The 72,089-nt window shown below is 41.8% G+C and overlaps 1 protein-coding gene across 1 annotated transcript; it reads left to right on the top strand.

Annotated features, from left to right (window-relative positions):
- Positions 1 to 12,629: 12,629 nt before the first annotated feature.
- Positions 12,630 to 31,703, top strand: HAS2 (hyaluronan synthase 2). The gene is made up of 4 exons (XM_054643512.2): positions 12,630 to 12,761; positions 21,524 to 22,150; positions 26,628 to 26,729; positions 28,718 to 31,703. Exons 2-4 carry the CDS (start codon positions 21,524 to 21,526, stop codon positions 29,648 to 29,650), a joined length of 1,662 nt encoding a protein of 553 aa, XP_054499487.1. The 5' UTR covers positions 12,630 to 12,761; the 3' UTR covers positions 29,651 to 31,703.
- Positions 31,704 to 72,089: the final 40,386 nt, after the last annotated feature.

The following is a 72,089-nucleotide window of genomic DNA, read 5'->3' as shown; positions in this document are numbered from 1 at the left end:
AGCCTGTCTTGAGTGGAGGTGAAAGGGAGCAGAGCAGGCAGTGAAGGGTCCACCCAACCCAAGGGCACCCAAGGACACCTGGGACCAGGAGGAAAGGATCATCCCATGCCTGATGTCTAAATTACCAAATAGATTCAGCCCAGAGTGTGAAAACCACTCTCAGGACCTTGGTCTAAGCTCAGGTTTTCACATTCCATCTTCTCCTGTGCTGAACAGCAATGGGCTTTCCTAGAAAAGTGCTCCAGCAGCTTGGCCTGCTGAGCAAAGGTCATATGAAGACTCAGCCTATGGACATAGAAGGTTTTGGCCAGGCATAAAGTGCTGGAGCCCATCCACCCTGTAGGAAGTGTTCCCCCAGACCTCCAGGACTTACCTGGAAACCTACATGGGCCAAGTCAGAGGCAGCCCCACAGGTGCTCATATTGTCAAGAAATACAAGCAGAAAGAGAACTGACACTTAAGCATGGCCTCAGGGCTATTTATACCCTGTAGAGATGCCTATGAGCCCCTTTTGTGGCATGTACAGTGAGACAAGCCTAACTGCACCATACAAGGTGCTGCTTGGGTGATTATCCCCCATCAAGAAGGTGAGAGGGAAATGGGGAAATAAATATCAGTGGAGCCCCTGGTTTCTGAAGGAACAGAGGAAGACAGAAAGTAAGAAAAAGAATATTTAAAAAAACCCTTTTAGATTTTGCTTCAATGAGCTGCTCCTCTCTGTTTCTGAGAAAGAGCTAGAGATGAGCAAGTGTAACATGTCACCATGAATGAGCTCTGCCTACCTCCACACCTTGGGGAATTTGGTTCCCGACTCAATTTACCGAAACAATGCCCCATTGGGGAGGGGTTTGATCAGCCACCCAGAAGATGACGAAACAAATGACACCAGATGAGACGGGGGTTCCCTGCAGCTGACACATGATAAGGATTCAGAGCACTGCGCAGCCCTGCCCTCCCTGCTGCAGCCAGCTCAAGCAGCACACACAACTGCTGAGCTGCTTTGGGGAAGACCAGCTCCTGGAAGAGAGAAGATAAAGAAAGAGATGTGGACAGATCATCCAAGATTAATGATGGAAAAAAGTGAAAATACTTGTAAGAGGAAGCTTTCACTATGCCAGAATCATTATTAATCGCCTGCAACTCCCTGTGACTAAGAGTTGTTAAACTTCATTGGCATTTAAAAATATAGATATTCCATTACACAGGCAAAAACCAGCTAAGATATTGGAATTTGAAAGGGGGATTAACTGCAATGGGCACTTCTAATTAATTTTTTAAGAGTATTTTTTCAAAACTGTTTTTTAGCTTGTCTGTTTAACTTCTGGCAAGTTGTTTTAACTTTTTTTTTCTGATTTGTCAGTGCTTTTTAACTCCCATGCCAGTTTCTATGAAATTAATAAGAGTGATAGAAAAATTTCCAAAATATTAAGGTATTTCAAGTACTGGCTGAAATGGTGTCCAAAAGATGACTGAGTTTCCTAACTGAGATCAGCAGAGCCACAACCCTTAGTAGACAGCACAGAAGCAAAATTTGACAGGAAGCAAGTCTTGATGGTCAGAGCATCATTTGCTTTGCTACAAAATTGCTTTTATAGAATTATCTTTTTCAGTTTTTCTGATCTTTTCTCTTCAGGGTCTTTTTCAAAGGTAAATCTAATGTAGCATCTTTGTCTTTCATTGCTTTGCACAGAACACCATCTTTTGAATGAGACTGAAATATTTGTGAAAAGAAAGTCTGGCATTCAGGTTTCCCACCTGTTCAGCTATAAATGGAGACCATGGAGACAAGTCTTCTGCCTAGGAGGGATGATATCACAATAGGCACTACCAGGCTGCTAACACACCCCACATTCAAAACTCAGGTATTCCAACAGATCTCAGCTGAAAGACCACTCTGCTTTTGAGAGCAGAACTGGCACTGGAGCTGTAGAGGGCTGACAAGGCACCAGCACATGGAAAACCATTTGCAACCCTTTGTTGGGTTGGCAATGGACAGAAAGCTGAGAGGGGCAAAGGGCTGAAAGCTCCCTCTGAGGCCACAGACACCCACACATGAGTTACCATCACTCTGAGCCTCCTCAGTTGTCATGTGCACCTGTAAACTCCCTGTGAACATGCAGGTGGGGGTTTCTGATGTCTTTGGTAGCTCTGATAGGGAACATGTGATTCTGCCTCCTGAATCTTCAAGCTTGCCTTAGCAAGCGCTGTTGGTCTGAGTAAAGGGGGTAAAGGGGCATAAATTCACTTCTTATGAGGCAAACAGTGACAGTTCATTGAAACACATGGCCCTGTACTTCCTCTGCAAGAGAAAGGCTGGAGCAGCTCAGCAAATTCAAAGGCAGGATGCAAGATAAAGGCAGCTTTGGGAAGGAGTTGAGGTTTTGGTTCATTCTAAAAATTGCTCCATTCTAAAAATAACAATCAAACCTCAGGAAGGGGTGAGGTGGTAGGTACCCTGTTTTTACAGACTGTTAGTGTTGGTGCACAGATGCTATGGAAGTATCCCTAGCTGAGGCCTGGACTTGGGCTTGAATCCCTTGGGAATGGCTTTGTAGTTTTGAGGAAGCACTAAAAATGTTACAGGTCTCTTCAATGACTGGACTTACCTGCCTTCACAAATCACCTCAATACTTTCACCCACATTTCTTGAATAAAAGAAACTATTAATATCCCTATCTTTTCCTTGGTTATGAGGAATTGTAACTAAAGGATAGATACAAATTCCTGCTGTCCTGGGTACCAGGAGAGAGAAAGCCTTGGTACATCCATCAGCATCAGCTGGGGACACCAGAGGGTGAATCTAGGAAAAAGCCACCAGCTGCTAATCCAGAGCACTAGGAGGAGGCAGGCTGTAGGTTCAAAGGATCCAGCAGATGTGTCTGGAAGGGAAGTGGAGAAAGAAGTGTCTCTTAGCTGTCACCACCATTGAACCAGAATGCAAAGGGCATTGGCAATTTTTTGTCTTGTTCTTTAGAGGACAGAGATTTATGAGAAGGTGTTCCCTAATTTAGTTCTGCTTTTCCCAAGATTTCTCTGTCTCCACGCAGGATGGGTCTCCTTCCAGCAAGGAGTACAACTTACAACAGTGAAGAAAACCCCTGATCTTCAAAGGGCTGCAGCATATTGCCATAATGCTGTCATAGCAAGGACATAGCCCCATCTATACAGGCAAGATCAAACAGCATCCTGCAGAGTCAAGATGCTATTGCATTACAACATGATTCTTCCCCATGACAGATTTGGCCAAAAGCCAGGCAATTAAATGGGTCTGCTAGAGTGAATGGACTTGGGGTCTTAGACAGCAGTTGGAGATTTATGCTGCTGCTGGTGCAGAAATCAAATCAAGACACTGCTCCCCAGCAGTACAGGCTCACCCAGCCATCTCCATCTGCAGACCAATGGTGGGAAATCTGTGCCTTGTGTCATTGCTGTAGCTAAACATCTTGTGCTTTTCTTTCAAAAAGTGTGTTCATTAAGTTCATCATTAAGAATCATTGATATCACTTAATACTAATCTTCAGAAAATGAGAAGGAAAATCCTTTGAGAATATCCCTAGGTGAGCCCATCAAGGGATCATGCTGTGCTTTCATTTTCCAATGTAACTGCCCATTCAATGATAGCTTGATAGGAAGTGGCATAGATCTTTTTAGTGGCACTTTGCTGCCAGGGTGTTTTAATGAAAGGCAATCAGCAGGACATAGCAACCTGAAGAACTGAGCAATCTACAAAATCCAGAGATTTTTGTGAAGAGATTTTATTTGTCCTTCTTCATACATCTATACCCTTGATTTTAGTCTTGAAGTCATGGATATACTTAATATTCCTTGCAATATGCAGGACAAATCCATCAGTACTGTGGATTAGAGAGCAGAGAATGAGAGAAATGAGCCTGTTAAGGCTTGGTGACTTGCAGGACTAGCAGAGGGACTGAGACCCTTAATGCATCTACGTTAAAGAGGCTCGTGTCTGCTGTAATCTGTTTTCATGCTTCAAGCATGTAGGATTGTGCATGATTGAATTTATGGTGCATACTCATCTGAGTCACAGAATATTATAAGCTCAAACCCATTGCAAAAAAAAACCAAAAAAAACCCCACACCAAAATTGCTAAGGCATTTGCACAAAAATAGATTAGCATGGCCTGAATTAATGTCAAGTGATAGGTTGTAAGATCTTAAGCTGCTGTAACATAATTCCCAGCAATCATATGCTTAATATGTTATCATGTCTGTGTTTATTCTAGTAAATGAAATTAATTAGAGTCTATCCACTGGTTCTGAAGGGTCATGTTAAGGTTTGTGTTCTCAAGACCAGACTAGAGCCTGAAGCTCATCCTCCCTGGCTTGGGACAGTCTGACCTGCTGTCAGATGAGCATATTAAAAGAAGAAAAACAAAACAAAACACAACAACAAAAATCTTTCTTGACCTCAGAAAGCTAAAACCCCTGCAGGTGACATTAAATGTTATGGGAGGACATGGGCCTCTCCAGAAGGTACTTTCACACAAGAGACTTTTTGAGTATCAAGCCCAGAGGACCCAGAGTTTCAGACAGATAGCTGATAGACAATGGCATGTTTTACCACTGGTCACAGAATATGAGGGTTTGCAAAATCACTGTTTAAATAATGATTTAATGGTGGACTTGGTAGTGCTGGGTTAACAGTTGGGCTTAGAGATCTTTTCCAACCTAAATGATTTTATTTATTTATTATGCTAAATTGTGTGTTTGCCTGCACAATCCATTGTGTAATAAAATCAGTAGTGTAAGCTATGTTTAACATCTAGAAAGAGGCACATGACAGGAGCACCAGAGTCACTTTAATAGCCAGATCACTGTGTGTCCTCCAGCCACAGTGAGGAAAATCCACTTAATGGAACACAGGAAGATGCAATGGGAGGATGTCTGTTTAGCTTCTCAATTCCTTTAAGAGTCATTCCACATCATAACACAACAGCTCTTAATTACTTCAGGAAGGTGCTGACTTTCTAGAAAGATCTTGGAAAAACCATTCAGTCTTTACACCACTCTGCTCCTGCCGGGGTGCTGTTCCCTGCCTGGGGGTCAGAGGCACAGTGGCTGCCTGCAGGCTGCAGTGGGGACAGTGGCTAGCAAGGGTCACAGCTCTCCCTGACAGATGCACATGGAAGTTCACCTCTTCTCATGGCATTGCTTCCACCCTGGTATCTACCCAGACAGTTTCCACTTCCCAGCAGCAGAAATACTTCCCCCCACAAAGGCCAGAGAGCTGATGTCACTTCAGAGCACAGCAAGCAGCAGCAGCAGCAGGAAAAGCTGAACTCTACATCAGGGCACATTAATACTCCCAGATAGATCTCTGTCAATTCACTGGTAGCTCTGATGTGTCACCTAGTCCTGTGGCTTTGGTCAGGGAAAGACCTCATCATCAAGGCTTCAGTCTGACAACAGGCATAAAGCTGTCTTTGAAATCTGCCCTCATAATCAGAAGAGAAAACATTTTCAGTGAAAGATCAGAAGAGCCAGGAATCAGCAGGGTCTGCAGACTGTCACTGCTCACATGTTTGCTTTGTTATCAGCACATACATTCAAAAGTAGGTTTGTCAAAGGGCTGTTGCCTGTGCAAATCAAATCATAGTGGAAAGCAAGAAAAGTGTTTGCCTGTGATGAGATCTCACCTGCTTTGTGTGCAAGCTGCTGGAGATCATTAGTACTCTCTGATACTTGTTATTTGTAAGCAGCCCTGCTCTTTTCAGGTTCATTTCCTGCTCCACAAAGCAACACTGCCAGACATTTTCACACATTCTGGATGCTTTGGGTAACATGGAGCAAAAATCTTCAGCTACTGAGTGCCTGACCATCTAATAACCCAAATAGCTCAGCTGTTGTATGCTGCAAGCCAGTCTTCAACCCAGACCACATGCCAAGAAAATCCATGAAGGACAGAGAGCTCCACACAATGGAACCCACACTCTTCCTAAAGCCCAAGTGTATACGCCAGGCAAGAAAGAATTTGGACTGGAAAAAAAAATCCAGATTCCTAGGGCAGGAATTGATTGCCAGTGTTGTCATAAAATTGCTGGGTCCCATCTTGAGATCCTTGGTAAACTGTATGCCACAGCCAAATTTCCACACAACCACGCTGCTCAGCAGCCAGCTTGGAGGTGCACAGCACCACACAAGTGTTAGTTTCACTCTTGATTTTTAGCTACTTTTTGATGAAAAATGTGTCATTAACTGAGAGCTGATGCTCTGATGTGGGATTTCCAGAAAAAGGAATAAGAGATACATATGTCCTCTGATTTCTGGTGAATTCTCATAGAACATGGACAAAAAGTGGGCCTCTAACTTGTGTGAGTGCAGCTGCAATCCTTGAGGTCTCCTGGGGCAGTGTACTCAGATGCCTGCAGGATGTGACCCATCTCTCATGGTGCTGGTGATGGTAGGGAGGGCCTATCAATTTAGTCATATTCACCTTCCTAACTCTCATCTGCAATATGTGTTTGTGGGAAGTAACCAAGAGACCATGTAATTATTTAGGTTAAGTGGCAACTTTGATTGAACTGTTTGGTAAGCACCAGCAAAAGATAAAAGAGCATCAGAGCATCCTAAAAATGAATAAAAGGGGTGTCCTACCCCATTGCCTAAATCTCACACACTCTAGGAGAGCCTCACTCACTCTTTTTTTATTTCAGCTAATGAAAATTTCATTCCAAAGGAAATTTAAAGCCAATGAAAATTTGTATTTAATGTCAGTTATTTTTAAATTTTATTATTGTTATTGTTGTTGTCATTATAAAAAATAAGCCCGTTAGAGGTCCCTGTGTCTTTGTTCCCATGTGGTGGCTGGGAATTGCACTGCCTCTGTTGGCATCACTGCTGGGAGGACAACTGCAGCCACCAGGCTGTGAGAGAGCAGGGCAATGCTGCCAGCAGGCTGTGGCTGGCTGCACCACTCCAGTGCTCTGCCCAGGGAGAAGGGAGATTCAGAAAGGCAACTACCTCCAACCAGTCGTGGAGGCTTCTAAAAACCACTATGCTGGCATGTGTTAAACTCATTCCAGTTTCTCCATCTGAAGGTGTCTGGGAATGCAGAGGAGTGCTTCCCCATCCTGTGAGCAGCCCACTGGAGATGAGAGCCCAGCCATTCTCCAGACTGGTCAAAGTCAGCCCTGCCAGGAGCCTGGCAGCAGTGAAATTGTGTGGATGAACATGTGCCAAGCTAGAGCTGCCTGGCTCTGGTCAGTCTAATTCACCAGCAGAGTCATTGTGCATAGATCTGCCTTTATCTGCATGTGCTCTTTGTTCCATGTGGTGTTATCTGTGCATCCTACAGAATACAATGTTTCTACTTTAACATTGAGACATTCTAAACTGGACTCTCACTACTGTCACGTTAGACTATAGGCATGTGATTAAGTAATTTCTCTTAAATTAGACTTCACAAAAGAAACCTCTAACTGACCTGCTTTTCCTTCTGCTCCATGCTGGTTGCACATTAAAACCCATTACTTCAAACCATCCTGACAGGCATTTTTGCTAACAGTCACAGTCCATTCTAGCCAAGAGTTCTGGACACATCCAAATGTGCATGACTTGTTTCTAGTCTGAACCTGCCTGCTATTAACTTCTAACTTGCTTCAAGTCATGGTTTTCACTGTTATATTAAAAAGAAATTGTTGGAAAGTTTCAATTTTGCAAGAGCTATTTAATTTTAAAGACTAATGGTTTTTGCTGGACCCTGTAAATCTTTGCATATAAATAACCCTGGATTTAAATTCCCAGAACACTGAAAGCCTCTAAAATGGCTCTATATATGGTGAAAACAACCACAGAATGTTTGGTCTGTCTATACCCAGTCTTCATAAGCCTTAAAGTGCCCATGATATTTATATTAAAATCTGCAAGTGGATTCTCAGTTACCATAAAATCATAATTTAGGGCATGATTCTGCTTTCACTTACACCCATATGGGAAGTGGGTTTCTGTAACTCTCCCACTTCCAGCAGAATTTGCTACATGTGAAAAGAGGTGTGGAACACACCTGACATGTCAGTCTGGTTGTCAATAGCTCCATGGAGTTTAGAGGTGGAAGGAACTGCTAGATCACTTTGTCTGAGCTGCCTGTTATGGAATTCCATTCAGTTATTCTTGTACTGGGCCCAATAAATTTCACTGAACCAAAATGTAGCTTCCAAAAAAGCATCCAGAGGATTTTAAAACACAGGAATCCACCACTCCCCTTGATCGTTCAGATAACTGTTTAAAGAAAGATTGCTGTAAAATGTGCCTTCTGTCTAGCATGAATACATCTACCTTCCAGTTTTAGCTTTTCACTGTTACATGACAAAGATCCTTATTTTCTCTAATTTTCTTACTTGAAGACAACTATGCATTGCAAAGAGTCTGCTTCTTGCTTTTCTTTTTGATAAGCCCTACACAATAGCTGATCTGCAGTAAAAGGGTGTGTGTAAATCCTTACCTTAGAGACAATGCAAGATAAGAGCCTTCAAGCCCAGTGGGCTCAGCCACCCCGGCAGCCACTGCTGGGGGACCACACCTGTCCCTGTGTTCCTGGCAGCTCCTGAAGAGGCTGCTTAGGGCAGTCCTGCTGTCTGCTAGCACTGCCTGCTCGTTCCCGCTGGAGAGCAGCCCCGCTCCCTCCATGGCCAGCTCACCCAGGCACGTAGGAAATGGCCATCGCACTCTGCAGCTGCCTCCAGCACAGGTCACTGGAGGGGTGAGAGATGCACTGCAAACTCTGCCGGCCCAAGCATGTGTGTGTGCTGGGGGTGAACATTCACATATTTAAAGGAAAGAAGAGAGAGGAAAAATGCACATGGAGCCATTCCCTCAGGGTAAAAGTGAGTACTCAATAGTTCCTGAAGAGTGGCTTACATGCCATCAATTCATCCACTAATTTACTCTGCAGTAACCAATTTATTCAACCATGGTCTGTGTTAATCTCCCCCAAAACATATTTTGTCTGACCTCTCTCAAACAAACCCATTGCCTCATTAGAAGATTAAGTCAGATTAGTCCATTATTATTACTCTTTATGGCTGGTGACAATCTATGCCTGTGGACAGTGACAGCCAAGAACTCCCTTCTCCTCACTGCTTGTGACTGTAAATCACAATTAGGAGCCAGGATTGTTTGATAATGGTAACCATGTAGACATAACATAACATATATACATAGATGTGATATATTTCTAATGAAACACATCTACATCTGGTTTCTATAGCACTGTGTGGATTGGCATTAATCATATCCTCCTACTTTTAATTCCTTCCTGGTAGGCAAAGCTAACTTCCCGACCTACGTTATCCCCTTGCCCTGACAGTGTGATCACGCAACATGAGCTATGGCTGAGAAGGAAACAGCTATAGACATGACAAACTCACCATTCCCATTATGTCATTTTCTAAAGCAAAGTTTTGGTGTGATTTAAGTGCTGCCTATTGCTGCACCAAGATTTCTGCCTCATCTACTGTCTCTTGATCCCCATTCAAAGCTAAGGAGCATGGGATTAAGCCAGTGGGATATTGTGTACTTCCGGAGTAATGTGCATTCTAACTATTAAAAGGTGAAATACAGAAAAAAAACCCCAACAAAACCCACAAAAACAAAACAAAAACAAAACAAAAAACCCCAAAAAACCTCAAAAAACCCAACCAACCAACCAACCAACCAACCAACAAAGCTATTTCATTTATAACAAATGCTCACTTGAAAAAATCAATCTGCAACATTTAGTTATTAACCAAATCAAACAAACCCATCCTCCCCCTGAAACCTCCTTTCAGAAATTATCCTAGACATGAAATCCCCTGTTCAGGACATCCATCTCCCTGAATCATGACAAGGCCACCAAGTGCCCAAGGAACACAAACAAGGCTGGCAGCATGAGTTCCCCAAGGCACAGTGTTGAGAGTAGCCATGGGTGGATGGACTAGGGACCCCTGTGCTAATCCTCTCTTACCTCTGACAGTGCCAGAGAAAGTCTGATGCCAGGAAATCACACCTTAGGACTCACACAGACATCAAGACTTGGTTATGTGTACAACAGCAGCAGAGCTTGCTGAGGTGACAAAATGACAAACATTCATCATTCATTGGGACCTGGAGTGATAGGACAGGGAGCAATGGGTACAAATTAAAAGAGGGAAAATTTAGGTTACATATTAGGAAGAAATTTTTCACTGTGAGGGTGGTGAGGCACTGGAACAGGTTGCCCATGGAGATTGTGGATGCTACAACCCTGTCAGTGTTCAGAGCCAGGCTGGATGGGGCTCTGAGCAACCTGGTCTAGTAGTAGGTGTCCCTGGTCATGGCAGGGCAGGCTGGGACTAGATGATCTTTAAGGTCCATTCCAGCCCTGAACATTCTGTGATTCTGTGACAGTGTTATAAGCCTGGCTTACACCAGATACTTGGCTATTAGGGTGGCTCCTGTGGAGAGGGGGATCAAGCAGCCCTCTTGACACCTTTCTGCCCTCTGTCCTTGTTTGCAGCAGACAGTGCCATATGTCCCTTGCCTGATGACAGAGGTGTGCAGGGCTCTGTATCTAAAGCGTTTGTGACACAGATTTGGAGGTGGTGGCACTGTGGGAATGGAGCTGCCATGGGGGGAAGGTCTGAGAGGAAGAAATACCTGAAAGCCCCGATAGAGTCTATGCTTGTTAAGTCATGGTGTACTTTCAAGGACACTCTAAACCATCAAAAGCCAGATTGTTGCCAAAGCAGTTGTTTTGTCGTCATCCAGCCCAAATTATTTCTTACTTTATTGCTGCTCCCTCTCCCCAAACAACTAACTTCTAACCTAGGACAGTTCTCCTGACATAAGAAAAGGGACAGTGAGGAGGAGGGTGAAACAGTTGCTTTCCCTGGCAATGCCAAGTTAAAACTGCCCACAAAGTTCTGCCTTAAACTAGCATCAGATTTGTTATTTGAGACAGATTGATGGTTCAAGAAGCTCGGCTTCAATGCACATCCTAAAGCCACTCCCCCGTGGCAGTGACTGAACACCTGTAAATGTAACCACTTCCCCGTAGTAGGTACTCAAAGTAGGTACAAGCAGGTACTAGGTAACCACCGGCTTTAAACCATTTATAGTACACGAGAAGCCCCCAGAGCGCTCTGGAGTTTTCCCACACCAGAAGGTAACGAGGGGCGATAACTCGGCGAAGAGTCATCTCCGGATTTCCCAACGGTGTCTGGATACGGCTCCCTTTGTGGGCTCGACGCCCCAAAGCGGCGACCTCTGCGGTCCCTGAGCAAACAGCGCGGGGGAAGGGGAAGCCGCTCGCCGCCGCCTCCCCCGCGGGTCCCCGCCGGGGCACGGCCAGCGCGGCTCCGCGGGCTCCGCCGCCCCAACAGCGCCACCCAGCGCCGCGCTCGGGGCACTCGCCGGGAAGCGCGGCTGGAAAGCGGGAAAGCCGCCCTGGAAGCAGAGCGGAGCCGCAGGGAGCGAGTGAAAGCGGCCGGCAAGCGGCAATGGGGTGTGCTGTGAGCTGCTGGTGCCCAGGGATAACCGGGGACCGTCGACAGAATTGGCACTTCTGATTTAGAACAAAACAAGACCAAAAAAATCACCCCCAGACCAAAAGTAAACCAATCCAAAACACCAAAACAAAGCCCACAGCACAATTTTCCAGTTTTTAAATGGCCTAACATGTTTCCCGGCTTGTTTTAATACAAGAGGCATGGGTATGAATATCAGTGGGAGCTTCCTTGGGTATTTACTACAACAAATCTTCCCGAGAGTGAACGGGTAAAGCAGGATTCAAAGCTGCGAAGTTCATCCATTCATAGACGCAATTCCTTTATTAATAAAAACCAGCAGCAGCAAAAAACTGTCCCAGCCGAATAGTGGCTGTGGGAGGGACAAATCCCACACCCCAAGCCCAAGGATGCAGGGAGTGGGGAAGGTGGGGGGTTCCCCCAACTGCGGGGCATGAAGAGGAAACCAGTTGGTGGCAACATATGTGTATTGTATTTCTTTGAAAAAATTTGCAACTTGGCTAATTAAATTCCTGGCGCTGAACTGGTCCTTGGCTGAGATCATGGCAATTGGGAGGGTTGGGTTTTTTTTTTTTCCTCCTTACAGGAGTTCCCTCCTTCTTCCCATCCTCCGCCTATTAAAACAAGTCAAGTCTCCCTTGTTAAAAGACCCCATAACGTGGAAGAGGCAGAAAAGCAGCAGCAGCAGCAGGAAAGAAAAAGACGTCTGGAAAATATTACCCGTTTGCTGCTGCTGCTGCTGAGAAACCTCATTGAAACAGTTACTCGGGCAGCAGCAAGGTATCACCAAAGAGACTTTATCTGATGCTGATCTCTCAAACTTTCAGACACTGCCTTGCAACTTCTCCAGGCTCCTGGCTAGCCGGGTTTGAAATAAGATCTTCAGCTTCGACCACGAGAAACTAACTCCTAATTTATTATTTCTAACTTTTTAATTATTATTATTATTATTATAACTATTATTTGGGGAAAAATCCCACAACTTTGAGCTAGAAACTGAAGCAGAGAAAGACAAATACATGATAATTGTGAAAACACGTGGGAGAAAATGAGTAGGACTGAATAGCCTTACACGATTTTTTTTATTATTTTCATTTTTAATTATTTTTTTATTTCTGAGCGTCTTATTAAGTCCCTGAAAAGTGCGATTTGTTCTTTTACCTCAAACTTGGAAACTATTCAGCGGGAGCAACGGTACGTGAGACCACACAGTTGGCTGGAGCCCCTCTATGACCAAAGGACAGAAGGACAAACAAGGTAGGTGATTTATGATTATGCTTCTGTCAGCTCAAGAGCAGAAGACCCCCTCCTCCCATCCCCACTATTCCAGGGAGGAAAGCTGGAACAAATCCCCAAAAATACGAGTGGGGCTGGGGGAGGATCTTACCGGCTCCTACGCTACACCTATTTCAGCAATGAATAGAACCGCCGTGAGGATGAATGAGGTTTTCAGCTTCAACCCCTCCTCCGTGTAATCCGTTTAAGACATTGCTGAGCTTCAAGATCTGGGGGAAAAAAAACCCGAACTCAAAAAGCCAAAAAAATCCAACCGCCCCATAAACCCTCTGAAATTAGAATAAAATCGAGCACAGGCTGGGCAGCCTCTCCGCTGATCGCAGCGGGGAAGGCGAGACCTGCTCAGAGCCCGATCCCGATTCCCTCCGGCCGCCCCTCGCCTTTGCATCCAGGGCCGGGCGGGGACGCGCCAGGAGCGGAGGGAGGGCTGGCACTGAGGGGAGGCAGGCGAGGCGGCGGACGTGGGGCTGACGTCCCGCCTCGGACAGCGCTGCCGAGCCGCCCGGGCGCCGCGCAGCGCGGGGAGGGAGGGGATGGAAGGAGGGAGGGCGGCTTCCCGCGGGAGGGCCGGGAGCCGAGGGCTGCGGGGCGGGGGCTGCCCGGAGCTCCCCGCGCCGGGCCCGCCCCGGCCGAGGGAGGGCCGCCCCGGGGCCGCGGCAGCAGCGGGGGGCGATGGCAGCGCCAGCGCGGCCGGGCCCGGTCGCTCCCGCGGGCGGGGCCCGTGACGCGGCCGCGCGGGGATCCCCGGCCCCGCCCGGTGACGCCGCCGCTCCGCCCCGTTGGATCAGGGCCGCGGCGCCGGGCCGGGGTTCCCCCGCTCCGTGTGCAGCCCGCGGCCAGCGCGGGGCCCGGCGCCTCCTGCCCGGCTGCAGAGCCCTCTGTCCCCAGCGGCCCCGCCCGGCTCCTCTGGGAGCCGCGGTGCGTGTCTGTCGGACACAGAGAGAGCCAGCTGGTCACAGCCTCGCCACACAGCATCCATAGCGATGCTGGCAGAAGGGGGCATTGGCCCTTGAGGGAGAATTTACCCCATTTCCTTGCCCCGAGAGGATCCCCTTGTAGTACAACACTCCTGATGGGCGTTGTCTTAGTCTAGAGAAGACGGAGAGGGGATCTCATTAATGTTGCATATAAATATCTCAAGGGCAGGTGCCCAGAGGATCGGTGCCAGACTCTTTTCGGTGTGCCCAGTGACAGGACAAGGAGCAATGGCCTTAAACTAAAACACAAAAGTTTCACCTGAACAGGAGGAATAACTTCTTCACATTGAGGATGTCAGGGCACCAAACAGGCTGCCCAGGGAGTGGTGGAGTGTCCCTCTCTGGAGACATTCCAAGCCCACCTGGCCACGTTCTTCTGTCACCTGCTCTAGGTGACCATACCTGGGCAGGGGGGTTGGACTCCACGATCTTCACAAGTCCCTTCTAACCCGAAGGGTTCTGTGATTCTGCAGGGCTGCAGTGACCCCACATCTCTTAGGGCACAGCTGCTTCTCCATGTTTCACTCTGTTTCATAGTCTTCTGCCTTTGGGATCATTTTTCCATTGGCACCCATGCACTTTTTTGAAAGCACACATTGTGTATAACATGGGTGCCTTGAGGATTCTTCTGAGGACTAGATAAGGGTAATAAATCTTTTTTACCCTGCATCCAAGCATAGAAAAACTCGCGTCAAGGTTTTCCCAATAGGAAGAGCTGCTCTACGGAATTCAGTGGAGTTTTTCAGGCAAGTTCACTAGGAAAAACTCAAGTCTTCATATTTGTGACATGAAAGCACATTTGCTCCATTTTGCTATTCAAGATTAGTGTATAGAGCAGCAAAGTATTCTAACCAGCAACCAGAAAACATTTCTAAACTAGATTTTTGTTTAACCAAAATCCAAAATATCTGAGTAGAAATATAATTTACTTCTGGTTTCGTTTCTTGTAGCATGTGTCTGGGGATTCTTTTGGTTGGTTTTCTTTCTATTTTTTTTTTTGTTCATTTAACAACTAGCGTTTTATTGTGTACATGAGGGTCAAATCCAACCTGCAGCCATAGAATTCTTTCCACATTGGTTACTCAAACCCGTAGGAGATTAAATTTGAGCAGTTCCCTGGGAAACATACACTGAACAAATAGGAGATTCTTGATTTGCTGATCAAAGCTTGTGCATATAGATAGAGCTTGCCATCATCAGTAATCCTGTTCTTTACTTTTAATTTAACCTCAGAGTTAATTTTAGTCTTATGTGAGCCTTTCCAGAAGATCAATAGCATAACAAAATCTGGAAGTTATAAATAACCAAAAGTTCCAGGTACGGTAATTGTGTTGTAATAAAGGTGTACAGATGGAGCATAACTTTTCACTTTCCTCTCTGCAAGTTGTAGAATAGAAGAGGGGGTCTGGACAGCTATCTTATGCATGTGATTAATATCTACCTAGAAAAATTTGTACTCCAATGATATATGATTTAATTTGCCACCAAAATAAGCCTAATAATGAATCTAAATATTGTCTGAGGAACTGTAAGCCTCAAACACCATGTACTCCCAGAGAGTGTATACAGGCCCAGACGCAGTGTGCTCAGGCACTCACACGTGCACTCTGACACACTCATGTCATTGAAGCAGCAGCTCTGTGGCAGCCAGGGCTGTCACTCTCATTAGTAAGGAAGTGGGTATTAAGGATTATAAAGATTTCATTTTTCCTTTGTTTTTGTGCAAAACAGCCCTTGGTGTCTGTATGCACTTAAAGCTGTGTGTGCTGGCTTTTATGGTGCCCGCCTCACTGATCTCAGGCCTCCTGCTGAGTTAGAGTTGCTTGTTTGTTACAGACAGATCCCCACGGACTACACCTTCAGGTGAATACAGGCAAGGAAAATAGCAAGGGGTGTGTTGGTTTTTGTTGGAGTTTTTTGACTAAAACCAGTTATATGGAACTAGAGAACAGGTGGATCTCATATAGCACTAAAAAGAGTAACCTAAACCTTATGAAGAGTTTTACAGACCTCCAAAAATTTCTTGCATGATCATGATCCCCATTTTACAGGTGAGGAAGCTGTGAGGTGAATTCACTTATCTAAGGTCACCCAACAGGTGAATGACAACACTAGGAGGCAAATTGAAATTGTCAAGGCCCTGATCCACTCTTAAATTCCCTAATGTAAGAAATGCAATGGTAATGCATTGACAAATTGAACAACCTTCATAAGGGAGGTTTATCTCTACAATAAATTTGTCAAAAATATACTTGCATTTTTACCTCGAGTGTCCCACAAATAGCATCTGTTCAGAGAAAGATTTTTTTATGCCTTGTTATCTTGCAGTTACTACAGAATTGCAAGATAAAGTATCCACTGATTTCCCTCTTCAGCATAATATCTAAGTGCACACTTATCTTTAATGACACACTTACATGCTTTGCTGAATTCAAAGCCTCAGCACTAGGGTTGAATAGATATTTAAGAATGCAGCTTCCATACCGGCATGTAAAAATGAGATGTTTTCAAAGGTTTTCTGTGCTCAGCACTTCTGGTTTCCACAAAGGTTCCAGACAAATCTGATCTGCAGATCTCATATGTGAGGTTGATTTGTATTATCAATTTGTTTTCAATGAGGAGGTGCTATCGAAGCTGCTGCTACAAGTGTCCCCCTTCAACGAAATTGTTTGAGTTTCTATTGCATATATAACTGGACACCCAAATTGGATTCCTCCTGAATGAAACTAATTGCAAGGTGTACCTCTGGAGGACACTTTTCAGGTTTTTAGTCCATTGGGTCTGAGTATACTTAGTTCAGAGTAAAGCACAAAAATGTATGGAGGGTGGAGTTAGGTCCTCAGCACCAGGTGTTCCTCTTTGCAGATCTGTTGGTGTGGTATTGCACTATTTGCTGATGTGACCACAGCCCTCGATGTGTAGACAGAGGCACAACTCTTTGTAACTTTTAAAAGTGAAGGGGACTGTGGTGGGTTGACCCTGGCCTGCTGCATGGTGCCCTCCCAACTGCTCTATCACTGTCCTCCTCAGCAGGATGTAGATGCAGAAAATAAGAGGGCAAAACACCTGGTATGTTGAGATAAAGGCAGCTTATAAAGCAAAGGCTGTGCATGACGCAAGAAAAACAAAAGATTTATCTTTTACTTCTCATCAGCAGATGATGTTCAGCCACTTCCCAGGAAGTAGGGCTTCAGAACTGAAAAACAAATGTCATAACAAATGCTTCCCCCTCCTCCTTTAAGCTTTTTAATCTAAGCAGATGTTACATGGTGTGGAATATCCCTTTAGTCAGTTTGGATCAGCTGTCCTGGTTATGTTCCCTCCCAGGACCTTGCCCACTCATAGTATATTGGTGTGGGAGAAAAAGTTGGAGACATCCTGGATGCTGGGAGCACTGCTCAGCACTAGTCAAAACCCTGCTGCATTAGCAACACCTTCCCAGCCACCAATACAAAGCAGAGCACTTGGATGGCTATGGGAAAAAATAATTCCACCTCAGCCAGGCCCAGTACAGGGACAGAATGAGCACATTTGTGATCAAACCTTTATTACTGCCTCCTGGATAGATATTGGCTTTTGCAACTTATGGTGAGGGTTTTTCTAAATGTCTTCAGATGTTTGGAATTACTAAATGCTAATTCTGTCAAACAACCTTCCAAACCATTCAATTGTGTTAGGTGCAAACTTTCCGTGTCTCCCTCTCTTGCTTTTTAATCTTCTGAGGAAAAGCTACCCAGAATTACTATGTGCCAATGTTTGAGTGTTGCATGAGAGGGGATTTCTGAGAGAGATGATGTAGTGAGATGCCTCATCCCATGTGTTATAAGCAAACCATGACTTCAGTTTGACCTCCATCTGTTTGACCCCCGTCACTGGTTCCATGTCCTGTATCAATAGATGCCAGGCACCACCTGATTGCTTCCTTTGTCCTCATAGCAGCCACACAACAGAGGGTGCAGAATTGAACAGGCTGCAGATAATATTGGTATCTTCTGGCACCAGTACCACGTTGGTTTTCTGGATATCTATTTGCCCCTATTCAGTATTAGTAACAAATAAGCTTTTTCTGTCTCTGCCTCCTGACTTCATAAAGGGATGAACTATCTTCAGGCCCTGTTACTCTCAGAGATGCATGAAAGCTGATTAATAGCCATGTGGATGAACTCTGCCACAGGATTTTGGAGGAAGAAAAATTGGTACTTTAGCATGGAGGTCACCAGTGTTCTTTGCTGAGTAAAAGCCCAGTTCAAAACAAAACATAAGAACCTGCTGACTTTCAGTCAAGTGTCTAGATCTTAGATCTTAAAAGTTAGATCTAGGTACCATAACTACAGTAAATGCTAGTCTAAATATTTTCAGAATAGAGAAAACTGAAGCATATTTTGCCATGTTGTTCTAATTTGAGATCTAAGGCATTATTCAGTCTGAGAAAGGAGTGTGATCTCTAGTGCTGCAGTTAATACCCCAATCATTAGATGTACTGTGTATCAGTCATTCATTAACCTGATGTTTTTCATGAAAGCATTGGTAGAATACTACAACTTTTAGTTATGCCAGTTGTTCATAATAATGTAAATTCACCTTCATCACAAAGGAGAAATATTCTTTTTGTATATATAGCTGGCTTTATCAGGATGCCAAGAGACACAATACCAAACAGTTCACCAGGTGGACTCTGATGTCAAGTACATGCAAGGGTTCATTTCTTGGTCATGCTTTTCCATAGCAGCCTCCAAAGAAAGGCACTCCTTGCCTGCTACTGTACAGTCACTACAAGGCACATTTATACTTGGCACTGCTTTGTGAATCAAAATGTGTGACTGAATCAGCAGCAGCCTGCACAGCATCAGGATTTAGCATATGGCTTTCACATTTCAGTTCTACAGGATGGGCTGGTGAGCACTGCTCAGTTCATCCCTGAAAGGAAAGAGCTGAAATATCACAACAACAAATTGCTCAGCAGTAGACTTTGGAGGCTCTTTACATACACTCACCTTGTGCATGCAAACCTTGGGTCTGCTTGCTGGGGGCTGTGTAAAACTCATACTGGGTTCAGCTCCACGGGGTTAGGTGAAGGTGCCTGTAAGGGATTTAGGTGCCCAAATTGCAGGATAGAATTATTATATTTCACTGCGTCAGGCCAGGCTAGATACTCATAACAGCACTGTCTGATCTGAAAGTCCCTGAAGCAGCTGCTGCCTAGCCTCAGTATCAGTATTTGATTCAGCAGTTCATTTTTGGTCCCAGACTTGTACAAGCATCATTTCCTTTTTAACTTCTTGGCTTAATTCTTGGAGATGGGTGGAGAGTTTTTGGCTTCTTTGCCATTGTTTGGGCATGTTAAATTTGATAAAGATCATTTCTGCTGGGCAAGCTATCAATACCTCATGTTAAATCTTGAGACTATTGAGCAACTTTTCCAGTTCCCCTGAGATTCAGTCAATTAAAAGACTATACATAAAACCCTCAATTGCACATACAAAGGGAAAAATTTCTTTGATGAAAGCCAGGAATTTAGATCAAAACACTTTTTATTTTCCTAAGGTTGACAGAGAAAAGGAAAAAGAAATGTTGTTTTATTAACACCAGAAATTAATTTATTGGTCTTAAAAGACTGGATTTTTGCAGAGAGAGAGGATCTGTGCTGTAATGATAAAGTCAGAGAATTTGTTTTTGTTTCTTTTCCTTTTGTGCAGAGGCATTTCATAGGTAGAGCAAAACAATAGCAAATTAATGTAAAAGATACCTGCTACAGTATATGGTCATTCAAATGTAGCCACTCCAGATCTTAATGTAAATCCTGTTTATTTTAGCCATATAATTCTTCATGTAAGCAGACTTTAGGACCCCAAATGGGAAAGCAGAGTATAAGTGCACCATTAATGAGACATTTACCTTGATGTTTGTAACATTTTGCATGCTTGAGGGATTAGTAAACAGACAGACTATTTTACTTCGAGGTAATCTAGAGGGGATCCATTACTTAATCTGTTTTCTAAAGCAAGTCTATTTTGGGCACTGAGTTTCAATTCACCTATAGTGGTGGTAAGCATAAGCTGTCTTTTATTAGGCATCTTTATGACCCCTGCTGTGAAAGATTTTCAGACAGGCCAGAACAGGGAGGGTCCCTTTTGCTGGTGGATGATTACAACACCTGTCAGAGCCCAGCCTTAAGTATTCAAGGAAGTCCTAGAGCTAGGGTCTGATTTCTTTAACAGTGCCTCCAAATATACATTTAAGAGGCTTCCTCCTGTCTTGAAATTTAAGACCCTAAATAGCCAATGGAAAAAGACAAAGTCTTTGTAACCTCAAACTTCATGCTTGCCTAGTTTATTTTTATGTTTTAAGTGATTCTGTGTTGACTTTTTTGTTCCGAGCCTGTAGCTTTTCAGACATATACATAGCTGATGACAGCTATGCTGCTGTGTCTTGGAAGTCATTTTTCAAGGAAGAGTTAAAAACATATATGATGTAAGGAAGTCCTGTTCCAACTTCAACTTTTGCCAACAGATGGTGAAACAAACATGAGCAGCAGATGAGTGAGATGATAACAGCAGGGAAAATATGAATAATAGCAAGAAAACACAAATATTAAATCTATTACTCTGAGAGGACCTAATTTAGCAAAATATTCAAGCATGAGCTTTATTGACTTGCAACACACTTGCTGGATTAGCCTTAAACAGACATCACCTGTTTTATGTCCTTCACATAAAATGCATCTATTGACAGAAAATATTGTCATTAACTTCTTACAATTCTGAGAAAGCTGTTGCATAAAATGGGTGATGTGATTGTCAGAAAAGGTATTTAGGTTGCAATAGAGTCCACCTGCCTGCCTGCCCATACTGTTTATTTGTTTCAAGAATGCCAGAGCACCCTCCATGCCAGCCACTTGCTCCATAGCTCAGAGTTTAGCTTAGAAGATTTTACAGCCAGGTAAGCTAAATATGTAGAAGTGATCAGAATCAGTTATGTCCTAGAGAATTTCTGAGTCCAGGGTGGAGTGTTGGCTCTGTTAAATTTATGCATATTTTTGCCACAGACTTAATCTCAGTTAAGCTTTAGCCCCGATACACTCGTGCTTACATGTGCATGTATCTATGTACACAACTATATGAATAATGCATTTTTGCAATGGTATTGAGAAGGCCTTTTAAAGCAGATGTCTGATTATATAAATATAAATTATATATATAGTCAGACATCTGTTTAAAAAAATTATAAATACATTCAGGCATCTGTTTTAAGAATGTCTTTCCAATATTTTTGCAAACATAACTAAGAGACAGAAACAATTCAGGGTGGGATACAGTCGTGACATGGATGGGGGATGAGGAGGGGCTGCCCAGACATTCAGCTGTTCCTGTCCCCTGTGACCATACAAAGTGAGTGGTGGCCCAAAAGCCCCTTCTCCAACCTCCTCAGGATAATATGACAGAGTGTCTTATCCAACCAGTCCAGGCTGCCAAAATAAGATCCTGACACAAATAGCACCTTCTGTGAGGGCACTGTGAACAGCAGAAATCATCTCTGCTCCATTAAGTCTGTTTGGATTGTACTTTACATGGGGGAAGTCCTGCAAAGAGCTGTTCAGTTGAGCAAGGGGATGCAGTGAGTCTGTGAGCCAGAAGCTCAGGGTGTATCTGTTGATGCTGAGATCTGTGTTGCAGCCATGTGACCCCTTATGATGTCTTATACCAGCAAGTGGTGGCTCTGCTAATGGGTTTCCCTACTTCTTTGCAGATGTATTGTGAGAGGTTTATATGTATCCTGAGAATACTTGGAACCACACTCTTCGGGGTGTCCCTCCTGCTGGGAATCACCGCTGCTTACATTGTGGGCTACCAGTTCATCCAAACAGACAACTACTACTTCTCCTTTGGACTCTATGGTGCTATCCTGGCATCACATCTCATCATCCAAAGCCTGTTTGCCTACTTAGAGCACAGGAAAATGAAACGGTCGCTAGAGACTCCAATCAAACTGAACAAAACAGTTGCCCTCTGTATTGCTGCCTATCAAGAAGATCCTGACTACTTAAGAAAATGTTTACTCTCTGTAAAAAGATTGACCTACCCTGGAATTAAAGTTGTTATGGTCATTGATGGGAACTCAGAAGACGACGTTTACATGATGGACATTTTCACTGAAATCATGGGTAGGGACAGTTGTGCCACTTATATCTGGAGTAATAACTTCCATGACAAAGGTCCTGGTGAGACAGAGGAGTCTCACAGAGAGAGCATGCAACACGTATCTCAGCTGGTCCTGTCCAACAAAAGTGTTTGCATCATGCAGAAATGGGGTGGAAAAAGAGAAGTAATGTACACAGCATTCAAAGCACTGGGGAGAAGTGTGGATTATGTACAGGTAGGTATTAGAGCACCAGGTCAGTGCCAATTCAAACACACTTTGAAAGAAAGCAGCTTTTGTATATTTTGTGCAGCATGTTAGAGGCCATCCTAGTCCCTGATGAACACAGTGCTCCTTTCAGTCTGTTTGGAAACAGCTTGACCGTTAAAAGGGTATTTTGCTACCTTTTAAAATGGCCAGTCTATCTGTGACAGTTTTAAATTTGTGCACCAGCTATGGGAGAAGTCTGAAATCCTTCCCCTGCCTTCAGTACTGCCCCCTCATTCAAATGGTTTTGCTTCAGACAAAGCCAATGACCTCCTGGAAGCCCCATCTCCTGTGGGGGAAGGTCTCGGGTAAGGCTTTATTTTGTGAGTTTGTTAGTGGCCCCATATATGAGTAGACAGACAGGTATTTGGTCTCACTAGGGAATATCTTGGAGAAGTGGTGAAGTCTGTAAAAAAGATGGGGATATATTTTAAAGGCTTTGAAGGCCATGTGGAGTATTCAATAAAAGGGTCAATGTGTAGATTTGAAAGAAAATTTCTTCAGCTAAAGCCTGAAGGAGCTTTTGCTTCATCACTTACAGCTGCATTACCTCACTCACTGCAACTTGGCCTTTAAGGCCCTTATGACACACTACTCACTTAAAAATGAATTAGGCTGGGTCCTCTCTCCCTGTTTCCAAAGCAGCAGAGGCACATTTCTTTCCAGCTGCCTTGGATCCCCTGAAACATTGTCTATGTTTTTGCCTTACTTGCATGGATTCCTCGCTCCTGCAAACAGCCCTGCTGACTGTGGGAAGGGGAAAGGGTCATGTGTGGAGGAAGGCGGGTGGGATCAGATACTCTGGCTGGACACTGAGGACCCTTTCTTAGAAATCTAGGCCAAGAAGGCTCATTTCACTAATCCCACTGAATAGGAGATGATTTTCCTAAAGAACCACCCTCAGTTCTTCCAAGCTTCTCCCACAGTCAGAGCATCCAGCAGTCTCCTGCAGTGGAGCAGCAGCTCCCCGCAAGGTGCTCTCTGCTGGCTCAGGGCAGCTGCATGGCTGAGCCACTTGTGTTTCTGGGGCCTGTGCCCAGCCTTGTGTGGGTGTGTGTGCATGCTCTGCACAGCACAGCATCCACGTGCAGTGTCCCAGGGACCTGGAGAGGCTGCCAGGAGCTGGGCTGAGAGCAGCGAGTCTTCAGTGCACAGGAGGGGCAGAAACTGAAGAGTGCCAGGAACTGCTCTGTTATTGGAGCTAGGAGAGTAAAGCCAAGATTTAAAACCCATCCTCCACCACTTCCCAAACTGAAACTGATTTATTCTTTCAAAACAATGGGCTTAAGCTCTCCATTGTCTGTGCTTTGGTTTTGTGCTGTGAGGAACTATGATGGGATAAAAATGCTGATTTTCTTTATTAGCATGGGTTTATAAACACACAGACATACTGGATTGCAGAGAAAGAAGGCAGAGAGAAAGCATATTCATTGCAAGTTTCCTCCCTCAGTTCAGCTCTTGTATTTTTCAGGGAACCTGGAAAAAGTATTTCTATTTCAATAGTCATAGCATAAATTCAGAAAATAGAAGAGATATTTCAGTTAACACTCCAGACCTGGCTCAGAAGGTCTAATGAATTTTTCAGACAGAGACTGTAGTGCTGCTGTAAGCACAGTCTGCAGTAGTGACTGATGCCACAGTCACATCTACAGTCACATCTGTAGTAGAAATGCAGCCCCTTGGTGGCCCTGGCTACTGCAGAGTCATAAAAGTGCAGCTAAAATGTGGCTCTGTTTTATGAATAAATAAAGGTTGAGATATTTCAAATGGTCCTTTGGGGAGACCCAGGGTAAATTACTTTAAACAAGCCCTATATTTCAAGGGCTAAGCAGTCTGCATCAATGATTAAGCACTTTTTAAAATGGCCAGTCAGCACCACTGCCCACCCTCAAAATTGTAGGCCTTACAGACACCCTGGAATTATGAACAGGCAATCATAAACAGTCAGACCAGTGCAGATAACAAGCTGTTACTCAGTAGTGGTGTTTCATTAAGTACTGCAAACTGCTATGAAGGCTTGTTTCCATCCTAGAAGAGTTTATGAGTGTGCAAGTAATCAGGTGGAGGAGTTAAACTGGCAGGTATTATCAGTGCAGAGTTGTGAGGTAACAGGGTGCAATTCATCTTGGCTTGATGGAGGTACCTGTGTGGACAGTCCAGTGCAGGCTGAACTCAGAGCAGCTTGGATAAACTGTCACTGCCTATAGCAAGTAAAAGAACAGCTCCCTTAAGGTCAGTTGTTCCTCTTATGTAACTCTGTGACCCAAAGCAGGGATGTTTGGGTCACTCAGCCCTTATGTGGAAAGAAGGCAAATTGTCTCTTGGGCTGTCCTGTGCACACCCTGGCTAGGCAGGTGTCCGTGTTTATTTGGGCTTCTAAGTGTCTGTTTCTCTGGGTGGTCCTCTGTTCACCTGCAAAAACCTCATCCAGACGGAAAATGATGGCTTGTTAGATTTGTCCCAGAAACTCAGACATACCCACTGTGCTGGCATGCCCAGGATGTGTGATGGTGTTTTGTTAAAAAAAACCCCAGTGTTTTCAGGATTCCTCATCCCTATATTAGTGATGTGGCTCATGGGCAGGCCTTTCTGCTGCAGGTAAATACATCTAATGGGGTGGGAGTGCTCAAGTGGCAGGTGCTGGAGGGAAAGCAGAGGGGCTGGGAGGCAGCTGATCCCAGCCCACCACTCATGGTCACAAGAAATGACATGCCTGTCACTGCCTGAGGACCCTGGGAATTCAGTAAACTACAGATTCCCTGTGCAAAGCACTCAGCAACAGGTTTGTCCAGGAAGACCCAAGTAAAAGTATAGGCATTGTTTTCCCTCATTGTTTTGCTCCCTTTCTATTACCCAGTGCTGCCACTGATGACAGCTTTCCACTAAAGCTGGAGTCAGGCCTTGGCCAGGTTACAAAGATGCTGTGGGATGAGGCCATTGAGGAGGGGAGATGGATGCATCAAGTTAGTGGGAGCTGGAGATGCTTGTGGCTTTTCTCCTGACAGAGATATGAAAGCTTTCATCACCTTTCTCCTCTTGGCCCACTCTGAGTGAGCGTGGAGGGGAGCATGTTGGCAGAGTCCCAGCTCATCCCAAACTGTGCAGTCCAACTATCCTGGGTAACCTCTCCTCTTGAGTCTGGTCCAGAGCAAAGCCCCAGTGCTCTCCTCTCACTTCATAGAGCAGATGTAAAGGTTACCTCTCCCCTGGAGTGACAGGGCTTAGAAAGTTTGCATGAAAGGACACCAAAATTAGGATACCCATTACAAAGCCTCAGCAGAATCTGTCTTAATATGCTGTTTAGGCAGAGCTACTGACTTGCTCCTACTGACCCTGTCTGAAGTCACGGGAATGCAACATGGGGACAAACTGGAGGCAGTATGAGAATTTGTAGGGTGGGATTCAGCCAGTCAGAGGGGTGTTTCTGGGACAGTCTCTGCTCCAGTTCCTGGGTGTCTGTGAAATGAGTTCACACACGATGTGGCCAGTTCTTTCAGCTGCAGCAACAGCAGCAAGGAAACACCCTCTTGTATTAGACAGGCTGCAGCCCGAGTCATTCTCCTCAGAGTGAACGAGAGCAATGCCAGCTATCTCACAGACCAGCCAGCCTGTCTGAGCCCTCCTCCTACTCTCCAGGGGAAAGCCAATTTCCTAATGTACACAGTGTTTAGTTGACTAGGAGTGTTTGTGTAGCTGAAATGCCTTGTGTGTCATTTACTTCTGCCTTGGTCTTTTGGAGTACTGAACTTCGAGACTCATGCCTTCTGGCCTTATATAACTTTTTAAAAGAATGCTAGAGAAAAATAGCAAATAATTTCTCTTTTCAAATGTCAAATCCCTGCACTACTAATAACACATCATGCATCTAAAATTAAAAATTAGTTTGTTCTGAAATATAAGATACATATTTTACATGAATTGCTAAACCCTTCTGTGAGTGAAAAAACAATTAGGTTTCTTCCCAGACTCCTACTTGGCTTTTTTTCTTTTTAATAACAAGTGCCTGGGATTTAACTCCTTGCTCTTTCCCTCATATGACAGTGGGAAACATTTGACCAGAGTGCTCCAACTGTGCAGCTGATGCAGAGAAATTCAATGTTAGAGCACAACAGGAATCTGCTGCACACCCACAGACACCATCTTATTCTGCAGTGCCCGTATCTTATTCAAATAAGTCTGTCCAGTGTGCCAGTAAAACAAATGGAGCTGATACAGAGGATTGTTTGTGTGCACAGCCTTAACCAGCTCTGTGTTTTGTGCAGCACTGTGCCTTGCTGCCTGGTACAAGTGACCTTTAACAGAAGTATCAGTGCAGACTTCAAAGTCAGATTTAATTGCATTCAGGAGAATATGCATTTAGAGTCATTATAATCACTTGCATGATTTTTATTTTCTTCTGTAGTGAACTCCTTAACCCATTTTTGTTCTTGTTTTTTCGTACTTGTAGGTCTGTGATTCAGATACAATGCTTGATCCAGCCTCATCAGTGGAGATGGTAAAAGTTTTAGAAGAAGATCCAATGGTTGGAGGAGTTGGAGGTGATGTGCAGGTGAGTACAACAATTTTCAGATTAACAGAGGTATTTCAGCAACTATTTGCATTGCAACAGATTCCTCTGCCTGAAATAGCATTAAATATAATTTATGTGTATATACTATATGCATATATATAACATGTGATGCCATTATAGATGCTCTTATCATAGCTTAACCTTTTTGTCCATTGAATGGAAACTCTTCTTGGATGTGAGCACTGTATGGTTTTACATCCATAGCAAGCAAAAAAAAAAATATTCTGCCCCTATATGTGAAAAGGGGGGCATTGGCATTGTCAGGATTGTTGTGGCATCTTTGAGTCTCTGGGTATAGCTACTTGCTCAAGGTACCAAAGAAAAGATATAGGGGGGCAGGAAATTGAGAACAGAACATAGCCATGTCCAGCAACCTCAAGCACTTCAATTATATTACTACTGGCAGCCAAGATTGCTAGAAATAAAAAATACCTTTGAAACGCTCTGCACTGTGCACTCTGTGTGTTACTGGGTCTCCCATCTCTGTCAAGCAGGGCAATAGAAAACTTCCAAGTCAGACCAGCTCCATGTGTCTTAGGACTTTCAGCATTACTGAGTTTGGCTGATTGCTACAGCAAAAGGCTGGTGGTACCTTTTGACACAACTCCTTCTGCTGCAGTTTATAAAGAGAAATGTGTATGAATATTTCTGTTTGCCTTGAGATGAATCCCCTGTACTCAGTTGGGCTTTTTATGTGAGACAGAGGAAAAAGAGCTATATAAATGAACAAGAACTTGCTAATGAACGCCCAAGTAGTCAGAAGTATTTCAGGCATGTGGCTCATAACTGCAGAAATTAGGATTCCCACAGAAACCTGAATAGCTTTGGAGCTCTAGACTGACCACAAACCAGGCGACACAGCCCATGCATGTGAAATTCCAGGCATGTGTGAGTACAAGTGAAGGGAGGCAGGACAGGTTCAGCTGTGACAGTGAAGGTTCATAAGCATCTGCATTGGGAAGGACGTGTGTCCTCTTTGAGGAAAGGTGACAGAATGAAGGCTTTGGCCTTTTTTTTTTCCCCAGTTCATTTTCCAGCATACACCAGCAAGCCCTGCTGCTTCTAATATGTTCTGGAATTAAAACTGACAGAAATTAGGACCATCAGAGCAAAAGAATATTTTTCTAGTTGCAGGGCAATGTTTTATAGTTGTAGGAGGCCAAAGATCCACACGCTTCCTTGTCACATCCTTTGGCACAAGGTGTGTGTTGAGAACCTGTATGTGAAGCCATGGACTTGTGCATCTGCACGCGCTCATGCATCCGCTGGGTGCTCGGACTCGATGTGCAGCTGGGCTGTGCAGAAGAGAAAGACTGAGATGTTTGTGTGGGCCTGAGGAAGGCTGTACTGGAGTATTGCCATATGTCGTGGGACAAGGTAACAGGCTGGTACTGCAGAGACAGAACAGGTTGCTCCTCAAAGGAATGCTAGACATGGGGACACAGTTCAAGGTTAAGCCTCTAAGGCCAGGCTTTGCCCTACAAAAATGTAGTGCAAAGACCATGTGTTCTGCTTTTCTCATTCTCCAGCATAGTTTTAGGAGGGCTGGAAGGAGTCCTGTGAGCCCCAAAGATGTGTATGGGCAGGAAAGCAGCAGGAGGCCATGAACTCACCAGCTCTTCTTGGTAAAATCTAAATCCAGAAGGTCTAAATGGGGCCAAAAGGGAAGGAAAAATGAGACAGAAAGTAAGGAAATTTCATTGTGGAGAATAGGAAAGGTTGCAAGGAAAAAAAGAACCTCTTGGTGAAACAGAAATTTAAAGGTTTCATCTCACCCTTCCTGTCAATGTCCTGGCTGAAATGTTTGTGGAGCTCCTAGGTTTGCCTTGAGTTGAACACAGGAGTGAGGTTCCCACCACAATTCATCTAATGGTGCTCTAATCTCAGCAAACTCCTTATTGATCCAATGTGTACATTTTCTGTTTTAAGAGCTCATCTAAAAGGAAAACTGTTTTTTTATTTTGCAGATTTTGAACAAATATGATTCCTGGATCTCCTTTCTGAGCAGCGTGAGATACTGGATGGCATTTAACATCGAAAGAGCCTGTCAGTCCTACTTTGGCTGTGTACAGTGCATCAGTGGACCTCTGGGAATGTACAGAAACTCTTTACTCCATGAATTTGTGGAAGATTGGTACAATCAAGAGTTTATGGGCTCCCAGTGCAGCTTTGGAGATGACAGGCATCTAACTAACAGAGTGCTAAGTCTGGGCTATGCAACAAAATACACAGCTAGATCCAAGTGCCTTACGGAAACACCGATAGAGTATCTCAGGTGGCTGAATCAGCAGACCCGCTGGAGTAAATCCTACTTTAGGGAGTGGCTTTATAATGCCATGTGGTTCCACAAGCACCATTTGTGGATGACCTATGAAGCTGTAATCACTGGATTCTTTCCTTTCTTCCTTATTGCCACAGTCATTCAGCTCTTCTACAGGGGAAAAATCTGGAACATTCTGCTCTTCCTGTTGACAGTTCAGTTAGTTGGCCTGATAAAGTCTTCCTTTGCCAGCTTCCTTAGGGGCAACATTGTCATGGTTTTCATGTCACTCTACTCAGTGTTGTACATGTCAAGTTTACTGCCAGCAAAGATGTTTGCAATTGCCACGATAAACAAAGCAGGGTGGGGCACGTCAGGAAGGAAAACCATTGTAGTTAATTTTATAGGACTCATTCCAGTCTCCATTTGGTTTACAATCCTCCTAGGTGGCGTAATTTTCACTATTTACAAGGAATCAAAAAAGCCATTTTCTGAGTCAAAACAGACAGTTCTCATCATTGGCACAATACTCTATGCATGTTACTGGGTTTTGCTTTTGACTTTGTACATGGTTCTTATCAACAAATGTGGCAGGCGGAAGAAAGAGCAACAACACTACGACATGGTGCTAGACGTATGATGTTTCCGTGGGAAGTTACCCAGAGTTGTAAAGCAACCCAACGACCTTGTAGTATCTGTGGCATCAGACATATGTTGCCAAGGGAAATGGATCACTGCTGCTGGGAATAGGACACTTTTATTCCTCTGGGTTCATTTTCATCCTGCCAAAGTAAGGAAAAAAAAAAGAAAAAAAAAAAGAAAAAAAAAAGTTTCTTTGTTTCCAAGGGGGGGAAGGACGCAAACCACACAGTTACGACCTGTTCACAAGAAAAGGGGAGAACTTCTGTGTTTATGCACTTTTTTTTATTGTGCATATGCCTGACAGTGTTACGTTCTATATACCTCACTGGTCATGCTTATGTGTGTGGACAGAAAGAAAGGGAGTTTGGAGAATCAAGAAAAGGACTGTACAACCCCTTGCAACCTAATTTATGAACTTCTCATTTTTATAGTTCTGTTTATAGGAAGGGTCTTTTGTTTTAGGCTGCCAAATGTAATGCCAAAGGTAAAATTTAAGAGGCCATTGGCTGAGCTGTATTTTTATATTATTGTATTATTTGTGTGTGTGTATTTTTAAGCCAACTTTTTTTTTAAATCACATATTTTATATTTTACTATCTGCCAAAAAAAGCTGCCTCCCCAACATTTTGTTCTTTAGCCTTTTTTAATATATTTGGGGACAAAAAAATCATACATTCTCCCCCCCAAATTTCTGCTGAAATAATATTGTTCATAACAGAAAGAATAAAAAGTCTCTCTACATTTTTGCAACTAATGAATGGTTATTTCTGTGAAAAAGCATTTAAATGTGCTCTTTTAAGACATTTATTAGGAAAGGCGCAAAATTTTCAGGTTTTGCATACAAACACATTTGTGCATAAAAAAAGGCCAAAGGGGTAGATATGTGCAATTTGAGGGTTTTGTTTTGATAACATTGTAAAAGGGAAATTTGCTTCTCTGCTGAGAACTTAATATCCCTGGCATGCAAAATAAACCATAAAGCAAGGCAGGCCTCCATGCCACGGGAAAAGACATTGCTATGGAAAGCATCCCACTGATTTTATATGGGACCTGAGCAGTCAAAAACTTCTGACTTAGAAAAATCTTGGGCACATGAAACTGCTATTGAATTCACTGATGGTCCTAGCTATCCATAATCTACTACTACCAAGCAAAGAGTTCAGGTTTTTATTAAAAAAAAAATAAACAGGGAAGGAAAAACTTATCAACACTTTCAAAATGTGTGTGTTGTACTATAAAACTTCTGCAGAGTCCTTCATACAGTTTACAGAAAATAAACACATCCCCTTCTCTGGCATCCAGTGTAATACAGACCCCAGTACTGAGCCCAATAATTTGTTTTTGACTACAGCATATCTACCAGAAAAGAAGCCAATTTTTTTATCAGAAAACATCAAGCCTTAGCAAATGCATCACTTCCTTGGTGCCTAATAATCAGTCCTGGACATTTATTTTGGACCATAGTTTTGAGAAATAATATTCAGGACTAAATTCTGCAGTCCTTCACCAGCCAAAGGAATGTGGCATTGAGCCCTAATATACTTTATAAAGAGCAACAGAAAGACCAGCTGCCCTTCTTAGATTCTGGTATTAAAAGCACTGTGGTAAAGCAGAAATCGGCATATGATGCTTAAAGAACTTAGAAGCATTTTCAGCTTCTCTTTTTTATGCAGACATGAATAGATTCTGCTGTAGAATGAACTGCACACACACTACCTTGTTGTCTGATTATCTTGAGGTACATGATTGCTTGAAAGTCATACTAATGTTATGTTAATGATTGGAGAGTTGATTCATGTTGATTACAAAATAGAACAGTATTAAAAAAAGCAAGAGAAACGGTAAAAATCAAAAAAACTTGACTATGCCTTTTAACTATTTATGATGTAAGTTAAAGCTTGGGTTAACATTCAAATGTCAAATAAATCTTCTCATTCTATAAAAAGATTGAATTAATTGCCTGTATTTATTCTAGCAATTATTCAATGTATTTCCAATATAGGTTGTATAGTATAATTGTTACTTTCATAAATAAAATATTTTTGATAAGATTATGACTAATTTATGGTATTTCTCACCAGCACTTTTACTTTGAAGCCATAAATCTGCACAGTTTGAAGGCTGTTGTTCTAATGTCACCAGCCTGATTTCCAAGAGGGAGTTTACCATGGAGCACCTGTGGAGTGCAGGTGGCTGGGGCTGGTCCCTGCTCTGAGAGGCAGCACGGGGCATAGGCAGCACTCAGAGTCTGTGCCAGCAGCTGCTAGATCAATTCAGTCAAAACACTTCCTTCCCTTTTTCCTCAGCTTCCTGATTTACAAAACAGGAATAGCAATCCAGCTTCCTTTTGGGAAGCACTTTGAAGTTTATGGCCAAAGTACTTTAGTACATTACATAGGAGCTGATGTTTTCCAGCCCTCCTGTCCACTGGAAATCATCACCCTCCACAGCTTGGGAAGCAGAGGAGGACAGGTCCATGGCCTTCTCCTGCTCCTCATCAGTGCTGTTTCCCTTTGCCCTGGCACAGGTGAAGGGCAGCTGTATGTTTTCTGTCACTGAAGGTTATGGGCAGCAGCCACTGCTGCAGGGACACGGGGCAAAGTGAAATCTCACACAGGCTTGCCACAGGTCAGTGACTTAGGAGAGAGCCTTCTCAGCCCTCAGTGCTTGTTCCCCTGTGTCTGTACTGTGCCCAGTATTGAGCTCCCCAGGACAGGGACATCACTGATAAACTGCAGTAAGTTCAGTCCAGGTTGGTTTGGGTTGAAGTGGTTCTGAGACACCTGGGCTGGTTGGGAGGGACAAGGAAGGGCTTTGGCAGGAGGACCTAAAGGTCACATCCAATACCTTTGGGGAGGTTTCTAAGAAAATGGTTTCAGGCTCTTCACAGTGCTGCTTGGTTTGATGATGAAAGATTCTAAGTTGAAAGGGGAGAGGTTCAAGGTTCAGGGTTTGTATATGGATAGGGACTTCTTCCCCATGAAGACATCTAAGCAGGTTGCCAGGACAGTGCATCCTCCCTCCATCCTGAGGGAGTTTCAAGACTAAACTGGGTGAAGTCCTGAGATGCCTGGTCTTGACCTTGGAGATGCCCCTACTTTAAGCAAGGGGTTGTGGCAGAGATATAAACTCTCCTGTCATCCTTTCTGAAGCAGGTGCTGACAGCTCCACCTGCACAGAAACTCATTCTGTCTCTGTTCCAAACACATCCATCCTGACCCCAGGCACAAATAGCTCAGCAGCAGCTGGTACTGAGTACCCAAAACATCAGAGCCCTTCCTGTGACTGGGTCACTCTCCTCAACGTGTTTGTGGCCACTTAGGAAAAAGGTTTCAGCAGAAAAATAGAGTATGAAACATATTCTACTTCATACTTCATATTGAAAGTGTTCTCAAACAAATTAAGATTTTTAATAACATTTCCTGCTTTTCATTAATAGTAAATATATTTTTGAGATCTCTGTCAAAAGAAGAAAACATGTTAAAAGAAATATTCTTGGTCTGTTTTGAACATTTTTAAAAACACAGATTTTTTTTTTAGTCACCTCTGATAGACAGATGGTGCTGAAAAAGTCCCACAAATGATGAATTCTAAATAAATGTAAAAAAGAAAAACATTTCAAAAAATGCCATGAATTGGCAATATCTCAAGTTATAAATCATTTCCATATAGACTAATTTGGGTTTGAGAGCATCTGTTTGCAGAGACCAGGTGTGATGCAAAACCTACAATAATCAGAGGTGCAGCAGGGAGGAAGGACCCCTCCTCTTCTGTCTGCTAATAAGCTTCATTTTGGCCAAGAATCAGGTTTCTTTCAATGGGAAATGCATGAATATTTAGCAGAACTTTTCTAGGAGGCAGAAAAATTCTTGTCAGACACATGCTGCCAAACATGTCCGGATGCACAAGCTGTTGTGAATCTGTCTATTAAAAATTAGGTCTGAATTTGTTTCTTAGCAAGAGTTAGGATGGTAAAGAGGAGACAAAGCTACTGAAAGTTGTTGGTGAGATATGGTATTACTGAGGCTTTGTTGCAAATGCCACTTTTCTCTGGAGTAACACAAGTATTTTAAATAAAGTACATTTTTCCCCCAACTTTTATTTATCCTAAATTTGCTGTTTCAGCTTTGTTATGGAAGGATGGATGGATGGATGGATGGATGGATGGATGGATGGATGGATGGTGTGCCACAAATTGTTTCTGCTTCTTCTAGCTATGGAAGAAGCATGTTATACTTTTTAGAATAAATATTATACTTTCTATAATATTTGTCTTGGCCAAATAAATCCAATTTATTCTCCTAAAATAGCACTCAAATTTCTATAACTTACCAAACTGCCTAGAGGCAGTTACATTGACATTGTAGTTACATTGTCACTAAATAAAGGAGAGATCCAGGCCATCTTTCTGTGCTTTGGTACATAATACTCTACTGTTCAAGTGTAAATACAACCTGTGGCATGTTTTTGTCATAGGCCAGAGAGTCCTGCCCCAGAAAATGCTGGACACAGGTGACATTGATACATGGAGCAGGAACTAGCCGGGTCTCGGAGATTGTAGAATTTAGGTATGATCCCCATCATCAGAAGGTGACCAGATTGAAAAGAGTCCTGGCATTTGTTTTTTACTAGTCTAAATAGAAACTATCACTACCCCACTCAGAAGCAAAAGGCAAGTCAGCTCACGCATTTGCCTGACATCATGTGGGATCTTATTCTCTAAAGAGATCCTTAGATGTCATTCAGTTCTTCAGTTTTCACACCTTTCTTTTTTCCACATGTTTTCTAAGTCCTTTGGTCATGTGCAGGAAGCAAGAAAAAACACTACCTGGGGTCTAGGACCCATTGGATTAATATTGCATTGCTTCTTTTACAGCATCCCTGCTGGGCTGACTGTCTTCTAGTACTTCAGTTTGTTCCAGTTGGATACACTCTGTAGAAATTATATGGTTATAACAGGACCTTCTTTTGGCTACTTCTCACAAATATCAGTGAGAACAGGAAGCATCAAGAGCTTGCTCATGATCTGTGCTGCTTTATGTAACCCAAGGGAGTGAAGTCTGGAATCTGACATTATCAGACACATTATTAGAAATTACAAAAACCACAGAAAGAGCATGTGAAAGAGTGACAGCTAGCAAGTGAATCACAGGAAATTATATTTTATAAGTTCTTCTGCCCATATAATTATTTATTTCATAGTCTTTATGAGTAAAAGTAGCACTTCTTTCTATGTCTTGACCCTACAGCACGTTAGGGACATACTGCTACATGGAACACTTAGTCATGAAGAAATTAGATGAATGTGGCTAAAAATAGATAAGTGGGCAGCTTGGTCTAAATTAATTATCAGGTTGTGGCCTGTATCTGCTCCTTAAAATTGTTCTTAAGTTTTCCATAGTGATTCTTTCTAATGAATGTAGCTTATAGGCTGAACCCATCCAGTGAGATGATGCTGCAGATACCAGTGAATTCTGTCTGAGCCCAGTCTTCACTGCCTTCCTAAGAGCTGGTTCTGAGCTGGATTCTGCCACCATCTATAATACCTGGATAATCATGACAGCACTGTGAGATGTATTAGGAGAGAGCTCAGCATTGAAAGAGAAAGTCTGTGAAGATCACAGAAGAGGGCTCCTCCTTCAGGAAAGCAAACATTTGATAACAGAGATATAAAAGAATTGCACAGTACACAAATGCTTATTTCATGCTTATACTGTAAGAGAAATAGACCTTTTTCCCTAAAAATGACTGCTGCTGTTCACTGCCTATGGAGGGATGCTCAGTGGCCAGTTCAGATCATGGTTATTAGTTTAATTCAGGTTGGAGAGGTCTCAGGAGATCATCTAGTCCAACATTTTGCTCAAAGTAGGGACAGCTCTGAAATAGCAGCAACCCAACAGAAGAGTCTATCCCACAGCTAGCACAGCCCTTCCCTAAATGCTGACGTTTGTAGATGCTCAGATTTGGTCAAATGTGTAAAAACATATGCACCCTGAAAGCCCTGTCTACACAAGAAAGTGTGATGTAACCAAAATCTTTGTGATTTTACTTGTTGCAATCTAAGTGTTATTATATTTGGTTTGGTTTTATTTATGTTTCTTGGGAAATTATGCTAACTACTGTAAAACTGAAACTTCTGTTTACTAGCCTGTACAAAGAAAACTTTATTTAAATTGTGGTAATAAATTGATTTAATCAAACTGGCAGAAAAACATGACACTTCTATGTCGGCCTATGCCAGATCAGTGTCACATGATTTACCATAAAATAAGCCAAGTGAATTTACAGCACTCTTTTTCCATGAGGTCTGCCCTGGGCAAATCCTTGCTTTGCAGTAAGCTTGAGGTAGCTTAAGCCTGCAGTGTCAGAGTCATTAGTTATATTGCATTGGCCACAGGGCATGAGAGGAAACCTGGACAGATAATGTAGGATAATTAAGGCAGTGTAAACTCATGCCCTAGGCTATTCAAAGCTTTTAGATGTATATGTACCTTAAACTGCACAGGACTGCTTTCTAGGTAAGCCAGGGGCCTGTACTGTGTCCACACAAAGACACCCGGGACTTGTGAAGTGAATGACCAAAATTTCAGCCTGATTATTTAAACTGTTGGAAAACTCCATTAAGAATGTGTTTTCAGAATAAGGGCAATTCCAATTTGATTTAGTAACACCTCCTCTTCTCCATATTTTTTTTTTTAGGTAGGACTTTCAGACAGTTTACCTTTTGCACACTGAAAGTGCAACAAAATGTGCTCACATGATCACAAGTGTAAGATATAGGGTTGCTCTCCTGCAGGCACTGGAGAAGATGCTGAAGATATCACCTGCTGCAAAGCAAATCAAGCTGAGGTAGTGCAGGTGTGCCTCTGGACATGCACAGTCTCTGCACGGGACTTTGCACAGGCCAGAACTGAAATACCTGCCTCCCACTGCCAGCACCCACTTAGCTCAGGCTGAGCAAGCAGCAGGCTGCTGACTGCATTATGCTCCTCTGAGGCACCTCCAGCATGACAGATGCATAGGCTGCATGTATATTGTACCCATGGTAGAACAGAACATGCTGGACGTGCAGCAAACCCATCTTAGCCAGGAACCACAGAAGTCGGGTGTGCATGTAAAACATCTGGTCCTGGCAGCAGAGGAGGGAGAAGAGGGATTTCATCATGGAAAGAAGCATAAATAAGCTGTAAATAAGCTAACTCACTGCACAGCACATCCCTTTGTGGCCACATGAGTATTACTGAGGCTGCTCTGCCACAGTGTTCTGGCATTGGCATGTAAGTGTGTTACCATAGGGGGAAAAGAATGTGAACCTACAGTGCCTTGTGCTGGGTGCAGCTGTCACAGTGCATGGTCCTCTTGGCCCACTGGAAGCAGTTTACTCTTTTCCTGACAGACTGTTTTATACATACTGCAAGATGACAGCATGATCACAGGCAGCTGCCAGATCCATTAATTTCAATTTTTATAATTTTTAGTCTTTAATTCCAGTAATTAATTATTTGACGGTCATTTGGCTTAACACAATTCCAGTTCTAAAACACATGCTGTAATCAATTGGATTCATCCCATGGAGAATGAATCACCTGCCCACTCCCAGCAGGGGCTACTCCCCCAGGCAGCCTGGCAGATCTCATATGGATGTCTTTACCTGTTGGGGAGCCTGTGTTGTCCTCAGCTGCCAGCTCGATCCCTCTCTTGCTTTGTCACTGCTCTGATTGCCACTTATGTTCTTAATTAAATTAAAGGAGTGTGAGGTTCTGGCCAAATTAATCATGGCTGGGAATCAACACTCGCATTTCTCTTGCAGCTTTGAAGTCTGTCTAATCTCTCCCATTCTCACTATAATATCTGAGATGTGATGAGGGCTTTGTAAGTACACAGACAGATTGCAAAGTTAATGGGCACATATGGGTGTTTTTTTCTCAGCCATTATTCTCTCTGTAATTGTGGTGGAAAGAATCTGTCAGCAGAAATGCACTCCTCAGTAATACATTGCTGTAGCATGTTGGTAAATGTTGGGGAGAGTGCTGGTCTTTGCAAGTGTGTTCTGCACACGTGATAGATCACTCCATACCCTTTGTTTGTTTTTTAAAACAACTAACCAGTGAAACAGTAATTTGGAAATATATCTGACATTGACTTCAGCTTGCCAAGAACTATGGAAAGTCTTCTGATCAACCCAGTGTTAAAACAAAACAAAAACTTATTATCCTTGTGGGTTTCTTCCTGTGAATTTTGGGTCATATCCTATGCACTAACAAGGAAAGCCCTGGAAAACTCAGCATCATTGCATGGGACACCTGTATCCCTTTGTTTTCCAGCCACTTCCTCAAATCTAATTTGTTACTTCTCTATTTCAATCAGCACAGCCAGGCAGGTATAAAGCTGAAGTCTTAACCACCCATAGAAATTACACATGTTTCATAAGATTAGGCAGGAAACACTTCATAAATTCCAGTAGTTAACACTTGTTTTAATTGAATTGCTCCTGAAGCTTGAATGGAACTGGTATTTCTCTGCTCTGAAGGTTCCTTTTCCCAAAACACAGCTGCATAACAACAAACAGATGTTTTCCAAGGGAGATAAGGCCACATTTCCAGTGTTGGTTAAGTGTTGCCTCTTTTTTGTACATTTATCATGTACTTCTGCATCTAAAATAGTTGGAAAAAACCTTTGGTTTGATTCACCTACATTGAATCCCTTGGCATTAACAGAAGTTTAAAAAGATCATGCAATTAGCTCGAGTTCAATGCATATGAAATGATTTGCTCTTGATTTGTCATCTTGACTACAGGCAGAACAAGTCATGATGCAGGGACACATGTTTTTCTAAGAAAACAGAAAAGGAGTAATGGATCATTCCTTAGATCCATTTAGGCTACAAAGCATGCTATGCTGGAGGACTGTATCCTAGCAGAGCAGCTTTTACCTGTCTGTGTGAGGTAAACTACCAAAATAACTTGCCCAGGAATATTGTGCTTTAAAAGACTTGCATCTAGACTGATGATAAATAGTTGATTTAGAAATTGATTTAGAAATAGTGAGGCATTGCAAGATGCTCCCACCTTAATACTTGTCGCCATAGAAATTTTATGTTTTGCTTTCTCACCTGCTTCAGCACCAGGTCAGCCAGGTTAATGCTAACCATGCTCAGCAATGCTTATTCAGGTAAAATACTTGAATAGCATTATCCAGGCAAATATCAATCTCAGTCCCTTTTATGATCCCAGCTGTGGAGGCAACAGCAGCAGCCAACAGCCAGGGTTATTTACTTCTTTGAGGGTTACAGCTCCATCAGAAAGCACTGTCTGTCTTTGCCCTGATACAAGTAGACTGTAATCCAGCTGGCATCATCCTGTGCTGCTGTTGCCAAACTTCTGAGAGGGAGGGGCTGCATATTTTAAAAACCTTGTCTGCACATGTCAGTTTATTTAGTATATGTTAAGTCATTTATTTTAATCAAATAGATCAATGAAACTCTTGAGAGTTTATTCAGGCACACCTGTTTTGTTTTTTCTTTTAAGCTTATGTTATTTGGAATCAAAGCCAAAAAAAACCATTCTTAGACCACAGTAAGTCTGTTCAAGAGTAGAAGAGGCCTCCTCCACAGATTGTCCTATTATTATATTCATGCAGTAAAATTCAGACAAGCCACAACTCATTGCAAAGAGGAACACACAAATGCTAAAAGGCTAGAAGCAGTCTTGTGTTACTTTCATAGGAGCAGAATACTCTGGAAAAGTATGTTCCAAACTCCCAACTCTGACAGTCCTCAAAAACTAGTTGTTTTTAGAGAAGATGAGTTAAAAGAAGAGACCGGCAACAGAGCTGAGATTGTGACTTCTGCAGTTTTGTTTGTAACTTCCACCCATGAGTTAACTGCAAACTGAAGAGAACTGAAGAGAGTTTTTTCCCAACTCTAATGGCTATAAGGTCACTGTTGAATTTCTTTCTGTTAAATTCAACACTAATTTTGTTTTAGTATTTAGCAGAAAGGTAAGAAATTCTCCATTTAAGGAACTCTGAAGCCCAGTGAAATGCATTCTCATTTAACATACCTTTGTTAAAAATGTGAGTCCTCAGAAATTGTTTTCCACTTAAAGTTCTGAGTATGTTTGTTAATTCTGTACAGATTCTGTACATATAAATGCTCAATTAACCAGATTTCCTCCAATGGAATTCTAAGATTTCAAGACCATTTTATAAAACTGTGTGAAATGTTTCAAGGATGCATCAACTAGCATCATTCAATGCTGAATAATGGCCAGTTAGATAGGTTAGGTTGTAGCACCATTACCACTTCCTAGAGTTTGAATAAAATTTCAATCACCATTTGACTGATCCCCAAATGCCACAAATAAAATATGGATTTTAGGCAGATCTTGATTGTACTGCTGAAACATCCTCTTTGAAATGCAATCTCTTTTTTCAACCAAGAGTCATATATTGGTTATCTATATATTTTCACCAACTATGTAACTTAGAGTGGTTCCTTTGGATCATAGGTCCTTGCTCAAGACATGGTCCTGTGAAATGTCTTGAAAGCTTCATCAAAATGAGAAATTGATGTGTTACAGCTTCCCTCTCTTATGCTCTCTCTGCTGTTGCAGTTGACTGTATTTGTTCCCAAAAAAAAAGACAGGTTAGCTAACTTTATTACTTATTGTTTTCTATCCTCCTTGCTTTTCTCCTGCCTTCCTTTTCATGATGCCAGCCTCCAATCCACCACCATGTCCCAGAGAGTTCCTGCTGGTCCATAAAAGGTTTTATGTTAACTCAGTGAATGCTCAAGGCCATGCTCACTTGCATAAATAGCTTTTTCAGCACAGTCTTTCCTTTCAGGCCAGACTGTAGATATTGAGTAGGAGTCAACAGAAGGCACATGAGGCTGGACTGACTCCAGTCCTATCAACTGTGCCCTCTGCTCCTTGCCCTGCGGTAGTTCCCAAACTGTAGTCCAGAGCCACCACCAATATTCAGGCAAACACAAGCACTACAACCATGTCAAAAAATATGGATGTGAATAATGAGTTTGAGGCTTTCTCCATCTGTTCTTTCAAACCCCAACCAAACTTAATCTTCTCTTCCACATTTAATGTGGCAATCAAATCTTTAGTTTCACTTCTTCTCCCTGACAAGTCTATCTTACTCCAATTGCTTGAGCTACCAGAACTGAAAGCAGGTGGTTGCTACAACATGTTTTGGAGTGGTTCAGAGCACTTTACATCCTCTATCTAAATGTACTGTGCAATGATGAAAATTTGAGTCTATGCTATTCTTAAGCCTTTAATCAGTTCTATCTGTAAGCTAGAGGAGGTCTCCCTTCATTTTCTTTCCTAGACCAACACAGGACTTAATGAATTCAAGATGTGTATATTCTAAGTCAGTAGGGACACTAGGATAATGGGAATTACCTAATTGACACATACCACCACCCACACACTTCATAAAATCCAGTCTCAAATTTACTGGTATTCAACTCAGAAGCAGGCTTTTCCCAGTGCAGCTTCATGTAAAACTGCTACACGTTTCTGGTCCAGTGTTGCATAGCTACGGGTCCAGTCTTGTGAGGTACTAAGCCCATACATATAGTGGAGGAGGCAGTGATCTCTGCCTGCATCTACAGGTCTAAATTCAATGTGCATTTTGCCTGAGGAAAGACTATTATATTTTATTTTACTTGTCTTAATAAAAATTCTTTGAAGTGCTAATTATCCTTCTGCTGCCACTTGTTGCTATATGCTGCATGTACTGCTCTGTGATATTTCTATCTTATCTGTTTACTATTTTCTAGTGAGTGCCTTACTATGAGCAATTCATTCCTTCATTTGCTCTTTTACCTCCTTGTAACAACATTTGAGTTCAGGGTGGAAACTTCCACTTCTCTGCTGGAAGAGATCAGACAGTTGACAGAATTTTTGCCAAGGTACACAGAATTTCTACACAGGCTTTTTCTACCTACTTGGCTATTTGTAGCCCATTTGGTCCTCTCATACTTTTGTCAAGGTATGATTGGTGCCTTCAGAAATGTTGCTTTTTTTTAGATTTGGGGTTGAGACCGGGTTTCAACCCCCACCCCCCCCCCCAAAATTCTGTTAGCTGAGCTACATGCCAGAGTACAGCATATTTTAGCAACTGTCTTTTATGCACTTCATTAAGTATAAATGTAACAAGCATCTCAGTGTTCTCCATAATGAAAGGATTCTTTGAGTGTTAAATACTCCTTTGGTTGTTTTTAATCAAGCTTAATATGTGTGAAATTTGTGGGAACGACAGTCCCATAGACTAACAGCAACAACAGGTACAGCCAGAAATCCCAACATGCATAACATATGCATAACATAGCACCACCTTCCTTACCCCTTGGCCTACTCAGAAAACCTTGTTGATCAATTTTGTTCTCATGGACATTCAATTGGAGTACTCCCTGATGTCCTTCAGCAATGATATCCACAGGTGGCTTTCTGATATCAGAACTTAAGGAGAAGGTGTAAATACCACTTGGTTCCTTATGCAATTTAATTCACTGTGGAACTTTATGCAATTTAATCCACTGTGCCTTCACAGCTAGAAAAATAGGCAAGACCTTTTCACAGTCGGACAGCACCATGTTAGCCATCTGCAAGTATTGTGGAGGGCTAACTTGTCACTTAGATAATCAGATTTTAGCAAAAATCTCCCAGCTAGAGTTATCTTGAAGCAAAGACCCAGAGCAAGTGGGACAGGTTTACAGGTTTGTTTCAACTTCATTTAAAACAATAGGCTTGAGGTGTTATTTGCCTGTTCATTTCAAAGGGTTGTTAAGTAGATGGCCAGTGCTGATAAATGTCATCACATTATGTCCTTTTTACAGTATGTTCCAGATCAAAAACCTGGACTGAGCACATGTACCCTTCTTGTGTTGCCTGCTTACAGAGCAATTACGTCCTGGGCACATTTTAGCCACTGCAGAGCAAGGCAAACCCATCTTAAGTTGCCTGTCCCAGAGGAATTTTTTTCAGGTTGACTTGGGAGCACTCAAAAAGCATGGCAAAGGTGAAGAAAAGGAGAGATGGAGAATCCTAGGGAAATCCAGCAGAGAGGAATAGAGGCAGGAACATCCAGCAATGGATGTCACAGTTTTCCTACGACGTGACCCAGGCTGTGTTCACCTCCCCAAGGGCTGCACTCAGCTGTGCAGTAGAAAGAGTATTAAGCAAGTTATATTTACAGCCCATTCAATGCTGTAGCTGGTCTCATAAAACTGCCTAGAGATATAATGGGGTGATAAATATATTTCAAAGACTGTACAACAAAATAGCTTAAAATGAATCATGACTGCCATGTAAATCAAATGCAAAATCCATTTTAATGCTCTGAATTGTATTTCCCCCCTTCTTTTTCTTAATTCTTTCCCATTTCTTCTTCACTTTTTACTCTTTGCACACCTTGCCAGAACAGTCTCCTGGACACAGGGACATCTTTGGTTGTTTACTCACTCAGTAGCAGAGAAACATTTTTAAATATCTCCTTCCCTGGTGATAAATCTATTAATCTACAAATCTCCATATCTTTATATCTATATATCTATATACGTATTTAGATATATGTATATATATAAATAAATAAATATATATTTTGTATAGAGTTTGTATATACATTTGAACTGAAGAGGAAGGAAAGGTACCACTTTTCCAGACATAATTCAATCACTAACTAAACATCAACAGCTTTTAAAACTTGAACTAAAATCCACAAATTTCTTTTTTTCTGGTCATGCCCTATCTCATCCATCCCAGTGTTTTCCAGTCTTTCCCATCTATGCTGTCCCTCCCCTGACAGCTCCAGGTCTGTCCATTGCCCCTCTCACCACACAGATGCTTTAGTAAAACTCGTGTTTTTTCCACACACCTGGCAAACTTTTGCTTAGGTTTTAAAAACAGGAGGAAAAAAAAGCTCAGGAAGTTGTTTTCACTCCCAAATTCTCTGAATTCAAGGAGTGGGAAAGAGATATGCTCTTAGAACAAAACACTCATCCTGAAGGACAAGGCCAGGACCCCTGAAACAGCTTTTTTTGCACTGACATGATGGATCTACTCTTCCATGTCTACTGCACTGTGAAAGAGAAGTGGAAGTGAATTTGCCCTGTACCAGTGCAAAAGCAAAGTGAAGCAGCAATGCCCCACATATTCTGATTTCCAACCCATTTGAGCAAAATCTACATCGACCCTCACTAAGTCAGAGCCCTTCTCTTTTGTTCCTTAGCTCCAGTTTGAACGATCCCAGATTTTCCCCAGATCTTCAAACACATCCCCCAACTCTCCCTGGCCTTCCCAGAGAAGGGAAAGCTGTAACTTGAAGAGCAGCGGCCGCTGCTCCGCGCATGGAGGCCGCGGCACGTCCCGCTTTGATGTGGCCGAGCTCCCGGAGCCCGAGCGGGCTGCGGCTCCTGGGCTCGCATTCCCGGGGCCATGGCTGATCCCGGCTCCTGGGCTCGCATTCCCAGGGCCATGGCTGATCCCGGCTCCTGGGCTGGCATTCCCGGGGCCATGGGTGATCCCGGCTCCTGGGCTCGCATTCCCGGGGCCATGGCTGATCCCGGCTCCTGGGCTCGCATTCCCGGGGCCATGGCTGATCCCGGCTCCTGGGCTCGCATTCCCAGGGCCATGGCTGATCCTGGCTCCTGGGCTGGCATTCCCGGGGCCATGGCTGATCCCGGCTCCTGGGCTGGCATTCCCGGGGCCATGGCTGATCCCGGCTCCTGGGCTCGCATTCCCGGGGCCATGGGTGATCCCGGCTCCTGGGCTGGTGTTCCCGGGGCCATGGCTGATCCTGGCTCCTGGGCTCGCATTCCCGGGGCCATGGGTGATCCCGGCTCCTGGGCTGGTGTTCCCGGGGCCATGGCTGATCCTGGCTCCTGGGCTCGCATTCCCGGGGCCATGGCTGATCCCGACACCTGACTCTGACAGTGACACCTCCCCGAGGGCTCTGTCCTGCTTGGAAACCGGCCCGGCGGGCAGCCTTCAGTGACAGCCCGGCCTGGAAGTGGGGCACTTGTGCTGAATGAATGTTTCCATTTTGTGAGAGACAACCTCGGGCCTGAGGGCCTGAGCGGGAGCCTGAAGGACTGAAAGTGTTTCGATGTGGGGATTCAGCTGGTCCCGGGACAAAACAGAAGCCAATTGTGAAATGCAGAGACATTTCCAGATTTCCCCAGTTTCTAAATGAGCATTAAGATCCACTCAGTGTATAACTTCAACAGGAAGCCGCCATGGGTCATTGGTTTGTGACTCCCTTTACTTCTTCTTTTGTGACATCCTTCCCCTGCACGTATCCTCCACCTTCCACTTTAAAGAAATAAGAATTTATGAAATTATTTTTCTTCTTTACCCAACTCTGTCCACCAAAGAATTTCAGAAATGAAAAGTCTAAACAAGCAGTGGCCACAGTTATTTATAAAATAACTCTTTTTAATATCTATATTTTTGTCCTGGGAAATAAAAAAATCAAACTGCATAACAAAAATTGGATTTTTTTTTTAATTGACATGCTAAATCCACTCACATTCTGTCCCAGCTGCAAACTTGCAAACTTACACATGGACAACATTGTAACACATTCAAAAGATCATTCATAATATGTGATTTAGGGCTGGGCCATTCTATGAATTAGGGTTTTAGGTAAAGAGCCTTTTATTTTTTTGTTCTGATGTATTATACTAGGAAACATACAACTGACAAAACCCATTTGGATTAGTAATTGTAGCCCATAATCATAAGTAAGTCTGTATAGTGCCAGTGACTTGACAGATCAATCAACTCACCCCAGCCTTAAATAGTTCCTCTAGGAAGAAAAGGAGAATAAAAAGACATCACTGCTGTCCTGTATTAGTTTGGTTAAAAGCACAAGGTGTTCTTTAAAATTTGAGCACTAATACATAAAACCAAAATATCTCCTTATTTGCCAGCATGGCCTGGGACATGCTCCTTCTAGCCTGGGCTCAGTAGCAAGTCTTATCTTGAGCAGATGAAGAAGAACAAAAGACCTGAGAGTAGAACTATTTTGGAAAGCCTTTGGGAACAGCCTATGTATCAGGTGTACTGGGACTAATTCTCCAACCTCAGACATTTTTTCATCAAGAAGTGTAAAGAAACATTAAATACAACATATCAAAATCTACTTTCTTAGTTGGAATAAATCAGCCTTAATTGGCAGATTTATGCTGATTTACACCAGTTTAACTCATAATGAGTTTTGGATTGCATTCTACACAGTACTCATAGTATATTTATTACATTTTTACCAACACTTTTTCCAGCAAACTGAAATGGACTTAAGCTGTCCTTTTAAAACAATATAAATACTTCTGCATGTCTCAACTTTGAGAATGTCCTCTTCTTCACTGCTGCTGCTGGGCAGCAAGTGATTTCTGCTGATAGTTATCTGCTTGCCAGAGGATATGAATGTGCTAATCTTGCTTCCAATATAAACAACAGTTGGGGCAACTTGTTGCAATGTAAATGGTTTGTTGGGCGAATTTTATGACACAGCTTGTGTCATCACAAGCACTGGTCATTGTTTGCTTTTCTTTAAAATTAAGTCAAAGTATTTCACAGCATTGTTTGGCACCAAAATAAATTAGGTCCATTTGTGTATGGTCGAGGTGCAATTGTGCACGTAGGCATTTGTGCTCAGTTTTTAAAAGGGATGCAGTTATCAAGAATTCAGAAGACCTGAACTGCATGTAATGACTTAGAGGGTTTTGTCAACAATGAAGAGAATTAAATACGCAGAAAAAAAATACATAGGGCTTATGCTTTTCCTCCCGGATAACTGAGATGTACACTAACATTGAATTTTCAGGCAACTGTTCATGTCAAGAAAAGATGGAAAAGATGGACATTTACCCTGGTTGGTTACTGTTTGCTTAAAAATTGCACCTCATTTTTTTCATATGAGTTTGAGACCTATGAAGCTGCCCAAAACCTACAAGTCAGAAAAACTGAGTTTGAGTCTCTCTGTTTATTTCTCCAGAGTCATTTTAAAAGACATTTAAAAAACTGCTATTAACTAAAGTGAACTTCACATTTCCAGTCACTGAGCTCACTGGGAGATGAAAGGATCCTCCTGGCCATTGCTCAGCACTTTCCTTTCACATTGCTCTGTCCCACCATGGAGGTTATTAACTTTTTACAAGCACTTCTCACATCCTCTCTTTGATGGATGGTGCTAAGCTTGTACTTAGATTACAGGATTTCCTAGCAAGGCCATTTTGCTATTTAGAGGGAGAAAATTTTAACACAAGGTGATTTTTCATATCAACCACTCCATTCTCCCCATGAAAATCTGCATGGGGAAGTTGTTTTAGGGAGTTTCCCACCACACCAGCCTGAGGCCTTAATGGATGGTCATGGGTATCCCAAGCACAGGGTGCAGTGATAGGTTTTGGGCTCATCCTCTCCTGCTTTTTGTGTCCAACTGCAAGTTACAAGGGGGCTTTGCCCTGGGACTTCAGTGATGCTCTCTTGCAGTTTCCACTGCAAGAAGGAAAACGTGGGGTGACCCGTGGGAAGACTGGATGAGAATAGAGAGGAAAGGTGGCAGAAAGAGGGGGAAAAAAGTACCCTTTTTCCTTTCTGAAATTGTTGTCCCATTTCGAAGTGGAAAAAAAAAAAAAGAGAGAAGGTGGAAAGGGAGGCCATAGGGGAAGAAATTTTCCTGCTACCTCATTACTCTCCACTCTCTGTAAACTCCCAGCTGGGCCAGCCTAGCTCCTGCCCTTCTCGCCCCTCTGGCCTCTGCACCTAAATTTCTCACAACCTTCTTCCCAGCTGGAAATGTAAATCAAGACACATTCAGAATTTTAAAACAAACAAAAAACAAAAAACCAAAAACCAAAAATGAAACAAACATGAGTAAGAAAGCCCCATTCTCCTTTATGGATTATGTAAAAACAAATATAGCTGGTTTTCACCGTCTCTAACTTTCTGTGATTTCTAACTGAAGTTTCATGACTCATGAACTTACTTTTCTATCTAAAAAAACTTACTAGCTTTGTTTTTTTTCCTTAGTGGAAAAAAAAGCTGACACCAGATGTTTCTTTAGACCCTTCCCTGTCTTTAGTGAGTAAACACCAGAGACAAACAGGCTGTTCTGTCATCTTGCTCCTCTCCAGAACACCAACAGTTTTAACACTTAGTTAAGAAAAAGAAATTTAAACTGCTACCAACTGCATTTCCAGCTAAGGATATGTAAGTCTTCGCTCTTAAAATTAAATAAAAGTTTTTGCTCATGAATAATCTGACTGTTTATAAGCAGTGTGGTATGATGCACAGATACAAAAAAGCCCTTGTGCTGTCCGAGCCCTTGGCTCAAATGAGTGTGTCTCCTGGCCCAGGAAAGCAACAGCCTTTTCTAACAGCTGCCTGTCAGTATTTTTAAACCTTCTCTCCTAAAATAACATGCCAATGTTTGCCTACCTGAACTTACAGGAAGACTGAATGAAAATTTGTGGGCACACCACTGTAAATGGATTTTGTCACGGTTTTTATGATGTCATCAGATTATTTATCCTGCTGTGCTGAGAAACTGACAATTGCATTTCCCATTTCAGCCCCCTCATCTCTGAAGGCATTTTTGAACTCTTTTTTTTTAACACCTCTGAAAGTAAGGGGTTGAAATTGTGGAGAGCAAACTACCTCTCCTAAGGTGAAGGTGAATGCGTTGGATCCATTCTGCCAGCTGGCATTCAAGCTTGTCATGTTGCTTACAAATATATCCCAAAGCAAACCTCAAAAAACCCCACCACACAGACAATTTTAATTCCTTCCCTGTTGGTAACACCACTACATTTGTTTAGCAGCTAGGCATGGGACTATGGCACTAGCTAGTATTTTATCTTCTACTTATTTTATACCAAGACATTTGAGAGAGATGAAAGAGTAAACAAGCTCTCAGGTCCCAAGATATTTTTGTACTGAGACCACTACATCTGCAAATTACAGGTATTTTAAACTTTTTTTCAATTACACACACATAAAATATTAGATCACTGCATGGTTAGCTAATATTATTTTAATATCACCTTTCATGTAGAAAAATGTTACTTCTACCTCACTCTTTGCTTAACAAGTAATTCAAAGAACAAGTCTTGGGTGTAGGTGTTTTCTCAGTTACCAAAATTAGTTAAAATTAAGTTTCACTCTATCCTTGTTCAGTAGTCAGAAGATAGAATTATGTATCTTCTGGGATCCTCTCATCCATTCAAAAATAGATGCCTACTTTCACATGGACACAGGTAGAGTTTTTTCCACTAGGATCCTGGTGTGCCCCCGGGCAAGACCTAATCTGTGTAAGCCATTGTTTTCACTACAGGCAGTAAAACACATTTATGCATATGTGCATTTTGCAGCACGAATTGTACCCGGTGATTTGCATCATAATTCCCGGAGCAGCTCTTCTGCACAACCCCAGGGGTTTGGGTTGCAGCACTGGGATGGGTGGAATGTGTTTGAGGATGGTGCTGAGGGATTTCAGACTGCAAAAGCTGTCTGATACAGGTCTGGGGGACATCTGGCAGTGAGGAAAGTACTGACTCCTACTGTCAGTGGGAAGCAGAGCCTGGAGCAAACCCTCTGTAGCTGGGAAGCCAGTTGCTTCATGCTGGGAAAGGTCCTGAGTGGGAACTAAAGCACAAAAACTGTGGGTGATGTGGGGAGGGGAAGCTGGGACAAGGAGGGGAGCAGGGGCACTAAAATAGTCAGGAAGTCTGTCTGGAATCTGCTGGTTCAGTAGTGCCAATGTCTTCAACTTAATCTAAAATCAGATTTCTCCTTTGGTTCCCAGCAGTCTGCAATGCAGCCCTTCCTGTGGAAACCGTGTGCCTGAGTTTGTACTTAAATAACTTGTAGAACTGAGGGGCAGCCATGGGGAGGACACCTTCTTAGAAAATGATATTTATGAAATATTAAGATAGAACATGGTAATTTTTGGGGCTGCATCAGAACTGGGGATTTGCGGCAGGGTGTCAAAAGCTTTTCCTTGTATTGTTTTGGTTTCTTCCAAACTTGCAGAGTAGTCCCACTTCCTTCACTATTACAGCCATCCAGATGGATCAGGTTGATAAATGGTGAGAAATTGCTCTGCAATTTAGCTACATATGGAAAACATGCTTTGAAAAATGTGTTGTTGTCTTTTTAGAGGTGAATGTGGAGATTTTCTATCTTAGACGTATTTTTGTGTCTTTAGTTCTGTTTCCGAGTATACATTTATGTCTTGAGTCAAATTAAGTTAAATTTAAGTTTATATTAGTTTTGCAATCAGGAAGAAAATTATTTATCCTTGCTTGTTTCATATTTCTGCAGCATTAATTCCTGGTAAGATGAATTTTTAAGACATAAGGTGCTTTTTTGTTTCCTGTCCCAGGTAGGACTTTATGACAATGGCAGATTGAGAAATGAAGACTAATTCCTGTCCACTTAGACAGAATTAGACTCATCTGTGCTTCAATTTACACATCCAGACCACATTACTGCAGCTGGCACTGAATCACCTGTTGCTCCTACTTTACTGCTGAAGGAACCAGGATCAGACAGACTGGAAAACTCCGCAGTCTGAAATGGTCTTTTAACTTTTGAAGGATGACAGCATTGATGTGGATGATCTGGATGTGGCCTGATAATATAACATCTCTGATAATATAACTACTCTCTAAATAGAGAGCCATTAAACACTAGTTTAACTTTGGATAGAGATGCAAGTTCTTTAAATATTAGTTCCTTGAGTATTTAGAAAGAGCATATTAGCACTTAAGAACATAATTTGACAACCAAGTTCATAGGCAACATGAATAAGGACAAAAGAATGGAGAGACTTTTGTGCTATGCAGCAAAACACTGAGTCAGATGCAAGCTATTCACTTTCTCCAGTATCCAACAAAATGCCCATGCAGTGAGCAATGTCATGCAATATGAGGAACCTGCTGTTGTTTTCTTGTATCACTGCATACTAGCAAAAGAAAAAAAAAAAAAAAAAAAGACAAAATGTTGATTTTTTATTAACCCAAATTCTGGGATGAGTTTCAGAGTGCCAGAGAAATGGCAATACTCTCTCCTCTCTCATGAAGTGTTAACAAGGTTGAAGTGTTGTCCAGGTATAGTTGCTTTAGAAACTCATGCTGTTGCTTCATTCTTTGCTCAAAAAGACCATGCAGCCTTCAACAGGAAGGAAACTCCCTCTCCCCACATAGTAAGAACCAGCATCCCCTGAAATGACAATCTTGGATGCCCACCCCAGCATTCAGCATAATGTCACATGCAGTTAATGCATCCATGCAAAACATGGCCACAGACCATAAAGAAGTGGTGGGAATACCCAACCATGGGCTGTAGGAACCCTATTTTGCATGTGCAAACCTTATAACCTGAGGATAGTCTAAGGCATTTTGTGGGGTGTTCTATATGGAAACAGGGTGTCTCAGGAAGTGAATACACTGAAGAGCATTCTGGATAAATTTACTTGTCTCTGGCATTATCAGTCTAATGTTGGCAGCTTCTAGAGAAGATTTAGTTTAAATATACAAAATAAGAGACTATAAATCAGCATTATGATGTTTATATGATTTCCTTGGGAGATTGAAAAATTGTTTGTTTCTTGCTTCATCTTATCTTCTCTTAGTTACTCTTAATTTTCGAGATGCAGTTGACACCTATTTAATCCAAACATTTCAGATTCCTGTTATAAAGACAATACTTTACAGAATTTTTAACTGCAGAACTGACTGTATTTAACTAATTTCAAGGTTTCATATTTAGGGGGTTATGAGAAGTATGGTCCACACATGCAGTGTCTTCCTTCAGGATGTCTGAGGTTACATTAATTATCAAGCTTCCAGGAGAGGAAACATTAATCATTTGTCTCTGTACATTGCTGGGATTATTCCAAAACCTCCTTCCTTTTCTCTGTCAATATAAATCCAATAAGGAGACAAGAAGAAGGTTTAACATATGGTCAGAGACAGAGAGCATGTCCTTGTCTCCAGAAGCATACATAAAAGATTTGCAGAGATCAGGCTGATTCATCAGCAATGCTCATAGGCCAATATAGGGCCAAGGATGTGAGTTAGTCACAAGCAAAGTGACTTTTGACTTCCATAAACAATTTTTACAGATGATACAATAAATTTATATTTTCCTTGCTCTGCTCCCCCATTCAATAGTCTGCTATACTCCCTTTATAGCATTTCCTTTTGTCCTTATCTCCAAGACAGTAGAAAGAGCCATGGATGTAAAATCTGATAATCTCCATTCTTGAGCAGAGTCCAGGAATCAAACTCAAAGTGCCATATCATGAACCAGGATGTGAGCCAATGTTTTGTCAAATCAGCTTTGTCCTTAGGGTTCAGTGTTCATAGTATTGATAACATGAGGGAACTACAATGTTCTTGAGGCACATTGTCATGAGGCATTTCATTCTTGAGGCACTGTTCATGTCAGACACAGATGAAGTTTTCCAGAAGAAACACACTAGCTAAAAATAAGATTGGTGGTTCATAGAAAGATCAAGCTGAATGCCATCTGCATGGAGAATTTTTCATCTAAAACTAACAATGATACTCTGTTCTCAGCTACATGAGAGAAGCCCAGGTTACTACAGCTGAACCAGGCGGAGCTGCTCAAAATTGCTAATGGTGTAGATGTACTTGATTTTCAGAAAAGTGCTGGGAGCCTTGTTATTCATTCCCTTTTATTCTCTTGATATGCTCAATTTCCAACTAATTCTTCTTAGTTCACCTTTTCAAACTATTGGCAGTAATCCAGGCTTTCCATGCTTTAGGGAATTTACAATACCATTAGAATCTAAGCCATCTGATCTCCTTTTCTGAAATCTGAGTAACACCATCCATGTGAGTTTGTTTTCTACTACACTGTTCCAAGAGCTAAGGTATCCTGAAATTATCTCCGTGTCTAGAATTGCAGGGTCTAAGTTAGACATAGGCCAAAAAGATCAAAGTCACACTGGAGACATTCAATGTATCACAGTTCTATAGCTTTCTTGCGTTAGGCTTCTTTCCCAGAAGTGCAAAGAAAGGAGGGTAACAGAAACTTGGGGACAAAAGATTTTCTCCTGCTCTCTGTGGAACTACAATGAATTAGAAGAATAAATATTATATTATTAAAAGGAACAACAGGCTTTGAAGGAATGGTGTCCTTGTGATCAAAAGGCTGCATCATACCTTTAGCTAAAGAGTTTTTCTATTTATACTGTTTAACCACTTGGATTTGCTTTTTAAAAAAAAAAAACAACTCTATGACCCTGAAGGATAAAACCATGTGGGAAAAGAGCAACTGCCTGAGATTTTTGTCCTGCTCTGGAACTGCTGCACCCTTGTGCAAGAGAATGAACCTTTCCTCAAGCATGTTCCATAATCACTGGGCCATTCTCTTGGTTTCAGCCGTTCCCTGAGGCATCCAGTCCACATCAGCAGTCAGTGTGCTTTTGCAAATGAAAAAAAGGTGATTCTATTAGTCAAGACCCCAAATCCACACTGAAGCAGCAGCATGCCAAAGTGCACATATGCTAGTAAATGCATGCATAGTTCAACTATTGCTTCAGAAAAATGTAGTGTAATTCATTACCTTTCCTTCCCACAAAAGAAACTGCTTTGAAAAATAGGAAACAAACACATGGCTTTAAATGGAACTGCTGATTTTGATGTTACTTATAAGGGAAAAGTCAGATCACACTGGAAACAACATGGATTTTTCCTCATTTGATCCACAGAAGAAAGGAAGGGTTTGTCACTTCCCCTAAAAAATTGGAGCTTTTAAAATAAAATTAAAATCTCCATTTAAATTTTTTGTGTTAGTGAGTTCTTTTCAGTATGACATACAGATAGAGAGGACTTTTTAGTTAGTATTGTTTTGGAACAAAAAAAATAGCCATTTTTTTAATAAGTAATTTTGGAATTAACCCCACTTTTGCATAAATCTCTGTCCTGCCTCATCCTGTTTTACAGAGTTCCCTTTCTGTGCAGACTCTGGCAGAAGTCAGCTTGCTAGTTCCCAAAGACTTGAATAAGCCACATGATGGTTTTCATAGAGCTGCTAAAACATTTGACTCCATTAATTGGCCAATAATATGTTTATATTTACAAATGGCTTGCTTAGAAAATTCCCACGGAATAACCGATGCATTGAAATAATTTTTTCAATAGATCCAGGCAGTTTTGCTTCAGTTTTGGGAAGCTTCATGTACGGGCAGTGCCTACATGCATGTGCCTGCATGCTTAGATGTAGGGGACCACACCAATAGATGCTTTCAGGGAGCAGGAGGCAGAATTGAAATGTTTAAGTCTAAAACTACAATCCACAAAAACTTGCCTAGCCTTGCAGGAGATAAAAAGAGCCACAACAAGTGATCATTTCCCCTGTGAAGTTCACTGGGTACTTCCAGTGCTTGACAGCCTTGTTTGCTGTTTGCTGCTCTTCCTCCAGAGCTGAACATTTTGGTACCTTTCTTATGACTGCAGTCCTTTGAGACTTGCAAACTGGCCAGTCCCACACTCATATCCCCAGAGGTCTGGTCCAGCCAGTGTTTCCTGGAAATGTTGGATGTGTACTGACAGTACTCACTTCTGCACAAAGCACAGCCAGCCTTGGATGAATCCTGCATCTGGAAGGGAAGCAGAACTGTAGCTTTTATCTGACAATTTAGAGGTTTAAAGCATTTACCCAGGAAGCTGAAGCTCAAGGCTTTACTCCTCCTCAGCCAAAGGCAGTTCCAGCTCAGACCTGCAAGGTTGGTCAGGAGCACTGGGAGGGAATGTCCTCCTCTAAGTATGTCAGAACTGAAATGTGTGGCTGAAAAACACTGAGTCAAAGGGGCAGGAATAGACTAAGCCACAAATGGGTGATGTTGTCCTTGTGTCTAGGGAGCACAGACTTCAGGCTGCACAGCACAGTGAAGATCTCAAAGAATGTTAATATTTTTAGGCTAGAATCCCTGGGAGGGAAGTTACCCCCAACACATAACTACTGTCCTTCTGTTGTCTCAGCTGCTGATCAACACCCTTCATTTTAGATGTGAGTCTTTCTCAGCTTGCAGAACACTTGCTAGAATTTCAGTTAAAAAATTAAAAACAAATTCTTGGAAATAAATTTTCTCATGAGCTCTAAGAATATAAGTGAAATAACAGAGCCATGTAACCCACCATTTTCTCATCTTTAAAGCAGATTAAATAACCATATAACCTACATTTTCTTGTTGTTAAGCTCAGATATGTATTAATTATTTCCTTTTTTATTCAAAATTTATTAAAAGAACAGGTACACTAGAACATCTTAAAGAGTGCAGTGACTTAGTTTCATTCTTCCATATGAGGGACAGAAATTAACTATTTTTATATACAAGAGAAAGTAAATATGTGTAACCACAAATTGTTTTTCATCATAAGGACTTTACTGATGGCTTCAAAATCACTAATTGTACTTGCAAATGAATTTCCTTCCACTACAATGGAAAGAGATTAGTTATGAAAATTTGGCATAATAATATAAATTACATCTGTGGTGCTTTCTAAAGTAAATTGAATATACTTTTGATGTTGTATGTAGAGGTGGAAGAGTGTTTCAACCTGCCCATTTCTCTAATAGACTGAGAAAGACATTAAAATACCTGTATAGTCATGAAGCTAAGGGAACAGTGATAGGCACTAGGGAAGATTCTATAAAAACTGATGTTTCTGATCTCTTTTTAATCAATGGAAGAATTATGTAAAAGCCAATTAGTCTTTTAAAATTAACTAAACTACATTTGTATGAAGACTTTTTGTCAGCTCAGCTCATTTTGAAAGTTAATTTTGTAAAATCATAGAATTGTTTAAGTCGGAAAATTCCCTTAATATCATCAAGTCCAACCCTTAACCCAGCACTGACTAATCCAAGCACTAACTAAACCATGTCCCTAAGTGCCACAAGTACACATCTTTTAAATACCTCCAAGGATGGTGACTCCACCACTTCCCTGGGCAGCCTGTTACAGAGTTTGATAACCCTTTCCATGAACAATCTTTTCCTAAGATCCAATCTAAACCTCCTGTGGTGCAACTTGAGGCTGTTCCTTCCTGTCTTATCACTGTGACCTGGCAGAAGAGCCAGACCCCCACTCAGCTACAACCTCCTTTCAGGGAGTGCTTGAGAGTGATAAGATGCTCCTGGAGCCTCCTTTTCTCCACGCCAAGCTCCCCCAGCTCCCTCAGCTGCTCTTCACAGGACTTGTGCTCCAGACCCAGCACCGGCTCTGTTGCTCTCCTTTGTGGGTACATTTACAATTTTTTGTTTTCTACCCATCTGTTTCAGTTCAATAGTTAACTTCCCTAGAAGAAGTAACTTTTCTATGAGGTCCCATTCTGTATCCAGAAGCAGTTAGAGCAGTGTTTTTCCACACAAAAAATATATATTTTTACTTCACAGGGAAATAAGTTTGTGCTAATGAGCTTTATGAGGTAAAAAATTACTCCAGAATACCTAAGAACCTTATTGCATGTTGGAATACTTTGAAGGAGGAAGTTCATAAATCATACTGCCATATTGCATGTCTATAATACATCTAATACATGTGGATTTAATTAGCAAGTATGTAAAACTTACATTGATACTGTAGTACTTAGCCCTACAACAATCAGCCTGAAAAGCTATTTTTAAATTCAATACTTAGAAAGTGTATAATCTGGATTTTCATCTCTAAAATATAATTTCCACATGGACATCACAGGTAATCTGTGGAAAGAATAGCAATATTCAGAAACTGAGTAATGTTGTAGCAGATCCAATTTCGAATAAAACTTTTCCTAGAAACTAGAAGATGTTAACAATGCATTTGATAAAACCTTAAATCATATTTTCCAGAGAGGGAAACAGAGGGAAAAGAAGCATATGGAGGTCACGGTGGGTGTGACGTCCATTACCACATAGATTGAAGTCCCATTAGTCATTTCAGTGTATATTTTTTTTTTACTTCTAACATGTTGACACTTTGAGTGCTTGTGTACATTGTGGGGAAAAAAAAGAGAACATAAAAAAGAAGAGGAAAAGGATGGGAATAGGAAAGAGGAAAGGGAAGAGCAAAGGGAAGGAAAGGGAAGAAGAGGTGAGGGAAGGAATACACACTGTCTCTGGGAAGATGGCAAGATAGATGGACAGGATACAGCATGCAAATAAACTTACAGTTCTTGGGCCCTCAGAGGCACAGTTCTTAACTGGGCAGGTGTTCTAACCCCTTGTTAGTTGCTCTCAGCTTATACAGCATTGTTGGCTACTTTTGAAATGTGATCTTTGTAGTGCTAATGTGATAACTAAGTGATGGCCATCTCTTATTCCCAGTTCTCCCCATTTTCCCAGTAGAGAGCTGGAGCCCATTCCCAATCTGGGCAGAGAAACGATGCCTTCACTGAAAGATTTTAGAAGTATCCATGAAGAGAAGGTATCTGCTTTGCAGGACAGCTCACAGAAGTCACTCAAGGAACAAGAAAAATAGCAGAAAGCACAGTGATGTGGCAGTGATGCTGTCACTGAAATGGGTGAGGGTATGGGAAAGAACAGACTCACCAGAATTGTCTGCAGGGGTGCACAAATTGTGATAAAAAGGACTGTGGGAGGATTTAAATAACCTTGTCAAAGTGCATGTGTGCACCCTGCCTTCACCTCTAGATCTGTCGAGAAAAAATAAAAATATCTTTAAATTATATTACACTAAACCATCACAAGTCTATAGGGTGCTGTAACAGACTGAACTCTGTCACCCCAGTGTGAGAGTCCTGGGCCTGGTCAGCACATCCAGAGATGAGCTGGAGGAGGCCTGGAAAGAAAGTCCTGCAGTTCCTCCTGCTTTGGTCCAATTCATGGGACTTAGTACTGGCACAAGCCACCCCAGGAACCTCCTTTTTCCTCCCTTTAGTTTCAAATGAGGGAGTGCATTTGACACATGGAGGCTGATCACAACTCTGATCTGAAATAATACTTTTGACTTTGACCTTCCCTCTCCTGAATTTGCTTTACCTGTCTGTTGTCCTTTATCATTGATCTACAGCAAGAACCTTTTGTAGCAGAACACCATCCTCTTCCTGCACCTTTGTGCACCACTAAGCAACTGTAATATTTATAATATCAGATTTTGGGTGGCCTGAGCACTCCTTTGATTTTCATAAAAGGGGTAATTAAGCAATTTTTATATAGTCAAAACTTGGACACAACTAAAGTCACTGCCCAAGGCAAGTGGGCCAGCCATCATGTACAGTGTATTAACTGTGCTTCCCTACAGGAAAGCAGCAGAGTGTGAGTATGGGTTTTCAGGGATCACAGAGCCATGAGAAGCAGCTGCAGGAGGTAGTCTGGCCAACAGGATAGGCAGAGATTTGCTTCTGCCTGCTCACTGGAATTAAACTAGATGACAGAAAAGATGATGCCTCATTCATGATACCAAAGTTTCCTCCTAAAGAGGAAAAATCCCCAAAATAACCCTGAAAGTTCTTGTAACACGTTCATGGCATAAGGGGTGGAAAGGCTCTGAGAGGGTCTGTAAGAGTTAATGGATTAATTTGTAAATGTTTTGAGATCTTGCCCTAATGTACAGAGGGAAGCTAAGAACACTTGCTCTGCATGTATTTGCAACTCCATAATAAAGACCACAGTGCCAGATCTTGAATTTCACACATAAATCCACAGGTACCTGTAACTCAGACAGATGGCTCTGAGGCAGCAAGGAAAATAGCTCTTCCTGGTTTTCAACTTTATTTGATTAGGTGTATTTCCACACTATGAGCAACCTTACAGCAAAAGAACAGGCACTTCTTAAGACAACAGCTACAAGCAAAACAGATACATTCTCTGAGGTAAAAGGTAGTGTCTGTCTGCAACCACTAGGAGGACTAAATCTGGGCTGATTTGGGTTCTGTTTCCCACAATGAAAGAGTGGGAAAATTATCTTCCCTTGCTCTTGGGATAGAAATGGTATTGGATGAATCAGCCTATTACAAGAACTTTTTGGACAGAATACAGGAAAATCTTCATATGATTTGAATTTGGTTAACTCACAAGCATTATTGTTTTACATTGTTGGCAAACAGAGTATCATTAATAATAGGATCTGCCAAAAGCTACTACTTTATGGGACCTATGACAGTTGAATCTATGCCTAAGTAGCTTAGAGAATCACACACCTGTTAACAGGGCTCATCCTGCTCAGCAGCAGGGACCTTGCCCATGGGTGCAGAGCATCTTCTACTTCGACAACAGCCAGGCCAGCCAGGGCTCAGCATTTTGCAGGACAGATTTTTATATTTCTGTCCTTTCCAGCAGACCCCCGGGGTATTGAAAAGAGCCAATAAAGAAAACAAAACAATACAAAAGGCAACAAGCAAAAAAGACCAGCATTTGCTGAAAATGCTGACCAACATTTGCACTGATTCTGTTAGTGTGCCCCTTAAATTTCCTGCGTGTCCTGCTGTGTAAATGCAAAAAAAAAAAAAAAAAAAAAAAAAAAAAAAAAAAAAGCTTTATTTCTCTGAATATTAGGGAATATTTGCTTTGGCTTTACTCTATACACATCATCATTCCTCACATCCTACATTTCAGAGCAAGGTTTGAAAAGGACTTTCCTGGGGAATATTTCACTTACTTACTCTGAGATTTGAGTTTTTATCAGACAGAATCATTTAGGTTGGAAAAATTCTCCAAGATTGTTGAGTCCAGCCGTCAACATAATAGTGCCTAGATCCTAAGGGTCAGGTGAATTTAGGAGGATGTTTCCATTCTCTCTGTGAGCATGGTGTGCAGCATTGCTTACTGATCATTACCTGCTGCCAGCATCCTTATTCTTATCTACTGAGTCTGACAAAGAATCATGTGAAATTGTTTTTACCAGTCTGTGGCAGGCTTTGAGGTTATGACAAATTAGCTTGAATTTCAAACTATGGATTGAAATCACTGCACCAGGCAGGGCTGGAAGCTTCTGGGCTCAGTAAGCTGTGATCCACCCCAGCTGCAGGCCCTCTTCACCATCAAGGCATTGGATGTTCAGATCCCATTTGTGGGCAGTAACTGAAGTTGTTCCAGTGCTTAAATTGGAAAATCAACTCATTACCATGCAGCCTGTGCCATGCACGCTGCTGCTCTCATAAGTCTTATTTTAAATTTGTCATTCTTGGCTATCAGCAAAAGAACAGAAGTGCAGCATGCAGAGCAGAGTAAACTCTGTACTCCACGTTCTGGGCAAAGCTGCTCCAGTATGTTAAAAAATGTAAGAAGTACCATAGCCAGTCTAATCAAAAGCTTGTCTAGCCAAGTATCCTGTCTCTGACAGTGATTATTAGCAGATATTGAGACAAAAGTATGAGAATTAGGGTATATAGAGTCCTTTTACTGCCTTCCAGCCACTAAAAATCAACTGTGTAGAGATTTCCTGAGTCTGAAATTACATCCAGGGCATAGTATCTAATAGTTAACAAAGCAGTCATCCTCCATCAATGTGTCAATCCCTTCTGGAGTTTATTTATTTAATGTATTTTGCCACAATGTAACTACAGGCCACACAAAAAGTTTTTCTTTTTTGCCTATTTTTAGTTGTCCCTGACAATTTTATTGGGTGCCCCCAAAGATTTTATATTCTGGGAGACTGTGAACGATCAGTCCAATCAGTCCCTGTTTGTTTTCCCTGCACTAGCCAGGGTTTATGGAACTGTGCTCTCTTCTGCCTCCATTATAATTTTTCCAGACTGAGAAACCCTATGATTTAGAAGAACAGGAACATGCCAAAAAGGAAAAGAGACGTGTTGTAGGAGCAGTTGTGGAGGAGTTTCTGGAGACAGGACTTGCTCCAGACATCTTCTCAGCCACACTGTAGACCTGTGAAGGTGAAGAACAGATACTGTGTCCTGACAGCAAGGAAGCATCAGGCTCTAGTAGCTGAGTAAGGAAAGCCAAGGACTATCCCTGCTCTGCAACTCTGACATTTCTCCTCAGGGACACTAAGATATGAAGGTGGATGGCAATTTTCACCTAAGAGTGGCATGGGAACCCATCTGCCACAAGGCAGTAAGAAAAGAAAGGAGATGTCACCATCTTCTCTGATGTATGTGACTGCCTGTGTTGGAGGTCTTGAGGAAGCTGGACAGCTGAGTGGCTGAGGATGGGAGGAAATTTTCTGTGTGATTTCACAGGGAAGTCTTAAAACCCACCTGAGCAGGAATATCAGGTTGATGATACTTTCTATGAGCAAAGAGGATGTTGATACTAAACACAGTATTTAGAGTCAGGGTGAAGTGAAGATTTCAGTTGCTGGGCAGGAAAGGGAGTAGATCTTGGGTTGTGTGCAAATTTGGAGAAGGCGCTGCAATGGGAGTAAAACCCGATGGTAGTACACAATAGGAGTAAAAATTCAGCTTGGTCTAATAGTAAGGCAAGAGAAAATAGAGGATGAGTCTCTGAAAAGAGAGAGTTCACAACTCTTAAAAAAATGAGGACAAAAATAGAAAATACCAAGTTTCAAAAAGAAAGTCCAGGAAACTCTGAGTCCATGGCTGAAATTTCATCGTGCTACAGCCAGAGCAAAAGACAACGGGAAAGGAGGGATGTAGAAAGCTCCTGCATGCAAGCTGGGAGTTGTTCCCAGGAACAATAGTAATAATATGAGCACAGCCTGTCCCAGAGCAGAGAAAGGTTAGGAAAGCAAGCATGAGATCAGCTTTCCTGACCCTTACCTTTACTGTCCTTAACAGACTGTATTACTGTTACAGATAAAATTAGGTCTTTATAGGAAAACCTCTTTTCCCTTCTCAGTTCAAGTCTGGTTCTGAGTTATAAACTCATAAACTTACAATTTCAGCTTCAGTCCCTTTCACAAAGATCCATGTGATAATATAAGCCTGTAAGGTCATTAAACCCAAGGGTACATGGAGGAGATAAACAGCACATTGCCAGAAATAAAAGCCTGTACAGATACCTATAATCTTATTCTGACTTTGCAGAAAAGTAAGGTGCAAAAGGAAAAGATGTCCAAATGTAATTATTTAACACTTTGTATACAAGATGAGAGATGGGTCTTTTTCACCTCATGGATAGGACAGGCCATGGGAGGGGTGATGCCAGAGTTACATGTGGACATGAAAAATCCAAGGAAACAAGTCAGCCAGAGTGTGAGGCAGCCACCCTGGTGCCCCTTCCCGCTGTTGTCAGAGCTGCCTCCAGAATGAGCAGAGCCAGGGCATAACGCCCCAGGTCTGCTGGCTGGGAACAGCCTGTTCTGCAGTGCCACACTAAAAACCCTGCCTGCACCACAATCCATCACTGAGGATTTTCTGACTGTTCGTGGAAACTTCTCCCTCACTCACAGATTTCAAACAAAAACCATCATCAATGCGGACTTGCGGCCAGAGCATGTTTTCATTAATCAAGATGTTAATCGTGGAATCACCAAGAGCTCTGCCAGACAAATAAACATACTCAAGACATCCAGGACTAGTAAACTTTGCCCTTTTTATGACTGCTTTTTCCATGATTCTTTGTCTAATTGGGTTCAACAGAAAGCTCCTATGATAACTTGCATCACTGGGTTTTTTCACATAGAAAATAGTGTCTAGAGAGGTGCTTGCCTTAATTTTATGATAATGCCTGCTAAGAATTGAGTGCTTAATTTGACAAAAAATAATAGATGATACCCTAATCTGGAAATAGCATTGCAAAAGGAGCTGCAGCATTGTGCCCTTTAGCCCTAAATCCTCTAAGTTTGGCTAGGATGTCTTGTTAACAGAAGGAGAGTGAAAGCTGCTTTCTCACTCACCAGTTTTCTCACTGCTCCTCTGCCCCGCTCCTAGCCTGTGAACTCACCCCTATGAAAAAAACTATCTTCTTCATTCAGTACCACTCCTTGATCTGTGATTGGAAATAGCTTAAATAAAAGTCCCAATCTGGGTATTCCTCTTCTCAATGTTATTGCAGGTTGCCCTGCCCACCTCTGCATGAACAATGAGGATCTGTACAGCAATGCTAACAGCTTTGAGATATACTCTGTAAATCAAGAACATCTATTCTCCTGCTATGAGTAACTTGTGATCTGTATTCTTGATTTTTTGGAATAAGCTTTTTAGCATTTACCTCAAGGTTATGGTGCCTGAGACTGCTGGATGCTGCAATGTAGTTAGCCATTGTATTTACAGAGGTTATGGTCTCTTTGCTTTAGCCATTTTCTCTGCTAACACCACCCTCTCTACAATTTTTATACCAGAATATTTGACTCCACTTTGCTATAGCAAGGAGAAGACAGAAGATCTGATCTCTTCTCTTATTGTTGCCCTCTGTTCATACAGCTTCTCAGCAAACAGCTCTTGGCCTAGAGACTTGCAGCTCTGATTTGCTCTTCTCTCCCAGAAAAGCAGGGAGAGGAGAGCAAGACTTAGTCAGAGGCTGTGTGAGCCAGCCATAGATCCTGTGCTAGCTCCTGATCCCTGCCTTTATTAGAGTGGTGTGTCCAGTGAAGATACAGAAAGTATTTGTAGATGGTGGAAGGACCAAATATAAACAATAATACTTATTTGATTAAAAAGTATAAAGACTTGGTTTAATTTCATATTGTAAAGGAATTGAGATGTGGAAAGCACAAGAGTTCAGACAGGTCCCCAGAATAACTCCTAGCTCTGTCAGAAAAGTCCTCATGTGGATATTGTGATCTAACTCCTACCTAGAGCAGCAGTGCCCTACAGGCATTTAAAAAAATGTTGAAAAAAATCTTCCTGTGTCCCATCTACTGTTTCCTACCTCAAAAGAGAGACCCTGAAGCTTAGGCCTGATTTAGAGTTATCCTCCCTTTGTCGCCGGGCTGCTTGTGAGCTGAGTACTTGTTCTCCCTTTCTCATCCATTTTTGTCCACTGTCTCACCCACAAATGTCAGCATTTCCTACAGTTTCCAGAGGTTCTTGTTTCTCAGATAAGAATTATTCCATAGACAAATCCTTGCCAGCATTACCCAGGATCAGCTTTTCATGTATGTGACCTGCTTTAGGGCTATATGAATGAACACTGAGCAAGTATTTGACTTACGGAAGAAATACACAAACCTGCTCAGATAGAGCAAGACTCACTCAGTGATGTCTGTGCTATTTTAAGTTCAAGATCTAAATTTATGGCCAGCTGAATATGACTGGTGTCAGCAGAACTGTCCCTGATGAGCCAACCTCATTTTCTGCCTGGGATGTAGCCAGTCCTCCCATCCAGGCATTTTCATCCTGGATGGGAGGATGAGCACATCCAATGAGCAGAGTGTTTTGCATCATTCCTCTAAGGTTCTTCACAGATCTTCAAAGCAAAATACAGTCTTAGGAAGTTACCTAAGTTGAATATCACTCCTATTGGATCCTAAACCTCTAGTAGTGGAGGGACACAAAAGTAGAATGTCCAAAGCTAATGTTACAGTTTTGAAGAGCAGGCATCCAACTCAGTTTTGTGGCCACCATGTGTTTGTGGGCTGCATAATTCAGATCTGGTTGGCTTTGGTGTCTTTAGACCACTGAGATGGGTTGGGCAGGGCAGGATGTCAATATTCCTCAAGCAGGGCACAGGGCACCCATAACAGTGCATCACATCACTGACTTGTCCAAATACCTGCACACCCAAGAGACAAAAACTGGCCATGCCAATACAGGGCTCATCAGCCTCCAACTTCCAGCTTTGTTGGCTCCCATACTTGGAAACCAGTTGAGCATGAAGTTACGAGAAATTCCTGATTTAAGCTGTTGAAAATTAAGAAATGACAGAGTGGTTTTCTGGACTAACCACATTTGCCGGCTTTTGGTTTTTTCCCTTGCAGTAAAATAAGAAGAAATGGTAGGCAATTTTTCATTTGACATGTTCCTCCTATCTTTTCAGCTACAAAACAAGAAATTAACTAAGCAGGAGATGGTACTTTGCAGCTGGAAATGATCTGGTCACATCGATTAGGACAAGCAAGTCTAGTATCCAGCAAAGCAAGCACATGTTTTTCCTCTGCCTAATTTCTTGTGCCTGTTTACAAAGCAGTTTGCTTCTAACTGTAGGCAATGCTCCCCACAAAATGTAGAATCAAACAAAGCAAACATCACCTCAAGCTGTTACCAGAACAATTTATAATTTACTCATGTGCCTTTCTCAAATATTCTCCTTGTTTATTCCAGAGCTGTCAGGAAAGAAAAAAAAAAAAAGGAGAGAAACATTTTTCGAAGGTTAGTAGGGAAATTTCAAAGGAAATATAGGGTCTGCTTGTGCTCTCTGTTGCTGCATGTGAAACCATTCTGAAATGTTCAATTAACTGTTATTTAGCAAACTTCACTCTCCATGGCTGCCCATACTCTTCACCTCTGCTGTCCTGATTTAAGGCAGTGTAAAAATCCCCCTGCCGAGAGCCAAGACCTGTGGTCTCAACAATCCAGGGGAGTCTTTGCTTTAATTGTGGTTTTAGAGGTGGACCTTCAGCTGAGGCTCTCTCTATACAGCTTCCCTCTGGTACTCTGACAAGTCTATCCTCTGTTTGCTCACCTCATTTTTCTGCCAGTAATATGATAAGAATAATAAATAATAAGGCTATTATTATAGTTTGCTGAATTAGCTTTTTACCATTGAAATTAAAAGCTTAACTTATAGTCATAAATGGCTTAAATATTTAGCCAAAGTAATACTTCCAAATTGCTCCTTCCTTAAACCTATGAGGTAATTCTTAAGATATTGTCTTTTGGGAGCTAGAATAAATATTATGAAAGTCAAAAGATGTCAAATCTTCTAGGCAATGGAATAGCCTAAAATTAATCCTAGTAATGAATTTTGATACAATGATTTCTAACATGTCTCTTTAGAGTGATAAACAATCTGACTTTCAAAATCCAATATTCAATACATTTATGAGTAACCACATGGTAAAATGACAGCCAGTTTGCTTCAGTCCTGGAGTCTGCCTCAGCCTAGCTGCTTGTGGTAAACTTTTCAGTTCTTTCTTAGCAGGCTTGCTGGAAAATTGCCAGTTACAGAAATCTCTGGCAGTTGTGAAGTGCAGCTGTGGTGATCTGCTTAATTTTCCATAAAATTAATTTGCATCAGGCAATCTCCAGCATATACTGAATAAAACACACACAGGTCCATATTTCAAAAGCACTATGGTGATCTCACCTGCACCATATGAATCATTTTCATACATTTTTATTGCCATGACAGAGAACGTAAGGCCAGTGATTATGGTTTTTAACTACTTCAGAGTTCACATGAACTTTTTGACCATGTAGCCAAAAAGAGAAAAAAAGAAAATTATTCTTATGTAACTTTTGTGCAGAGTCAAAGCCTGTAAGTCAAAATGGGTAACTGGCATGTATCAGCTCTTTTTTAATGATATTAATCCACCTCACTCAGTACACATAAATAAACTATAAAAATATTTTTAAATTATTAATTCAGTGAAGTCTTTGAAGTTTGCAAATGTTCAGGAGAAAGGAAGAAATAGAAAAAAAATTCCTTTTTTTTGTAAACTTCCATATCTGCCAATCTTGAGCTCATAGTGCAAGCATTAAATTAGCTACAGAAGAAATTGGCCACTTCCACCTGTACATTAATTTTAATTGATTTAAACATTATTTCATAAGTTTCTCTCTTTATTTGAGCAAGCATATACTTTGACCAACATAGAGATTTAGTTAAATTTGCAATTTCTTCTGTGTCATACATATACCAGCAAAAACCCTAGCACAGGCTCAAACTGTATCAGCATTAAAGTGTCTTTGCCAGTACTGTCAGCTCTCTGTTATCCAGACTAATGGGAGGCTGGAAATAGCTCCCCATACAAGGGATCTCTGTCCCTGCACCCTCCTCTGGCTGGACATACATTGCATGGCCCCACAGTTGTGCTTCTGGCAATTTCTACCCTCTGGGAGTCAAACTGCACCTATCCTACAGCCAGGGCCAGCTGCTGCCCACTCTCTGCACAGCCCTGTCTTTATGGTGCAGAAGTTGCACCAAGTCCCCCTGAACTCAAGCTCAAGCTGGCCCTGAGCGTGGCTGCTCACATGCTTTTGCATCCATGATGTGGATGAGACCAGTTAATTAAAAATTTTGTTTACAAAAAGTTGGTTTATTTACCTGGGGAACTGTTACAACTTGCATCCACACAATGAGGGTGTGCTGATGCAGTAAAGCAGTGTGAAGACTGTAGTAAATAATTTGAAGTCCTGAATACTGTCTTTGTTTATTTTGTCTGGATATGTTTCATTGATCTGATTCACCTGTGTTTGATTTACCCTGTCTTCATCAGTTAAGGCTTTGATCTAGTCTATACTGCTTGTCCTGCCCAGTCCATTTATAAAAGAGTTTTAGAAAGTTTACCCTGGACAAAAGGTTACTCAACTACGGCTACTGAGAAGAGGGAATGCTGAATACTTGGTAATTCACTTTGGCTTCCTCTTTACTGTTACTCAGCTGATCTTTCTATCCATCTCACTATCTCTAGCTACAAATACAGAACAGTTGTTTTATAGTGTATGACTTTTTCAGACTTGGTAGATTATCTGGATTCACAACATCTGGTTTACATGTGATGGTGCTCATAGCGAGAGAAGCAGGATAGTTTGATGGAGCTGTGTTTCTGTCAATATGTTCTTTGCAAAAAGGATGAGTATTTTTTGTTCTAAAGAAATATTTTGATGACCTATGGTATCACAGAGGGAGTTCAAGGAAACTGTTAATACATATTTTTAATAGACAGCAGCTTTCCAGGACCTGCATCTGTTCAAACATACCATTTAGTCTGTGGAGCTGGGCTAACACAGACCACTGTGCACCAGCAGGGGCTGGGAGCCCTCAGTGAGATGTGCCTACTGTGTTTGTTATCCAGTGTTAAGGATAACAGGTGAGCTATGATATCAGAAGTTCAAGAGCTGGACTCAAAGATTTAAGGTAACTAACTCCCGCACTTTCTTACATATTTATATTCACTTTATATTAACAGGGGATTAATTCAGTTGCAAAAAGAAAAGTGCCACAGGGTATTTGTCATGGCCTTCTGCCTCTGGCTGCTCCAGAAAGACACATCTTGCACTGGGTCTGTCATCTTTATACTGGACACACCACAGCATCTCACATGGCACTAGATGTTTAGGCATAGGAAGTAGCACTTAGATATTAGCCCAGGTTCTACAGAAACTCAGAAATTCAGCATTGAAATAACAAGTTCCTGAAGGAAAAAAAAATTTAGGAATTGCAATACTGAGCATAGCAACACTTCAAATTTAGGCACCCCTTTGAGGATTTATTCTATCTAATTTTGGGAATGTAACGTAACCATGTAGATTTCAAGGCCATTTGCTGCAAATTCTCTCTGCAGTTGATAGAAAGAGGCCAGAAGACACCTTCAGAGATGACAAAGTCCTTACATGTAGATGACCCATGTAGCCCCTCTGAACTGTACAGTCATTAGTTTCTTATTGTAAATGCCACTGTCAAAGGAGTAAAATTAGGTGGGATGGGCCTAGAGGCAGGTGATGCACTGTGACTCTCAACCATGAGACAGGGACCTTGACTTCCTCTCATGGAAAAAGATGGTCTATAGAAGCCAACAAGCTGAGGGGAAATCTCTTTGAACAAGGCAGGTGAAATTCAAGAAATGCAGAGGCCGTTTGCATAGTGCCATGGGAGCAGCACTCAGCCTCATACTCTTCTCTGAAGTCAGACATTTGCCTAAATTTCTAAGGAGGTTTCACCTGTAGTTACCATCCCTTGCTGGGGTGGTGGAAACAGCTGGTTATTTGCCCAGGTTTACCATGGCCTAGAGAAACTAAATACATGAAATATCTGATGAAAGTTAGCACCCAGAGTCAACTGGGTTGAGTAACTATAAGAGACCTTGAGTGATCTCCCAGACCTTGTTTGGAGAGTTGTTATTGCTGTGGTTTGTTTTGTTATGGCAGGAAAAAATAAAACAAAGAGTACAAGGAGAGGTAATCAATTAATTCAGAGATATAAAAAGGGTCCATCCTTTTAAAAATAACATCTTCTACATTCATCTTCTACATTTCAAGTGCATGTCAATTATTTTCTATATAATGAAAAGCTCACCAGCACTGAAATTTTAACTGATAATGCAGAAAGTGAGAAAACAATCCATTATCAGTGATATTAGCCACTAAGGTGCCAGTATATCCATGGTGCCCCAAAAGTCCTTCTTTTACCCCTCTTCTGTAAGTACAGTACTGGTAGAGGTGAAATCTAGCACAGTTCTTGGTTTTAGGTCAGGGTTGTGAATACAGTAGCTCTGACCAAACTCAGACACCAGCTGTATCTCCTTTCTGAAAATCTGTATGAAAACCAGGGACTAAGCAGACCAAAATATTGTTTAACGTAACCACAGGATTAAATTATGTAGAGGCAAAAAGCATGTTAAAACCCCAGAATGCATTCTACATCCCTTTGTGGCTGTCCCAGCCCTCTCAGACACCCAGTTATATGACCAAAAGAAGCATTATTCCCACAAACAGCTTTACAGCTGCTCTTGTAGGAGTTCCCTTTTTAAGCTGCTGCACTTCTTTTGATCTCTGTTAGGCGTAGGCTTTTTCCTGTCTTGCCAATGTCTTTTAAAGTTCCCAGACACTTTGCAAAGAAGCAGCCTGGTGTCAGCTATTCAGTTTTCTCGCCCATATGTCTTTTGTCCCTTTAATAGTTTCTATGAGACTGTGACAAGAAATTTATTGAGAATCTACTACAGTGACCAGGTAGGCCCTCAGTACTCATATATCATCATAAAAGAACATCTTCCTGTCTTCTCAGGGCTCATACATGAGAATTTTTCCCACAAAATGCATCTGTTCCAGATATCATATTCTCAAGTGCATTTCTCATTCAAATCTGGACACATGAGGGCATAAGCTCATCCTTCATAGGTTCTGTCCAGCTGTCTCCTGAGTGAGAGGGTCACCAGCAGAAGCCAAGATGGGATCTCTGTCTGTGCCCAGCAGACACAGCAGCACTCCAGACAACTACATGTCAGCAGATGATGAAGTGTTATTATGCAAATTTCTTCATTAAACTAACATTTCCTTTCTGCTCTGGCTCAAGTCTGTGTGTGTTCTACTCAATTATGTCTCAGCTTCCCAACCTATTTCACACATAATTAAGATAAATATTGTTGCACTTAATTAATAAAGCATGGCATTTAATTTAAACAATCTCAAACTCAACTACCATATAAAACTGGCTAAAAGAACTGCTGTAAAGATGGTGACATTCAGACCTGAATATTTCTTAATTATGCATGAGTTAGACATTTAGATGCTTCTTTCTTATTATAAAATGGAGAACTTTGATGTGGCAGACCTTTCCAAAATACATTCTTATTTTTTAAATTTATTATGATTTTTCTTATCAACAAATGCTAGTGGGGAAATTTATACTGTCATCAACCACCTGTAGTATACAAATTGTTGTTTAACCCCATTCATTTAATCATCAGTGTTGCTCACTTTCTACTAAAGTATGTAAACTGTTTTTTAATAGCAACACTCTGGATGGTGTGTAAAAGGTTAATATAATATGATTAATACTATATACTTATACTGATTAGAAAGCAGTGGCAGGTTGGTGTTATGGCCAGCTTATTAAATTATGAAATGGAATATATGTGCATGCAGTGTCCTCTGCACACAAATCCTGGTTGAAGGAATACACATCCTTCAGTGTATTGCTGTCTCAGACAGCTATCCTTCATTTAACATTTTTATTATACTATAATTGATTTTAGGAATTTAAATTTAAAGATGGATTTTTTTTTCAGGGGTACCTTTACCTCAGTTTCCAGATTGTAATTGGCAAATCCTTATCATAGTTTCTACTGCCTTGATCAGTTTGGGAGTCACATTAGTGGTCTGTAGTTGGAGCTATTTGTTGCAGGATGTCATAAAGGAACACAATCTGGATAATTATGCAGTGTGTTTATGGCTTGGGGAGAGTGATGATTATCTGTGTGATCTTCCAAATATATGTTCCACTTGTAAACCAATTCAATCTTATCTTCAACAGGATAGAGGATTAAAGTTTTCTGAGCTCTTGTGGACTAAAAATCCCTGATATCTGCATAGGGGAGAGAGACTTAGCAATACTGCAGTGGGAGCCTCCTGTTTGATATCAGAGAATTTACATGATGAATTTTTATGAATACTCCAGACCTTTAGGCATTATAAAAGAGGTACAAACTATAGTCATAAGACACAAATTCAGTGTATGTGAAGCTCCATTAGTTTCACTGATCATGGAACAAGTTCTTGCATTGCCAATGAAACACTTGGTTCAAGTCTGTGAATTAATGCCAGGTACCTCTTTACAGGTTGGAATATTCTGATTAAAGGAATTTTTCCATTTCTCTGATTTCTCTGATTTTAAGCACTCCTGCCAATGCAATTGCTTGTGAATCAGTCAGTTACCTCTGGAAAAAGTGCCTCTGGTTGGTCAATCTAGCTGTACCTAATAATGTAATTTTGGATCATTGCACCATTCCAAAAAAAATAGAGAGAGGAAAACTACAAACTTAGTTTTGCATACTAAGGTAACATCAAAGCGAATTTGTCTGCAAATGTCAGACTTCAAAAGGCTACACCTACAATAGTGAAGGTTTTCCATTTACACAGAATACCTGTTAGAGATCAATTCCAGTCTACAAAAATCTGATTAAGGCTTCTTGTTTTACAGTTTACTCGGCCCCAATTCTCATCCAAAGAATACACTTGAATGAGAACTGCAACACTGAGCTGGACATTCAGATGTTTAGTTTGACTGTATTTGACTTCATTCCAAGTGTTTCCCCATTCCTGGCTCCTACACACAACTTTTATATTATGTCATAAATACTATCATCAAACTAAATATGCTGTGCTGTAGACAGGTCAGCTGGAAAAAGATTGTCACCAAATGGCAGAATGTTGCATGAAGAACTGGAGCAAGGAAAAATTGGTAGCAAATATGGTTGATCATCTACTTAGTAGAATATTTTTGAGGTTTTTGTGTAGAGTCTCATCAGAGGCCACTTCAACCCCAAAGGAAAATAAAGCAATTTCAGCAAGAATTAGGCAACAAATGTTTTAGCATAGCTGAAGGCACTCATTCTTTTACAATAACAGAGAAGGCATGATAAAGAGATGTGAGCATCCCTTGCATGGATTTATCTCTTTGTGTCTGTATATTTTCCCCAAGATAACCTCAATTAGCTACAGTCCAAATTCATTCTTTTTTTTTTATGAGTGCCCGAGATTGGATGAAGCTCTCAAAAGAAGCAGTTCTGCTCAGCAAAACAAAGGAGTCTGAATTGCTGTAATCTGCCTGCCAGTGAGGACAATGGCCAGGAAAATGCAAGACCTGAATGTTATCATCTGCTTGTAAGAGGTTTCACATGTTTTAGAAACACTGGCAATA

Source organism: Agelaius phoeniceus, chromosome 1, assembly GCF_051311805.1.
Source record: "Agelaius phoeniceus isolate bAgePho1 chromosome 1, bAgePho1.hap1, whole genome shotgun sequence".
Taxonomy (NCBI): domain Eukaryota; kingdom Metazoa; phylum Chordata; class Aves; order Passeriformes; family Icteridae; genus Agelaius; species Agelaius phoeniceus.
This window is presented reverse-complemented; position numbering and strand designations above follow the sequence as displayed.

What these genes read in the sequence shown, in the direction of transcription:
- HAS2 (XM_054643512.2), top strand. Translation starts at nt 21,524, where the DNA reads ATGTATTGTGAGAGGTTTATATGTATCCTGAGAATACTTGGAACCACA. An exon ending in GAAGTGTGGATTATGTACAG is followed by an intron (nt 22,151 to 26,627) that starts GTAGGTATTAGA and finishes TCGTACTTGTAG; the next exon opens with GTCTGTGATTCAGATACAAT. An exon ending in GAGTTGGAGGTGATGTGCAG is followed by an intron (nt 26,730 to 28,717) that starts GTGAGTACAACA and finishes TTTATTTTGCAG; the next exon opens with ATTTTGAACAAATATGATTC.